This window comes from Diuraphis noxia, unplaced genomic scaffold (genome assembly GCF_037042655.1).
Source record: "Diuraphis noxia isolate RWA-SAM2 unplaced genomic scaffold, SU_Dnox_SAM2 contig0002, whole genome shotgun sequence".
NCBI lineage: Eukaryota > Metazoa > Arthropoda > Insecta > Hemiptera > Aphididae > Diuraphis > Diuraphis noxia.
In genome coordinates this window covers 52720001-52773212 of record NW_028301712.1, presented here as the reverse complement: position 1 = coordinate 52773212, position 53212 = coordinate 52720001, and the positions used below count along the sequence as shown (strand labels likewise).

At 28.5% G+C, this 53212-nt stretch overlaps 4 protein-coding genes across 6 annotated transcripts in view; 2 read left to right on the top strand and 2 right to left on the bottom strand.

The window, feature by feature from the left end:
- Positions 1–316: 316 nt before the first annotated feature.
- LOC107163805 (beta-hexosaminidase subunit beta-like) lies at positions 317–5560 on the bottom strand. Its single transcript, XM_015511392.2, has 8 exons — positions 5112–5560; positions 4709–4904; positions 4504–4619; positions 4218–4423; positions 3943–4055; positions 3552–3753; positions 1245–1464; positions 317–752 (listed from the first exon to the last, which is right to left on the bottom strand). Exons 1-8 carry the CDS (start codon positions 5301–5303, stop codon positions 408–410), a joined length of 1590 nt encoding a protein of 529 aa, XP_015366878.2. The 5' UTR covers positions 5304–5560; the 3' UTR covers positions 317–407.
- Positions 5561–6477: 917 nt separating this feature from the next.
- On the bottom strand, positions 6478–20160 carry LOC107163798 (uncharacterized). Of its 3 annotated transcripts, XM_089220405.1 has the most exons (12): positions 20031–20160; positions 13143–13347; positions 12760–12914; positions 12525–12659; positions 12220–12429; positions 12017–12114; positions 11836–11893; positions 11394–11758; positions 10136–10684; positions 8052–8425; positions 7753–7977; positions 6478–7292 (listed from the first exon to the last, which is right to left on the bottom strand). In XM_089220405.1, the coding sequence occupies exons 2-12, from the start codon at positions 13197–13199 to the stop codon at positions 7092–7094; spliced, it is 2427 nt and encodes an 808-aa protein (XP_089076531.1). In that variant the 5' UTR covers positions 13200–13347; positions 20031–20160; the 3' UTR covers positions 6478–7091. The 3 variants fall into 3 exon arrangements, with proteins under 3 accessions (XP_089076531.1, XP_015366866.2, XP_089076532.1); XM_015511380.2 differs by having other exon boundaries at positions 11836–12114; XM_089220406.1 differs by lacking the exons at positions 13143–13347; positions 20031–20160 and having other exon boundaries at positions 11836–12114; positions 12765–12872.
- Positions 15285–16959, top strand: mRpL54 (mitochondrial ribosomal protein L54). Its single transcript, XM_015511381.2, has 3 exons — positions 15285–15503; positions 15809–16006; positions 16728–16959. The coding sequence occupies exons 1-3, from the start codon at positions 15428–15430 to the stop codon at positions 16838–16840; spliced, it is 387 nt and encodes a 128-aa protein (XP_015366867.1). The 5' UTR covers positions 15285–15427; the 3' UTR covers positions 16841–16959.
- A 17030-nt stretch (positions 20161–37190) lies between the features above and the next one.
- Positions 37191–53212, top strand: part of uif (sushi, von Willebrand factor type A, EGF and pentraxin domain-containing protein uif) — a 54726-nt gene continuing 38704 nt past the window's right edge. Inside the window, exon 1 of the mRNA XM_089220170.1 lies at positions 37191–37451. The gene's annotated coding sequence lies outside the window, so the exon portion shown is untranslated. The remainder of the gene's footprint in view (positions 37452–53212) is intronic.

Sequence of the window (53212 nt, the reverse complement as noted above, 5' to 3'; positions counted from 1 at the left end):
ATCAGAGTGGTTATCATCTTTTCCACTGTTTAAATTGTCATCAAAAATCTATCAATAAAAGTATATGTGTAGGATCAATAATCATTGTCACGATGCTCAATGCTATATATTTATTTATGTATTATAAGAATAAAACATACTTACTACAAAAATAGGGTAAAAGTTGATTCACCTTAAATTGATAACTATTCTCAATATTTTTATACTGATACTATTAAGTGTCTAATGTCTATAGTATACTACAAAATGTTTTCACGAATAAGAACTTTTCAACTGATCATATTTGTACGAATCTGAATGGAATAAATATTAAAAATAGTTTAAAATAGTAATATATTTTGGTATTTCATTTTAAACAATAATATAGTCTATAGGTACTCAATACGATACGATAATATTCCAATGCTCTAGTAATGGCAATAGCTGGGTCCATTGGCCGGCTGAGCGGGTATTCCTCTCCGCCTCATCCTGCAAACGTGTTCCTCAAGCCTGTTCTTGGCTTCAGTCTCGTTGAGCTGATGCGACCAGAGCACTTCGGCCACAGCGCAGGTTCTGGGCCACGTGGTTGGTAATAAGTTTGTTTCGTCAGCGAACTCACCCCACATACAGGCCTCGCCACCCAAAAACAATCGGTTATCGCCGGCCACGGCAGTCGGATCGCACCTGTAGAAGTTCAGCCAATCTCTACCGTATTTGATGTAGTTCATGTACCAGCAGCTGGAAAACAGCACTGGATGTCCGCATTTCATTATCTACAATAGAAAACGCGGAAATTCTTTTATAAAATTAAGGATTTCCTGCACGTCACGATCGATATCGATTAGTCTATTCCGAATAATACCTATACACCAAACAGTATTGTCGTACATCGATACTATTATAATATGATACTTGGATCATTACAGTTTTTTTAAATTGCGTGATGGGTGAGTAATGATCAATGGGCAATGTGTAATAATTTGTATTAACTATAAATAGTACATTAGGTATATAGTACCTATTTAGTAATAATTGCGACAAGTTGTTATAAATATTACAGTGGATATCTTTATCGGGTTATTAGTGCTGATTGATAGGTGAAATATTAAACTAGTCTCTAAACAATTTTCAAGTTCACTTCGCCACTTCTATGGTAGGTGATTGATCGACGTCATAAGTCCATAAGTGTCTGCTAATTTCGAACGAACCACTAAAATTGATATAACCTAACTCTTTTGTATAATACATATTATACAAATACTTGCCTCCGACATTATCGAAGAGTTATAATCACTCTTCCACACTTGTACTACAACGTTGGAATCGAGTTGGATATTCTCGTCATATAATTCTTCCCACACAATGGGTATGGTTTTTAAAGTTCGCGTCATTTTGAATATGTTTGTGAAGTAGTAAGTTTTTAATTCGGTGACGTTTTTCATGTTATTGCGGTGCATAAAAACTTGTATCCTTTTGTTCGTTGTCCTGCAGTCAACGAAAACCAATTTATTATATTTAATGTTTACATCACCTAACAATCACATAAGTAAATACTAATTCAACGCAGATTTTTTGGGGGGAACGCTTGAATCAGATTAATTTTAAGTCTACCTGTTATGCACCCGCAGGACTTCCATTAATGTGTAGTTCTAAATTAAAATATGGGATGATACCGTATCGGCTCCCGCCGGACGTTAATGAGTCCGTATCGGCTCCTGGTCGTTATTCTTTACCGTCCGTTGAATGGCCGTATTGCGTCCGGTTTCGATAACAATTTTTTTGATAGCTAGTTAATCACATATATACAGTTATATGAAATTACAAAATATTGTTTAATGTTAGTTCTCGTTTTATTGCGAAGTGTAGTGCGTCTAAGCATGTAGAAAACTTGTTTGCTCTAAAACCAGAAGGTAACAACTCATAGAATTTGTCGACTACATTTGTGCCAATTACTTAGATGACAGACACTTCCCCTCGGAAATGTGGGCTGATATGTCGAGTACAGGTGATCGCACCACAAACTGCTGCGAATCTTTCCACGCAAAATTCAATGCTGAGTTCACGTCTGCTGATCCTAACATTTTCAATTTCATGGAAATTTTGAAGCAGATACAGGCTGACACGTATATAAAGTTCCGCAGCACGAATATTAGGAAAAAAACTAACAACCAGCAAAAGATTTGTAGTGTTATTCAGAAATGTATTGATCAATTTAAAGAAGGAAAAATTATCAGAGCGGAATACGTAAAAAAAAGTATTCTTCAAGTTCAAACCACAAATTTTTAAATTTTTTACCTTACCTAAGTTAACATTATTTTTAAAACTACAAAAAAAAAAAATTAAGACAACACAATTTTTTAAGTTTATTAAACTCTTTTTTAAAAGAACACAATTTTTTATTTTAAACGCCAACAACATTTTTAACCATGCCTACAGAGAATTTCTTCTCACCGTAGCCAGTCAGCCTGTAAATGGGAAGAAAAATGTTAGTGATTTGGAGCCGATACGTCCATACCACTGACATCGGGTCGGAGCCGATACGGTCACCTTCAAATTAAAGGAGGGAGCCGAAACGGACGAAAACGGGAGCCGATGCGGATACTTCCAAAATATGCAGTACATAAAATTATCAAGATATGAATAGTTCAGAAATTATTTGAAAACTCAAAACATACAGTTAAATATTGTTTTCCAAAATAAATAACGATACATATTAGTGATTGTTATTTGGTAATTATTGACATGAACGTTGAAAATAATATTATTATCATTATTTGATACGTTTATGATGATTTTAAAACTTGTAGACATACAATAATAGTTTTAGATATTTTTTAACGTGTGTTCAACGGTATGGTAAGTTAACGATATATCATAAAATGTATAATTGCATCGCAGCATACATAAAACCAGCAAGTCCGACAATTTCTATTCTAATCATACTATTCCGTCGCAACACAAGAACATTCTGTAGTGGTCGCACTATACATATAACGTCATAAACGGCTATGTGGAAAATACAATAAGTTGTATTATTTTTCGTCGTACTCGCCGGATTTATGTTTGAATAGAATTTATAAGTTCGTGAAACCCAATTCTAAAGTCAATATTAAATTTAATATAAAATATTATTTTTTGAATTTATTTTCATACCAATTGTAAAATATTTTAAACATTATATTTGTACGATATTAATTCTAGGTATTATACAACACATTTCAATCATCGAATTTTAAATATAATATGGCAATACGCTAATAATAGCGATCGAAACAACTGTTAATTTTTTTTAAATACACAAAGATGTGCAGTTTTAGAAATTCTTTAGGACAGGCTTGTAATGTATACATATATCTAATACTGATTGCACTGCATAAGCCCGACCACATAGACAAATAACCACAATTAGATTATAAAATACAAATATTTAGTAAGGTTTATATTAATTTAAATACTCTCATTCAGCATTCTACTATTAAGCAAGAGCCTGACTTAAATGTAAGATTGGGTATGGTGATACGCCCAAGCTGAAATATAGTAATTAATACACAAAAACAATTAATTGTCATTACCAACACGTCGAATTTACTTCATCGCCACCAAGGTGTAAATAATTGTCTTGGAATAACTCAACGATTTCAGATAATAGCGTCTTGATAAATTTGTAGTTTTTTTCGACTGTTGGGTCGATAGGGCCAAAATTATTTGGGTCAGAATCTGAATACTGAGTAAATAGTCCCGGAATGCCACCAAGTCGCCAAGATAATGCATGTCCTACATATATGTATAAATATGATGATTGTACAAAATATTAAGTATTAATTACACATGAAACAGTCTGTTCAGTGTTCTTATAATATATATATAAATAGATATATACATTTATTTATTTGTTTACCTATATACTGCAACATGCATTATAGATTTTTTATCTATTACTTGTTGTGTGGTGTCTGTTCTTACCTGGGGTGTCGATTTCTGGGATAACACGAATGCCTCGAAGTCTTGCGTATTCGATTACATGTTTGACATCATCTTTCGTATAAATGGCTGATTTTCCGTAAGCTCCTCTTTCACTGTACACAATATGTAAATATAAAAATGATGTCCAATAAGGCAACAATTGCAGCGCTTACTGTCGTTGATATGGTTTTAAATTTTTTTTCGATGATTATATATAATAATATTATATAAGTACACTACAAATTATTGATATTAGGTAAAACAAAATGTCAAACCTCAGGTTTGGAAAAGCGCTGCTCTGATACGGGAAGCTGTTGTCGTCCACTATGTGCCAATGAAATACGTTCATTTTTGAATAAGACATGGCGTCTAAAGTTTTCGTTATTAATTCGATGGGGTAATAATGGCGAGATGTATCTAATAGAAATCCTCGATGCCTGAATTTCGGATAGTCTACTATTGACGTACACCGAATTACAAACTGTATATATACGATTAAATTTTACATTATATAGATTTGCCTCATTTGCGCGAATGTGGACAAAATGCTTTAAATATTACCGTCGAACCATCTGCTTCCAAATAAACTAACTGAGAAAAAGTTTCTAGACCCCTGAGAATACCCCAGATAGATGAAGCTAATAAAAGTCCACTGGAATTATTTATTTTGATTTCATCTGCACAAACAAAAAAATAATATGAAAAATGTATTCTTGTTCTTAATAAAAATAAAAGGTGAATTATCAAAATATAAAAATGAATCTACATTTTTCATCCATATTTAACGAAGGATAATTTTCACATGGATTTGTCATCTTCACATTCAGCACATCCAGCTTACCAATGATAAAATTCGTAGATAAACTATTATGTTGCTTAAAAGTTTTCGTAGCTTTTAAAAATAGCATAGAGTTATACCTTTTAAATGCATCTTGAAGGTCATCACAACTATAACCAGTACTCTAAAAAAAAATAGTTCTCTCTGATGATGTTAAATTTAATACTATTCAATACCGTATACTTAATATAAGTATATATACACGCAATTACTAAAATATATGCAGGATAATACTTTAAATTATTTAAAATATAATTTTTACTATAAAATATTGGTTGAAAAATTCAAAATATTATGCATGTTTTAGTTATTTATATATGTTTGGTCTTACATTAAAATGAAAATCTTCTGGTTCAAATCTTAAGTATTTGTCGTAGTTGTGTTGACGCGCAGGTTTCGGCCACACTTGGCCATTGGTCATTTTTACAAGTGGCCCCACATTTTGGTTGAACGAATGCGGTACAGAGGATAAAATAATATAACAAATAACGAATGTATTCATAAACAAATTATTATAAAGCATCGTTTAAATGCAAATCACAAATTACAATATTAAAGGTGACACTGTGCAGTTTATTTACACTTTTACACTTTAAAATGTTGGGTATAGTAAGTACCTATATAACAGTTATAATATACTTATGCTAAGTTAATATAATAAACGTCCACTGGCCACAAAGGCTATCGAGTCAATGCACCGCTTAAACTTGACAACAATAAACTAATATTATTTATATTGCTGTTGCTGTTATTCACTATTATTATTAACAGCTAGTCATATAACTATTACTACTTATCACAATTCAAGATTTACTCACAGGTTATACATAATGTTTTGCTATTATAAAAGGTTATCAAATTGATTTATGAAGCGACTTTAATATAAAACAGCTATAAGAATTAACTACCAGCGAAAATATAAATAATTTTATATACGTCTTCTATGGCACTGTGGCAACTATATCACAGAATGGAATATAATATATTTATTTACTGTAGTAATGACACACTAACGTTTGGACGTCGGAGTGCTACGAATTATTATTTTTCTAGTCGTGACATTATTATTTAATCTATTTTCTTTATCAGTAGCTGATGGAAATAATGATGTTGCATAAAACGATAGATGATAAAAATACATAACAATAAACATTTTATTTTAATTAGTAATATGGACATCTGTCAAAATACCATTATTCATTGAAAAATATGTTTATATTCTACATTGTTCTGCGGTTTATTCCAATATGGATAACCACTAATAACCAGTTTATCGTAATTTATTAGTACATATACCTAATTAGTAATCACTTCTAAATAATATTATATACTACAACCTGCTGAACTGCCTAAAAAACAGAACTAAAAAGTAAATTTAATTTAAATTTAATTTTTTTTTATTACCTACCTAATATGATTATCGCAATTTTATTTTTAATATTACAAATTAATATGAATCTTGGATTAGTCTTGATATTCGTTGTCATAAACACTTGCAACATATTTTAAAGTTTTTAGACAACTAACCCAGATCTACCTAATGTGTAAGTATATATAAGTAAATATATTTAAGATACTTAATAGTTAATACTCGACTTGGTCAATGTTCGTCAAAATTAAATAACTACTAGTTAAATACCCGACTAAAAATAGAATACATTTTTTCATCAAAGTTAAAAGTAATATTTCAAACAAAATATGAACATAAATTATATATATTAAGAAAAAAGCAATAACACAAAGATATCATGCAAACATTAATTTATTTGCCCTAGCCCGTTAAATATGCGAAATAACTTCAAATAAGATTTTGTATTTGAATTATAAATAATACAAAATATATTTTGAAATATAGTCTTTAAATTTCTCTAAACGTGAATACATAATATTAAAATTATATTATTGAGCTTGATTATGACTTATGAGGTATCTCTTTTCTTCCCAAGTCTTAGTCCTAAGGGTTACGATAGTAAAGTTATGAGTGAAATATAATAATTATAATAATGCACTAATGAACATGATACATAAATATGCACAATTATTTAACTATAATAACTCGAACATTTAAAAATCACGTTTATTTTTTTAGCTTATTAGCTACTTCTTGAAATGAATTATAATTTATGAATTTGGAATAAGATCAATGATAGTACCTACAATATCTATATCAAAGTCTACAACGAATAACATGTATAAAAAGAAATATGAATAAGTATAACTGTTATAAGTTTCTTTTGTTTTACTATAATAACAATTTTTTTTTTGTGCGTAGACCGAAACTACACGATACAAATTAATAAATTAATTGATTTTAAGTAGGCCGTAGATCGTTTAATTTTCTTTTCATATATTCTTCGAGTTGTGAGTAATCAACTAATGTATTTTGTATGAGTTCTTTGAGCACAATAGGCCATTCCTGTTCTAATAAAATCAGCTTTGTCATTGCTTGACACGTAGTATTGATCAATGAATTGAAATGGACTAAACCTTTGTGTCTCCAAATACATTCATCCTAAAAAATACATATTATTATTTTTCCATGGTAAATTTAGTTTTAGATGTAAGTGTTATGCGTAGTTATTAAAGTGTTAAGTCAAAAAAAATATTAATTTGGAGTAGTGGACTACAAAGTAGAACGAAAGTACTAGGTGCACCGAGTTTGATTATTTACTATTAATTATTTATTAATCTAGTATTATACTTTTAGAGATATTTAAACGTATTAATAAATTAGTTGGGTAAAAATTAAAATAATTATTTTTACATTGAAACCCAAGTTCCATTCAAAACATTTTTCAAATGCTATGATTAAAATAATAATATTCTACTATATTAAACCACAACAATGTGAACAATACACTCGTACCGACAGTCGGGCTCTTTACTACGAAGGTATAATAGGTAGTGTATCATGATTTCTACACAGATCACTAATCAGATTTTTAAAAACTTATGCAATAAAAATTAACTACTTGAGCATTTCCATTTTTACGCCATTGCAATGCTTCTTTGCAAACAACATTGCGTAAAGCTGGGTCCGATGACTTTAACCATTTACAAGCGCTTTCTTCAGCACTATAATCAAGTTGTAATTTATTGAGCAACGGTGTCAACAATGATTCCGGTAAGGAGTATAAAACCAAATTACTTAGTCCCTTGAAAGTATCCATTGATTTGGCTATTTGAGGTTCATCTACCTGCAAATAGAATATGTTTAATCAAAAATTAAAATACCTCAATTACTTTGTATTTTATAATAATTTGTATATACCTCTTTGTCATTGACAAATTTTAATCCCCAGTGAGATAATCTATAAATTGCATAAGAATGCCATTCTTTTCGCGTAATAGGGTTCCCATCCTCGTGTATGTACAAAGAAACTAATCCTTGTAAATCAGCCAAAGCATTCAACTGACCAAGGCAGTAAATATTTGTGTCACGAAAAAAATAGTTCTCCGCGTTGGGAAAACGATTTTTTATTTTAGAGAAAACTGGTACTAGAGAATTGAAATTAACATAATTGAATTTAATTGTTGAAACATCATTTGATTTTGATTGATTCCAAGGTTTGTCTATATACCGTAAGCTGCCTTGCCCGTATACGTTTAAGAACTTTCCTGTTATTTCGACTAAATAATCACCACCTGTAAATCACAAGTTGCCATTAAAATATTATTTTTCATTATCATGAATGACTACATGACCAAACCAAGGTAATAAAATCAATGCAATTTTATCATAATGCAATATTATAAGCACTACTTATAGATTATGAGTGGAGCGATGAATGTGTATTTATTTTTTTTTTGTGTCTGTCGGCAGCTTTTGGGATAGTAGAATTGCTTCAATTTTTTTCAACAGTATTTTTCTGGTAGGAAAATGAATCTAGTTGGTACTCAGCATGGTCAATAGTAAAAAATTACTAATAGTTTTCAAAAACGGTAGGAAAAACAAATAAAAAATTTAGAAAAACCTTGAATTTTTACGAAAAACTGGTTTTCGACATGGTCGATTCTGTAGAGATATGAAATGTTCACTGAATGTTTATATTATCATTTTATATACACCAATTATCAAAATATTTTTACTTGTTCTGTGTATCGTGTATCGACATTTTCAGTTTCCAAATATTTTAATTTTTTTCTATAAATTTCAATGAAATTTTATTTGTTGGGTAAAAAAGCTTGACAATTTAATAAAATATCCCCTTAAGTTGATTTAATAGCAGTTGGAAAATATTGAAAATACATACACACGTGTTTTCTTTTTATATCTGTTTGAAGTTCAAATTCAAGACACAATGTATTAAATTACATTACATTTGGTTAAATTATCCTAGACTGCAGATTAAATGTCGCGTTGGTTACTGCAAAATGGTCAATGGATGTGTTCAATTTTAATTCAATATTTCAATGATATTATGTCATTGTATACGAAGAACGTTTCTAAGCGAATAGTGTCTGTCACCCGAATACTATATAGTATGCTAAGTATATTTTTATTATTTTATGATCTTACCGTTTGTCATAAAAGTATTTCATTTTAATATTAAAATAATAAATTAATTTTTACCAAAAAATTGCATTTTAAAATGTCAATGTGTGTTTAAAAATTAATAATACGTACCTATACTTAAAAAAATTTCAGTAACCCTTGTATAATATTTTTTAATTGCAACGAAATAATTAAAATTGTTATTCTTTGATTAAATATCTAATTCCATCTAAATTTTAACTTAAAATATTTACGAACATTTAAAATAAAAAATTGTTTATATATTTTTGTCATAGTATGAACTATTTATAAGACGCCTTATTTTAAATGTTCAATCCTTATAGTTATACAAATTGTACATATTTTTAATTTTTCAACTACAAAAAAATTTGCAAATCATCGTGATTTAGATGAATTTTGAAAACATTTTGACTTAATCAACACATATAAAAAAGGTTTTTGCACATGTATCTTGAATATTTTTAATTTGTTTTTATGATATATAATGGATCTTGAATTACATATTAATGCTTTTTGACCCTGTGAAAACTACAGGGAATTTTCAATTTTGACCTCTCGAATGCACAAGCTAGATTTACTTTTCCACCAAAATAATATTAAATTTAAATTGAAGGATTATTTTCGAATGTTTGTCATGTACACAGACATAAAGAATTTATATAACAAGTTGAGAACTATATATTAATCAAAAATATTAGGTTGATATTAGTTAAACGAAAACTTGAAATCCATGGTAATTTAAGCTTAATTAAATGTTAAAAGACTTGTATTAAGTTGCGATAATTTTCACTACATTAACTACATATTAATAAAATAATGTTTAAAGCACACAGTTAAACCTTGCTCTTTATTTTTATCCTTTAGATTTGAACCATTGCCTTTTGGTTTTGGTCTGGATGTTGATGGTCTAAAATTATTTTCTTGCTGATCACTTATTATAGGAGCTGTCATTCTAGGATTAGCACTTTTTATTGGTCTAGTATTGACAGCTGGCTCTTTGGTAATTTTTTCTTCTGAAGATGATTCACAACTGCTACTGGTGTCATCGCTACTAGAAGCGTCCACATTGCCTAAGCTAGAAACACTCCTTTTACTTTGTACGCTCTGGTCAGACGGGTATATTTCTAAGCTACTGCTATCGTTTTGTCTGAATTCAAATTTTCTTTTTGAAGATGGGCTTTGGTTGAGATACTGGTTCAGTATTGGCGGTAGTCTAGTTACAGGTTCTATGTCACTTTTGTCTGTGGTTGGACGACGAAAAAGCTTCTTTTCGACAAATTTTCGATTCTTGTATAAAAAGTACATTTTCTTTTTCCGTTGTTCTGCAGTAGCTGTTTCGTGATTATCTTCCAACGAATTTTTACATAATGCAGAATCACTTTTAGTACCTATAAAATCATATTAATTTATTATAAGTTAAAAAAATATAATACCTATACAATAAAATATATTATACATGGAATTTAGATGCACACTACTTATACAACCCATTATCGAATAATTTTTTATTTTAAGTGAAGTATATGAGTTAACTTATTTTTACTCCCGTTTATAAAATTTATAAAATAGTTGATTATGTATGATGAAAAGTATTAAAGTTAAAGATATGTTTTAAAAAATGTAAAATAGAAAGTACGAAATGTTACGCGTATAATTAATTTTAATAGTTTAGTCACTAGGTAGGTTATAATATTATCACAAAAAATATGAATACATACTCAAATTACTACAGTAGAAGCTCATATTATTAAATAAATAAATAATAATTGAACTTTTGAATTATAATATATTATAATTGGTGTTACGAATCAGTAAAATTATGTCAGTATACGTTTCTTATTAATTTATGGTTGATAAACTGTGTCAGTACTCAGTGTATATTATACATGATTTTAAATTGATTCTATAATGTTATTACTTCGATTACATATAAATATATCATTAAAATAAACATATTATGTATACATATGTATATTTATTATTATTGATACTAATTTTTAATCTAATAAATTACAGAACAATTACCAAAAGTTGTGGTAAATAAATTATTTTAAAACTAATGATGTAAAATATGTTATATAACTATAAACTGTTCACCGTCTTCTGTTTCCGTTGAACTTCTTAGATCCTTTAGTGAAGTAGCTAAATTGGGGTACACACAATGCTGAGAACGCATCTGTTCCCAATTAGATTTAGCATTGTATATTATGTTATCACGACCATTTTTCCCCGGATCTTGCATAGAATTTGCTGCTACACATTTAAGACTTTCTCGAGTTTCTTTCCAAATCACAGCAGTGCGCCTCATCTGATCGGTCACCTGAGTACGATTCAGTGCTTGAAGCTGAGATAGATGTGATACTAAGAATGATACACACTCGTCTACAGCCGAAACAGGATTATTATCAATAGCTAATTCTTGAAGCTTATTTAAATGCACCAAACTCGGCATATCGTCAATACTAGTAAAATGTTATAAATAAAATCGGAACATTAGGTTAGATTTTTAAAATTGAACAAATCAAACATTGGAACTTACGTGTTAATTTCATTGTTACTTAGAAAAAGTTTCGTTAATTGTGGAGTCTCTGAGAATCCTAAAAGACATTTTAAACGATTTCTTCTAAGATTAAGTTCTCGTAACGACCTTAGGCCAGCAAGGTCCAAAGAACCCAATACTTTGATTTGATTACCAGCTAAATTTAAAACTTTTAATTCACCTTGACTTTGCAGCCCACCTACTTGAGTTAATTGGTTACCATGTAAGTCTAGAACTTCTAATCGATGTAATGTTTTCAATCCCTCTATGCGTTTAATTCTATATGATAAAAATAAGATGCGATCAATTAGACAATAATAAATTTTTAAACAAATGCTAATAAAATAATTTAAAAAAAAATAATACATATAAATACCTACTTACCGATTTTTACCTAACAAAAGAACACGTAGATTATTCAAGCTTTCGAGACCTGTAATTCTTTCTAGTTGATTACCATAAACGTCCAAGAAAACTAATCTAGATAAACCTGCTCCAGAAATACCATCTAATTTTGTTAGTAAATTGTGTTGCATTGATAGCAGTCGAAGTCGAGCTTCACCAGTAATCACAGGGACGCTCATCAAACCTCGTCTTAAGAAAGATAAAAAAAATTAAAAATATAAATAGGTACGCATATCTAATATTAATAGTAGGCATGTATTATTAAAATTAAAATAAATAAACACCTATCTAAACTCATTCGTTCTGGATTACGACTCTTGACACATTGAGACCTTGTAGCTTGAATTTTTCCATCTGTCAATGTCTGTAATGACACTAAATTTGTGTTGCTCATATTTTCATTTATATTATTAATATTGCTATAAACAAAACAAATTAATTATAAATTACGTCCTTATTGTGCAAATTAAATATTTTGAAAGTAATTATGAATTAAAATACAAAAAAATTATGCAATACTTTACTACAGACGATCGTTTCTGATGAAGTCGAGGCTTAAACGCTGCGGGTAGTAATGGAATGTTGGTGCATGTTTGTCTACGTGGTGGATTTAAACTACCATTGGTGAGTTCTGTATTGTTTATTCCAAATATGGCAAAATCGGGGTTCTCGTGCTATGACATTGAACAAGAACAAATATAACACTAATTTAAATATTCGAAACTACATTTTATAGATGTAAGGAGTATAATATTATGTATATTGTATGGACTCGTTTATTCAATGTATTTATTTTATTATTTAATATGTAAACTAAATAACATAATAATAATATTACTATTATTATTATATACTATTATGTATGGACATATAATATATGTTATAAATACTAGTGTACTTACGTTTAAAATTCCGTTGATCGGCGACATAAAATCAGCCATTTGTGTATTTGTCGCCATAGCAAAGTGCCTATAGCGTGTGTGTAGTCATTTCAATTTGTATAAAGGGGTTCTAGCACGGCACCATGTCATGTTTGTTGTACCAGACCCCTTCTACTTATAATAAAACTTGGTCGATTTTTACATACAACAAAAGGCGGCGACATCCCTACCATGCAAAAAATTACGTGATTTCATATATTATACAAATAACAAATGTACATTCAATGTGTATTATAGTTAATATCTTCCTAATTTATAAGGATTTATGAAAGTAAATACTTATTACCACCATACCACTTCGTATAATAATAATGATAAAACAAATAAATATACAATGTATTCAATCTTAATCTTAGTAAATTTCCTACTAAAAATCAAATATTATTTAATCTTTATGGAATATAGAAGGAGGCACGCAAATGTATTTTAAGAAGCGAAAAAAATATATAAAAAAATTTATTAGAGGAATTCACACTGAAGACATTAGTATGTAATCTAAAAGTAATTTAATGCAGCAAAAACCTAATGACAATTATATTAATATCACATTTGATCGATAGTTAAAGTGTTAAACGGTGATTAAATTTTAAAAATTGTGTACACAATAACCAACTAGAGTTAAAAATTTGAAAAAAAAATGAGATAGAGGGTATTGGCGCTCGCAGGCAAATGAATTTTCAGAAGCAAAAAAAATTTACAGTAGGAATTCACACTGAAGACATTAGTAATTAATCTCAGAATATACTAACGTAGCTAGAAACTATTGGGAATTATAATATCACAATGGATTGATAATTTAAGAGTTACAGGATGATTAAATTTTAAAAATTATTTACACAATAATCAACTGGATTTAAATATTTAAAAAAAAAGAGAGAAAAAGGGTATTGGCGCCCGCAGGCAAATGTATTTTGAGAAGCAAAGAAATTTAAAAAAAATTTACAGTACGAATTCCCACTGAAAACTTAAGTATTTAATCGCAGGATATAATAACGTAGCAAGAAACTATTGGGAATTATAATATCACAATGGATTGATAATTTAAGAGTTACAAGATGATTAAATTTTAAAAATTGTTTACACAATAATCAACTGGATTTAAATATTTAAAAAAAAATGAGAAAGAGGGTAATGGCGCCCGCAGGCAAATGTTTTTTGAGAAGCAAAAAAAAATTAAAAAAAAATGTACAGTCGAAATTCACACTGAAGACATTAGTAATTAATATCGGAATATATTAACGAAGCAAGAAACTATTGGGAATCAATGGATTGATAATTTAAGAGTTACATGGTGATTAAATTTTAAAACTTGTGTACATAATACTCAACTGGATTTAAATATTTAAAAAAAAAAAATGAGAAAGAGGGTATTGGCGCCCGCAGGCAAATGTATTTTGAGAAGCAAAAAAAATTTACAGTAGGAATTCACACTGAAGACATTAGTAATTAATCTCAGAATATACTAACGTAGCTAGAAACTATTGGGAATTATAATATCACAATGGATTGATAATTTAAGAGTTACAGGATGATTAAATTTTAAAAATTGTTTACACAATAATCAACTGGATTTAAATATTTAAAAAAAAAAAGAGAAAAAGGGTAATGGCGCCCGCAGGCAAATGTATTTTGAGAAGCAAAAAATAATTTACAGTAGGAATTCCCTCTGAAGGCTTCAGTTTGTAATCTTAATATAATAAATAATAAATATAATAAATCGATATTGTGTATATTAAAATATAATACGTTATTACTTTATTAGTAGATCATATTATGATCAGGGTACAGGTTAGTTATTGGTTAGTGATTGATAAATGTTGTGTGTTGGTATTATTTGGTAATATTGGTATAGCACAAATTGGCTTTAAAAGCATGATAAAAATTTCGATAATTTTAATTAATTTTAAATTTATGTTTATGATTAACACAAATTTAAAAATTTAATTTCTAATTTAAAATTAAGAAAAAAAAATATAAATTCGAGTTGGCGGCTCCTGCTTGATTGATAGCGTATTATTAACCAAATAAAAGGTATTAAACTTTATAACCGTGATCATGACCGGTTATGTGATAAACTGATAATTGTTTTGTGGAACTATGATAAGGAAATAGCTCCGAGATGGGCGAGAATGCGAGATTGACGTGAGTTCGAGGTTCGAGCCCCGTGGACGGTGCTTTCTACCGTAAACATTAAATTTCCTACAGTGTTTTAAACAATAAATACTGGACGACATAAAAACGGTATAATGTTTAAATTATTAAAATTAAATTCTGTTCGTAGTTGCGTACAAATACCAAATAATTCATATGCATCACCTAGTGGTAAGTTATATAAACATATTATTTAAATTATACAGTATACTTCGTTCCAAAAAAGAATACCTACCTAGTTTCTATACATCACTTCAGTTACTCAATGTTAAATCATTTTCTGATACCCAAACGATATAGACAGTTGCAATATTTTAGTGTGGAGTATCGCTGCCTTTTAAAGTAAGACGAAATAAATAAGCTTTATCATAATATGATTTTTTTTAATTTTTACATCCCCCCACACCCATGAAATTATTGAAAATATGACACTGAATACATTTAATTAAAATTTAATATTTAATCTTATGTTTCAGGAATTATTTCATTGGGAAAGTCTAAAAAAAAACTGGGCAAAGGAGGTCCAGTTTTAGAAAAATCTGAAATGCCTGTTGAAACTGATGCCAAGAAATTAGTTAATTTTGTATGCGGCAGTAATATATTAAAAGAAGGGCAAGATATAGAATTAAAACCTGATTCAGAATATCCAGATTGGCTTTGGAATTTGAATATAGGTAATATGATTCATAAAAGTAATGGTAAATTTAAACACTAATTTGTATCATTCAGTTATTTGTTGTCAACTATGTGAAAAAGCTAAAAAAAATATTGTGATATAATTGTATGAAGTGGTAAAGTAAATATTTTACTTTTATCTATCACAAGTATTTTACAATTGTACTGTTGAAATACTTTTAAGTGAATGAAAACTAAACATCATTCCAAATCTGATTATATACAATTTTTTATTGGTAGTTTGTAACTTATACATTATACATGTATGGCATGTATAATATATTTGCTACATTTTCATGATTTTCATAAACTTTATTCTTTTAACTTCAAAATGGTGTTTGTTTTAGCAAACATATCTATAATAATCTAACTTTTTGTTTAAAAAATACGCTCATAATAAACTTTACTCTATACTCTATTCACTAATCTAGGTGAATATGAATAATAATAATAAAAATTGTTATAGTAAAAAATGAATATTTTTTATTTCTGGGGTTTCATGTTACCTCCGTAAACATGGTAAATATTAAATACATGAACAAATTATGTTAAATAAATAGTTAGAACCTATATAAGATAATTTTTATAACAGTTATTTACAATAATCATAATAAGTTGGTCCAAATATATTTTGGCTATAACTAGTATAACTGTACAAATTATTCTATTTTATGTTAGCAAGATAGTTGAAAATAATACTTGCATTAAATTTGATTTTAGACGGACCAGTACCATTAAAAGAATTGGATCCTAATTCAAAACAATATTGGCTCAGAGTACGAAAATTATCAATGAGAAGAAATAACTTGTTAAATAAATTAAAAAGGTTTTAGGTATATATTATAATATGATAGAAATAGGTATTATATATAAATAGTGATTCATTGGCCATTGTTTATTTTTAAATTCAAAATTAATATTTTATTGTTTAATAAAAATAAATTTGAATTTATGATTTGTGATCATTGATATAAAAACTATTACATATCTTTTGTCTTTAGATAATATTATTTATATGACATATATTGGCATCAGTTTCTTATACATTTTTGAAATGTTTAAAACATTGTAAATGTCTTAGGGGAATTTTAATTGTGTAAATTATGGACTGTTAAAAACATTTGTGAATTTACTTTTATTTATACGTAAATTATAGCTTTTAGAAGTTATTGGGTGTACAACTTTTTTCTAAACATTAAGTTAATATCACTAACTTCATAATTTTTGAAAAAAATAAGTAAGAAACTATAATGCCATTGCTATGGAAATCTGTGTCAAACAAAAAGTTGTTAGTCACCATCAATACTATTAAAAATAATAACCATAAATCATAATATTTACTTTTAAATTAACAAAAGAAAATTTTCCAATCTTATAAAGTGCTCAAAAACAGCAACGGATATAATATTATATATAATTTATAGCTAAGTTGGAATTAAATTTGTTTTATAAGTTTAAACTAATTTATCATTTAAAAGTATAAATGTCTATGGTGTGACTAATATGTAAATTTCAATTATGAACATAGGGAAAGGACGCCAAACCATACTGATAAAAAAAGCCCTGGATTGTTGCATTTACTAAAATCATTGATTTTATAATCAATGCTAAAATGAACTCTATACAGTAGTAATGTTGTTTTTATATTATGTACTGCATCATTCATTTATTAGTATTTATTATTAAAGTTTCAATTGTAAAATTTATGAATAGTTATTATAAAACTTTTTGACCAAAATTCCTTGAACAACTACTGTATATTAAAAACAAGAACACTACTGAGAATTGTTTAAAGCAGATGCAATAAGTTTTTGCCTGGCTGGCTGAGTTGAGAGACTAAGGTCCTTCTTCTAACAGTCTAATTTTCATAATTTAATTCCAATATAATGCAAAAAAAAATTACAGTTGTATAAGATTATACTGTGCTATTACCTAAACCACAGAATATATTAAATCTATTCTGTGCCTAAACCTAATTATAATATTCAACTATTTATCAGCACAGAAATAGATATTTTCTGTACCCGTGTTAATCCATTCTCTTGATCAGTTTGATAATCTTGGAAAATTTAATTAAAACCATTGATTAAAAAAAAAAAAAAAAATAGTTTTTATAATAATTAATGTCATATTTAATCAATGTTAATGTTAATACCTACTTTAATAGGATACCTATTAATAAAATATCCACTAACAGATAGCGCTTCAGATACCATTTCAAATTATATTGTTTTTATAATGGCTATATTATGCTCATTGAAATAATAAAATGCATTTCTTCTTCCTAGAAAAGTAAACAATTATAAAACTAACATTTTTTAATTATTTTACTTTCAGAGATTGAATCTATTATGACATTATTTGTGTACCTAGTACCTACATTATATTATTAAGTAGGCACTTTATTATTATTACTTAAAATTTGTGTTGCCAGATTTTAAAAACACCAAACCGGTCGTCATATTGAATAACCTTTTTTTTGTATATATTTTGTATTATAATGTTTAATTGTAATCGTTGAGCTATCATAGTTTAATACTAGAAGCTAATAAAAATAAAAGATAAAAATAATAAAAATATTTTAATTTAGTGTTGCCAGATTTTAAAAACACCAAACCGGTCGTCATATTGAATAACCTTTTTTTTGTATATATTTTGTATTATAATGTTTAATTGTAATTGTTGAGCTATCATAGTTTAATACTAGAAGCTAATAAAAATAAAAGATAAAAATAATAAAAATATTTTTTAGTATAATTATATGGAAATTAATAATATCCATTATTTTATTGAAAAATGTATTAACCAATACAATTTATACACAAACTACATTTACTGCATTTACATTTATTAATAATTAGTGTAAAGCTAATGTTGATACTTTTCCGTTGAATGATTATTTTCAATACAGATATATTACTTTTAATTTTTAAATAAGAAGTTCCATTGCTGGATGGATTCTTCACTCAAGTCATCAGTCCCTTTTATTTTATTTTATTTTTATTCTATCTCTTATCAACACTTATACTCATATTAAAAATATATTTACAGATTGTATAATAAAACAAAAAAAAATAAACAAAAAAAAATTTTTAAATAAAATTCATCATATGTTAAACCCAAATATTATGTATAATATTATTCTATGTTTTATTATTAAATAAAATAATATTAAAGTTATTTCCTCTCGTCTTCCATAAACCGTGAAAAATTAATGACCGGCCGGGACACTGGGGCATGCTGTTAAAACCGAGACTGTCCCGGTCAAACCGGGATGAATTGCAAGGCTAGGTACTTAAAATGTCTTAAAAAAATAATAAATTAACAATGTAAGCTTATATAGCCATATAGTGATATAGGTAATTAATAATTTTTGGTAAATAATAATATTATTTTTACTATCAATTGAAAGTGAAATAATTAATATTACCTAACATTAGATATTTTAAATATTATTATTTGTGAATTTTATTGTAATCTCTATTATTTCTTGTAGGTATTCAATTTATGCTAAATACAATATGTAAAGTCAAGTTTTGAAACTTATAAGATTTTACTTTGCATTGATTTTATAGCTTAAGAAATTATTATTGAAACATAATATTTAGACAATAAAATATTATTATTAAGGTAGTTAGGTAGGTACTCAATAAGATAGTTGTTTATCTAAACATTTCTCCCAATCTCCCCTCTATACCTAGTACCTACTCAATATTAAATTTGAAATGGTCATTAAAAAAATAATTAACTTAATATTGGAAGCTGGTTTTGTAATTTAATGTTGTTAACAAGATTTTTGTACATTTTTTCCACCTTTTACTGTCTTAATATCGCTATAATTTTTTTTTCCTTTCTATGTCTGTCAAAAACCTATCTAGTATGATTGTATGATTGTATTAACGTTAGGTTAGTATTGTCAACAATAATTGGTTATAATTTATGAATAATAGTGTTAATGTTAAATATACTTTTTATTATGTTATTTGTGAACCTAGGTTGATAAAATATGTATCCATATAATACCTATGTAGTTTAAATGGTACTAAAAAATAACACTGAATAATGGTTAGATCTTAGATAGTTAATTTTTATATAGATACCAATCACCAATAGTCAAGTACGGACGAAGAGAAAACGAAAGAATGTATACTCGTTTGCACCAATATTGGAACTGAAGTGTACTACAGTAAAATTAATCAGTTTGCCTACCTTCGGTGTCTTATCTTTGTCGGGTACATTGTTCATGTACAATTTTAGAACTATGACATAAACTATCAATTTGATAGTGACAACATTTACAAAAACTGGTTTTTATCGAATAATTATTTCATTATATTTTATATAGAAACATCAGATTCGTTATTTGGAGATAAATTTACGTGTAATTAACAATGAAGGTCATAGTTCTTAAAAATATTTCGTTAAACAGAAGATTTCGTTAAATGGAAGTTCGTTATATGGAAGTTTCACTGTATTAGGAACACGGAAAGTATTCGGCCGGCCGTATGGGAATGCGCGAGGCGCGGTGGGTCACATGCTCACATGTTTGATTACATTATGGTGTTGAATAATTCTCAATTTTTCTCGAAACAAAAAAAAATATTAAAAATTAGAAAATTAATGAAAATAAAATTTTGAAACGTCAATATTTTCAGAAAAATAAACTACAAAATGGCTATTTTTAACTTTTTTGGAAATAATTAAATATAAAAATATATTTTTTAACTTTTTTACCAAAACATTAAAATAAATTAAAATATGAAATAATAGTAGTTCTTATCCCTATGAGTCTTATTACAAAACCAGAATTTCGATATCACCATTATTTCGGGAGATATCGCAATGGATAAATCCTCACGGGACACCTGTATATTACAAAAATACTGGAGTAAGTAGTCAAGTCTTATTATTATTATTATGACTAATGTTGACGGATTTTATATCCGATCTTCCGGAAATCCTATCATTAGGTATCACAACATCAAGTTCATATAATAAATAAAGAATTTTATGATTACATTCAAGTTCTGTCCATTGAATGTAAAAGTGGTATTGAATGTACCTTGACCTAGGAAGAAAATAGATTTTTAATTATAATCCAATTTAAAAGGCATGAACAAAAAACGAGTTTTTCGAGCCATATAAAAAAAATATCGTTCTTCTTTATACAGAAGAATTCTTTACACATATTTTAATATATAAATAAATAATTGTGATTCATAATATATATAACTACCTTTTTATACTTAATTCAATCATTACCTATAGTTATTAATTTATAATTAATTAATATTATAATCATCCTCGGATTTTTTCTGATCTCATATTAATAAAATAAGGTGATTATAACTATAATAGGTACCATCTATAAGCAAATAGGTACATCGGTTTTATTAATAATTAATTGTGACATATACTTACAGAATAGGTAAGTAAATAATTAAACTATTAAAGTAATAAAAAAATATATACAACTACAATTTTATTATTTATTTCTTATAAACATAATTTTATAACAATCAATATACTAGACCTATATGGCTACATAACTATTGGAGAATTTTGTAAATTACTGCAGACGGTGTTTATGAAAATATTGTGTTTGAAGTTATTTTATATAAATGTTAGTACCTACCTATTTAAGTTTTAAGCAAATCTATAGTTTATAGACAACTCTATTTCAGAATAAGTCTACGTTATTTTAAAGTTTATGTTAGTACCTTACAACCTTATACATTAATGCACCTATCTTGTAAAAGTTGTAAGTACCTATATGAGTCTAGAGAGCGAATTTTTAGGTTTTTACATATTATATTGGGTATATTTATTGAATTTGTCCAGCTTAACGGGGGGGAAACTCTGAATGACTTATCCAGTACTGAATTCGTAATAAAATTAATAAAAAATGTATATTTTGTATATAAAAGCATATTTTGAAGATTAAAGAATATTTACAGCATTACAGCCCATATTCCAATCATGTCTAAGAATTCGGTCATTAAAAATCATACTTGATCATTTCTCGAGTATCGAGTTGATAATATTTCGTCACAAAAAAACAAATGTTATTAATTTAAAAATGAAAAATGATAGAAATTTTTCAATTATTTGTTTTTAATAGAAAACTGTATAATTTATTTGATTTTTTAAAGTCTGTTTTAATTTTAAATTATTTACCATAAAAAGTATAATATACAATACCTAGTTATTTTTAAATTTCAGTGTATTATTATTACATTTACAAAATGATGTGCAATTAATGAATGATATGTGGTAAATGTAAATACTAGAAATGTATAAAGTTTAATGTTATCATTCCTTCACTAGGTATATACTATATAGTTTATGCTATATGTTTCTATTATAACTGCAGATAGGTACGTAAACAGATTTATATTATTTTAAGTAAAAAAATGTATATTTTCAGCAGTGGCATAGACATGATTTCTGAAAGGGGGGATCAAAAAAAAAAAAAAAACAACAACTAAATGGGAGGTGAAAATTGGAAAATCCCCCACCCTCTCAAAATTTTTTTCTTAGGTACCTAGTTTAATGTTTATGGTATTCATGTTTAGCATGATTATTTAAAGTCTAATAAAATTACTAAAAAATAAATTTTAAATATTTATAATATTGAAAAATTCAAAATGTGTAAACATAACTTTATAGACATACGTCATACATATTATATATATTATATATAATATACTGTATATTGTTGTCTCTATAAATAATAAGATAAGCTATAATAAAGCATAATCGTAGTCGTCAATCGTCATCGACCATTTTGACCAAATAAATATTACTTACTTTGCTAATTTGTTATAAATAAACGAAAATAAAATTATAATGGTATTCAGTAATCAGTATATTACAAATATATATACAATACTATATACAATTATAAATTCAATAGCTCGATAGATCACAATTTCACAATATGAAAAAATATTACATTATAGTGCATACTACATAATGTAAGCAAAAACAAAAAATAAAGCTAATGGGGGGATCTGACCCCCACGTCCCCCCCTTGACTACGCCACTGATTTTCAGCATATTTCATAAAGCTTAAGATTATTATGAGAAAATATTAAGGTTCTTTTTTAACTTTTAAGTATTTTAACAAGATATTAGAATCATTTTTAAAACTTTTAAGAACAAAATAATCCACTATTTACATATAATATGAGTATATATAGTATAGTATTATATGTCTTATATAACAATTGAAATATCTGTATATTTTGAATACTAATCCAATTATGTTGTGTCTTATTTATATATAACACATTTACATTTTCAGTTGCCTTTAGAGCCATTATAAATTATAATAAACATTTATGCTACAAATAGAAGTTCAAAAATATTAAATCATTCTTATAGATGTTTTATTTCAGTGTTTTGTAATACAATAGTCTCTAACTGTAATACGTGTATATATTGGTGTCAGATGTGACAGATTAGGTGTAAATGTGCCTATTATTTAGTTGTACATTTATATAGTTTTATCTATGCAAACACTAAATATGAAACTGAATTACTGAAGCATCATACATAGTCGCGACTTACCACATACCTATAGGTATGATTTAAGAAATCCTGTTTAATTTTTAGGTATATCTTGTGAGTTTATGACGACATGACATACCGATAACCTTAATAATTCCACTACGAATTCTTGTTTCTGATCCATATAATTATCGTGTACTTGAACTTGACGTCAGAAAATATATTATATTGTATCATGAGAAAATTGGCAAATTGGGTTTTAATAGCGGTGTCGTCGTCAACGATTCGTATGGAATAGGTATAATTGGTATATTCAAAACTAGTTTTACATTTTTCATTTTGAAGTTTATTCGTAGTAACAAAAATGATCTTCGCTGTACGAATATTATTATTACATAGGTAGGTACCTACCTAATTAAATAGCTCCAGATAGGTAATGTGCAAAAATTATTTTCATAGGTGCACCTGCCTACTTAATCATTAAAAATAAAATTAGTTTTCATATAGATATACCTAGGTAGCTCATTCTCACACGTTCTTTATGTAATAATTTTAGCCATTGTAGATACATACAAAATATCTTCAAAAATGCTTCTTGCAAATAGAATATAAGTATGAATACAGAGCAATTCATATAAAGATATCACAATGATTTTAAGTATAAATTGAAATTGTAATTTAACAAATATATTAAATGGATTACTCTGATATATTTTATTATAGGTATAGCTATACTAATAACATAGTTTACATATCTATATTTATAAATAAGTAATGACTACTGTAAGTATATAATAACACATTATTGAGGTAGGCGGTAGTTGATTTTTATTCGTGGGTAAAAAACACATACAAATATAAAGAAACCAATTTTAACATTCCGCATATCAATCGATTACTCATAACTCATTAGTCATTACGCGTTTCTCAAATAGTAAAACGTACCTATAGGTACCTGTTTAAAATTTGAAGATTCGTGATAAAACTGATTATGATAACGGATTGGACACTGTATTTTAACTTACTCTAATATTTTTTCGTCATATATGTTAAGCTAAATTTTAGTTTTTACACAAAAATGTAATTGTGTATAATATTATAATACTATTTTATATACATTGTTTCACACCTACGAGTACATTAATGGAGAACTAACGGAAAATTGTTTACTAACGGGAATTAATTAACCGTGTATTTACCACAAAACACGTAGATTATCATAGATGGTTATGTATTTTTGTCCGGTCTGAGCTCCGTAAAGTCTTATAAATAGGGTCTTCATAAAAAATTCTACAAAAATCTTAAATCTCACTTATATCCTATATACCTGCTGAAAGATTAACCACGCACGCGTTTCATTGAAACAAAAACGTGTCTGAGAAGTTTTATTTTCTTTTTGTTCATTAACAGATTTTTTGCGAAGAAGTCTTTAATCATTTTCACTTTAATTCTTGGGTCAAGTTAGATAAGGTTAGGTTATAGGCGTGTTACGAGAGTAGATCCCCCGACGTCGTCTGTTCAAAAAGTGGAAAAAAGATTATGTATAATAGCTGTTGAATAACTGTCACATGGCCACTTTCATCAATGAATAATATCAATGTTTTTGCCTGTTCTTCTCTTTTATAATCCCATTATATCATTATTACCACCTTAATAAGTATAATATATATTTTTTAAGAGAAGTGTAGAAATCCAAAGTGACAAAACTAAATAAGGTTGATTTTATTTGTGGAAACAGAAAAAACATCGAACAATATTTTTTATAACATACATATTATTATTATCCACGCTACCTGCAGAACAAGAAAATCTAATATTATGGATTTATTATTTGTACCAGACCTTGTCCACAACACGTAGTCGAGTTGAACAATATTTAAATTAAAAAAAAATAAATAAATAATAGCATAGATACAGTTTTAGAATAAATTAAGATATAATATGACATGATAATGAATTGAAATCCAACGAATTAATATAACAAAACTTCTTTAATTAAATAATATTTTATGCATAAATATATAACTGTCGACAAAATTAGGACTAGTCCAACACACAACCAGTTCAACAGTTAAAATGCATTCCATATATATTCATATCATAACATCTTCATGAAATAATTATCCTTAGGCCTTAGTTATAAAAAAAAAAAATGTATTCTATTTTATTTTAAAATGTGTATTTATACCTAACATATAATTAATAAAAAAAATAAGCGGGTAAGTCGTGGATGTCGCTTTGCTGTACTGTAGGTTACTGTAATGGATGGGATTAAATTTGAATGCAATGATAGGTATCATTGTATACGAAAAACGATTCTGAACGGAGATGATTTGTCAGTCTAGGATATATTATATTTAAATATTGTCATATATTCTATTTTGAAACAAATATTTTATTTTTCAATTAAGACGCATTTTGCATAAGGCATGGTTAATCAATTAGTGTAGTTATCATAATTCATAATACTTTATATTATCATAGATATACATGTACCTGGTTTGAGGATAAATCGTTATCATTACGCGATTTCATAAAAATTTAAAACTCAAACGATCAAAACATTTTTACTATAATGACACTTAAAATTTTCTCTATAGCTATTTGAAGCAAAACTTATGGAAAACTTTGTGTTAAATTGTATAACCTTAGATATAAATACAAACAATATTATGAATTTTGAACTACAAAATAATTGGCAAATATTCATGGTTTTGACGAATTTTGGTCAATATTTGAAATTCAAATGCTAATAAAAATGTAATTTGCATTTCCAGTGGACATTTTTTTTGTGATAAAGATTGAAAAACTTGTAAGGAGCCTTGTATTAAATTTTCAAATCTTAGGTATAAAAGGAACATTTTTTATGAATTTCTAGAATAAAATAATTTACGAATTTTCGTGATTTTTACGTATGTTGTCAAAATTAAAATTTGAATGCATGTAAAAAAAAAATGTGGCTATATATTTCTTTTATTTTTCAACTGCTATTGTAAAAATATGTTAGGAGCCTTGTATTAAATTTTCAAATCTTAGATCTAAAAAGAAAAATTTTTATGAATTTCTATCTAAGATAATTTGAACATTGCCGTAATTTTTACGTATTAAGTCAATATTTGAACTTCAAATGCTAATAAAAAAAATTGTGCCTATGTATTTTTATAATTTTTTGATTACTATAAGAATAACTTATGAGGAACTTTGTATTCAATTTTCAAGTATTTTGATAGGGCCAAAAAAATTTTCAGAAATATTGAAAATTTCAGTTGTCTATAAATATCTCAAAAAAAGTCAAAATATTTTGAAAATTAAATCATGTAAAGAAAATGCCAATCTTAATAACTGGTAAAATTTTCAAGTATCTAGGACTCATACTTTTTGAATAATAACAAATATTTAAAATCGTTTCAGGATAAATCGTTATCGTTACGCTATTTCGTAAAAATTTAAAATTCAAACGCAATTAAAATTTTTCCTATAATGACGCTTCGAGTTTTCTCTATAGCTACTTGAAGTAAAACTTATTTAAAACTTAGTGATGTATTCTTAATCTTTAGTTATAAACACAAAAAATTTTATGATTTTTCAGCTTCAAAATTACTTGCAAATTTTCACATTTTCGACAGATTTCGTAAAAATTTGAACTATAAACGCTTATAAAAAAAAATTTTGCCTATGTATTCTTATAATTTTTTAATCACTTTAAGAATAACTTATGAGAAACTTTGTATTAAATTTTCAAGTATTTTGATAAGGCCAAAAAAATTTTATCGACACTTCAAAAAAAAATTTTCAGACAAATTGAAAATTTCAGTCGTCTATAAATATCTCAAAAAAAGTCAAAATATTTTGAAAATTTAATCATGTAAAGAAAACACCAATCCCAATAACTGGTAAAATTTTCAAGTATCTAGGACTTATACTTTTTGAATAATAACAAATATTTAAAATCGTTTCAGAATAAATCGTTATCGTTACGCTATTTCGTAAAAATTTAAAATTCAAACGCACTTAAAAGTTTTTCTATAATGATACTTCGAGTTTTCTCTATAGCTACTTGAAGGAAAACTTATGGAGAACTTAGTGTTGTATTTTTAATCTTTAGTTATAAACGCAAAAAATTTTATGATTTTTCAACTTCAAAATTACTTGCAAATTTTCGCGTTTTCGACAGATTTCGTAAAATGTTGAACTATAAAAGCTTATTAAAAAAAATTGTGACTTACGATTTTTAATTTTTTTTAGCTACAATAAGAAAAACTCATAAGGAACCTTGTATTAAATTTTCAAGTTTTTTTGGTCGTCCAACATTTTTTTACCGACACTTCAAAAAAAAATTCTCAAAAAAAGTGTAAATTTCAGTGGTCTATAAATAACTCAAAAAAAGTCAAAAATTTTTGAAAATTAAACTGTATATAGAGAACACTAACATAAACATTTGGTGAAAATTTCAAGTATTTAAAGTGATTATTTTTTGAATTACAACCATATAAAAAAATCGATTTGGTCGAAAACTGATTTTGCGTAAAAATTCCCGTTTTTCTGTCATTTTTTTTTTGTTTTTCTCGATTTTTTTGAAAACTGTTGGAAAATGTTTACTTTTGACCTCTATAATGCACCAAGGATCTTCAATTTTACATCGGAAACCACCCCCAAAGTTTGAAATCGAAGCATTATTTCGACTAGCTATGCTGTACACAGACACAAAAAAAAAAAAAAAAAACACACATCATTGTAAAATCAATACATTCATCACTTCGTTCAGAATCTAAAATTAAGTATTTCAAATGCTTACTATTTATAGATATCACATTAAAATTATCTTACAAAAAGAAGTATACAAATTATGAATACTGCGAGATGTACAGTTAGGTATGGGGTTATTTATTCAAATTCCGAGTTGTAATATTGTAAGAACCGGTTTTATTAAATTAGCAAATATATTTCTTGTAATAGTTATTATTGTTATTAACATCTCCGCCGAATTGAATTTTAATTTTATTTATGTATTCATGAATGACGTGAATGTAGGTACCTATGCGAATAGTACCTACCTACCAGTATGCGATGTTTTGTGAATGCATGCTAGGCTAGGTAACTTGAACGACTTGCCTATATAGATCATAGATGTACCAAGGTAAAAAGTATAATATTTATAATCAAGTGCATTAATTTGAACTTTAAATCAAGCCGAGTGTAACTTAAATAATATGTAGGTAGGTAGATACCTATATAGGTATAATTCTAAAGTACAGTTACCTATAATAGTAGGAACTAGGTTAGGTTAGTTATGAATGAGATAAATTATTAATGTGCACGCATTCATTATCTATTAAATGTATAACACATAATATAATAATATATAGAATAATAGTATATGAATTAAGATTCGTTTGTATTATTCTATATTTAAACAATATAATAGCAATTATAACAGTATAACATGGCAGACCCCCTCCCATAAATCTTTAATTGTTATCATTAATAACAACAACAGCAAATTTATTATACGACATAAAATAAAAAAATTCAAATAAAATTTCGTAAAAATTAATAATAAGGTTTCAAACTATCTCCCAACACGTTCATTCCATTTACTTTTGTTTTTAGAATATTTCAAATAACAATAAAATATTTTCAATTTTCAATCTATGTATAGGTAATCGAATTCTGATAAAAATATATCTTATAAATTTATGACTAAATATATAAACGTTTTTCATTACAAATACCATCGGTCGTATTATAAATTAAATTAATCTAGGTCTTTGTATAGACTGCAACATGCAATAAGTATGACGTAGTAAATATTCTCAGGGTGGGGTCTCGAAGTATGTTAAATCATTTCCGGCAACCTCCTGGGGTTGACATAATGAGAGAAGTATACTGACACCAATCTTAGCGTCGCCTTCAGCACTAGGACATCATCTCGTGAATTGTCTCATATTCTATCAATGGCACATATCGGCGTAGGTGCAATTTTAAGACGATCTGTCAATTGTTGTACCAAACATAACTTATCTACCCATAACTGTTGTCGCAATAATATTAATTGATTTTAATATTTTGTTTTGTTTTACATTTTAAAATTAATTTTGAATCTTTAATCAAACGTAGTAGGTATATCCGACGACCGAGATAAGTGCATGTATAATTTTTTACCGAATATTTCAATATTTACTATTATACAAAACATAGTTAAAAACTTAAAACCTAATAAAGTTATTGATTTATTTGTGTATATTTTTAAAATACACACAATGTGAAAGTTGATAAAATTTAGAATTTGGTTTCTTAAAATTTTTTTTTATTGAAAATCAGTTTTAATCGTGTAATCTTGAAATTATTTATTTAATAGATCTTGAGGTTTTTAAAAGTCAGTTCCCCACGACTGTAAATGGTGATTTCCTCATTAATAATATATGCTTTATATATTTTTGTGTTATTGTGTTAATTGTTTATTTTTTTTTAATTCCATTGTTTATTGGTTCGTTTATCTAAGTAATGCATTTTAATAGATGTAATCAGAGACGGATTTACACAATTGCCGCCCCTAGACAAATTTTTTTTTGCCGCCCCATTACGACTTAGTAAAAAAACAAAATAACGAAATATGTAATTTATGGTTAGTATTTAGATAATAGATAATATACGTTCCGGCAGTCGTTCGATTATTTACTTGGACGTTTATTGTTATGTATTAGTATTATAAAATAATGAAGAAATTATATTAACAAGAATATTATGTTATACAAATATTATACATTTTCATTTTCCATCCTTCAAAGTAATCACCGTACATAAGAAAATCAAAAAGAAACCTATAGAGTATATTTTCAATAAAATATTGGCCTAAAATTGCTGGCCCTAAAAATTTGCCGCCCTAGGCAACTGCCTACTTTGCCGGGCGCTAAATCCGCCACTGGATGTAATAATGATATTTAAATATTTTTATACTTTTTTTATTGGTATAGCATCAACAACTAAGATTATTGGCTTAACTTAAAGGTTATACCTGATAAAAATGAAAATAATATTGTATGAACCTTTTAACTTAGTTTTTATTTGATACCTATACTTAAACTATTTTATCTTTTACTTTTCATTTAACCATCATTCTACAAATTAATTAGTTTGGTGTTATTTGATGGTATTAGAAAAATGTAAAAAATCATGAAAATACAATCATTATTTTTCAAATTAAATTTAATAGTACCTATCTATTTAATATTTTTAGATATTATAGTTTTAACTTTTAATAAAGAAGTTTTATTATTACAATGAAAGTTTAGATGAACAGAGAATTAAGTATGCCATAATATGGAATCTAGCATAAAAGTATCTCAAACATTTTGAATTTTAAACGTTTTCTAAGAACGCAGTTAGAGAATACTTTCAAATAGTTATAAAATCGATTAATTATTAACCCACAGAGCTGTTAACTGTACTATTGTAGTCTTTAAACATTAAACATATACAAGTATACAACTAGAGTTTTTATGAGTTAGGTTACAGTATAAAAATAATAGTTGTACAAAAAATTACTGTTGAACTGTGATGAAATAAATTCTAAAATTCCGTAAGTCAATATAAATACCAATTATCAATAATTATGTTGATAATATATACAAATAACGTCATTTAACTAGGTGTATTAATAAAACAAATCTTGACTTCTATTACGTATAATATTGATATCTGTATATATGTATATGTATATATATATGTGTAATATTATGTATGGAAACGCGTAGCTTGGAGTACCTTTACGACTAAAAACCAAAGAAAACAATAGAAAGTCAGAAATTTGAAAACAAAAACCGGAAACATAATCAAACTATCCCGTGAACATGATTTTCATAAATTAAAAATGATGTGAGACATTCTTGTATCGATGACCCTCGAGGCTTCTTAACGGTACACGGTAACGTGTGACCTATACACCAAACATTCCATACCCAATCATATGTGGTAGACGTGGTAGCACAAAATCAAGACGATTACATTCATTTTTTTTTTTTTTTGGAATGCAACGTAACAAAATATATGAGTTCTCATGATATTATTATATTATTGTACATTATTGTGCACATGTCATATTTGTCTATAATCTTATTGTACTGCGCGAGTCTGCTGCGAAGAGGTATCTTATTGCATGCACATGATATATACATTTAAGTAAAATAAAAATTTTATTTTATTGTGTGCAACAAAAATATAATATCTTGAATAGTATTGTATCTTGATAGACGTGTCGTCTTACCGTATACTAACTCGCGCGTCGCTATGTGTTAATATTAATATACTGATTAGATATGGTGGACCTATCGTACTGAGTTTCTTTATTTTTTGTTGTTTAACGCATTTAACGGTGCTTTTTTTACCTCTTATCCTTTTGTACAGTTAGATATTCGTCACATACAACACGTTCTTCCTGCCGATCGTCCGGTGTCCTCTTCAACTGTATAATAATAATAATAATAATAATACCAAAAGTACCTATCTTATACGACGAATTTTAATTTTTTAAACGAATTAGTGAACGCGGTAATAATAAAATTACAAATAATCGATCAACAATGAACAAGTACGTTGCAATATGTTAGTATATACTTTTGGAGCTTTTTACCTCTCATCTTTGTGATTACAATAATTCCATTTTTCAAATGATAAGTATGTAAAAAATTGTCAAAAAGTAAAGTGATACTTATGTATAGAGAGAAAAGTCATCATGACAGTCATGGTATCTAAGTTAGTGATGCTGGTATATATTTATATTTTTCTTACACTTGTACACCACCAGCGGCAACTCGTCAAGTTTGCCTGTACGAAACGAGGTCTTAATGTCTGTATATATTATGTGTGTACCTATGGGGCCAAAAGGTTTGTAGTCGACCTTGAATCCCACACCACATTCCAGACATAAATATAATACAAACGGTGCACGCGGGAACCACTTTTCAAGAAAAAAACACCAAGCATAAAATGTGTTATTATGACGCCGCACCCTCCTTCAAGAAAATAACCAACAAAAACCACCCTTGCATGGCTACACTTAAGTAGTAATCTGTAAATGGAAGTGTCATCTTTCGATGAAAATAAGTTGAAACCTGATGAGTTTTTTTTATGTATGACGGATGCTGTTTCAAATCAAATAGTCGTCAGACCGACAGCAACGACTGTATGTTTATAACAGGAAGTGAAAATCAATACCGGATTACTCAGTCTCGACAAAATGAAGGTGGTGAAAAAATACAGACCTCCGAGTTCGTCATAGAAGCATTTTTTTTGCATCTGGTGAAAGTCAATGTATACACCGTCTTTGCAGTCCAACGTCATGCTGATTTCCACACCTACTCCACCCCCAATACCATCTTGATTAGTCACCATTGTCAAGGACACAGAAATGTTTGGGTGGCTTTATAATATAGTATTGGTATTTGTTTTCCCTCATTTTTATATCGTCTGATTTCAAACCATTATACACCGCGCCGAATAATTCTGACTTGCAGTTAATAGTTGGTTAATATTGTAGTAATATTTTCCCATATGATTATAACTTAAATATTATTTGGAATCGAGACAACTGAGACAAGATAATATAGCTAGGGTTATCGATATAGTTTGAAAATTCAAATCGATTAAGTAAAATAATAAATTTAGTATTTTCCAATCTTTTCATGGATAACGATAGAAAGGATTTCTAGATCGTTCTTAAAAGTCGAAAAAACAATTAACGTATAGCCCCATTTATGTTAGTTATAAGTATTAATTGATTTGTATTTAATAATTACAATACGATAAAATTATTTGACCTGGCTCGTAAACCGGATGTAATGATTTAATAATACCGAACATTAATCGTCATAAAAATAAAACATGTTATTGAATAGCTGCAGAGCAGTTAAAAAACTATTTAAATAATATTATGTTATCAAACAAATTACACCTAATACATGCATAGGCGAATACTGTGGGGAATTGAGCAATGTTGAATTTCGAAAAACTTAACAAAATATTCACCTATACAGTGATATATTATATAAACCAATACAGTATAAATGCATTAATAAGTATGTTATATTTTATCTCAAATCATATATAACATAACCCATAATTCATCAGCAAGTATAATATAACAATTTATGAGTAATATATTAAAATGAAGTTTCCCCAATGAAAAAAGATAAATGAATACATAGTTATAGTTCTTAAGTATAGATATTCTAAGAATTTGTGTGTTGGGATAAATTTGAATAATTATACTTATACTATACAGTCAAAACTCTAATAAACTTTTAATTTAATCTTAAGTCATATTGATTTTTACATGATTTATTATTTGTTAAACATTAAAATACTTTCTTAGCTGAATAATTTTATTATTCTTTGCCTACAATTATTATATGCTTTAATACTTTTCTAATTTATAAAATAATCAAAATTTTAACAGCAAAATTATTTATGATTTTTGAAAAACTACGAAATACCTCATACCTATTGATTAAAGTTCATAATAATTTATGTATAAGTACCTATAATGCAAATATAAGTATAATAATTTTATTTATAATATGATTAGGGGCGTAATAAGTAGATTATTTATAATTTATGAGACATTAGAACACTAAATCTTAGAATACAAGTTACAACTCCTATAGTTATATATTAAGCTAAATATATTTTTAGTGTATAAAAAAATAACATCTATGAATATACTATCAATAATTGTGTGACTTTAACATCGAAAACGCATATAACCATAATATGGTCCATATATATAAGCCCTTAAAGAATATATTGTGGTTAGATTCAACTGTATAAGATGCCGTATATGACTAAAACGCATGATCTAAAATAAAAATGCATGTTTATATAACTGATAATTATAACTTTAACGAGTACAGTAGTACGAAATTTTAAAAGTTTACACTTTTCAAGATAATAGTAAGTGCTATCAGTTAAAAGGCACAAATTTTATTATCCTGTAAATGTACCTCATCAATTGTTAGTGATTAATTTCGTATGTTATTTTTATACATTATAAAACATGTTACTCATAATAATAAAGATAGGTAGGTCTAAATACGTGGGATTATTAAAATTTTATGAGTCATCAAGTCTCTTCGTAATATCAATAAGTTTGAAAAAATTTGTGTGAAACTTGAGATTACACAAAAAATACATTTATGAATTGTTTTTTAATTTACATATAAGTAGGTGCCTAAAATTTTAATTACTTCTAATTCAAGGTAAAAATTGTAAATAGGTATACTTTTGAAAATTACAGTTAATTATAAAAGATAATATAATATATTATCCTTACACTTATTAGTTATTCCTCATTATTAATTTATTATTATTATAATTTGTAACATGATAAGAATTTTATTATTTTAAAAATCAAAATAATATGTTTCATTGCCTTCTAAGTATTATGTTATTTAAATTGATTAATTTTACTTACTACAAAAACTTAAATTTTATTTTATCATTAAACATAACTCAATAGAGTTAATTTATTATACTTATTACTAAAAACATATTATAGTTTATGTTTTAGAAATTCTATAGTTTATTTAAATACATAAATATATAGTACCTATTATAAAAATAAACTGATCACATATTTGAAACCCTCGAGCGTGTTATGATTATGGACTATTGAAAATCTAAAATTTCGATTACTTAAGAATCCCGGGATTAATGAAACTGCGATTTTCGTTATAAATTATTATAATTATTGCTAGTATCAAATAATTTAACATAATGATGAATATAATATCATCTTTATAACCGAACCCACACTTTTATATTTTCCCTGAGAAGTTTTTTTATTATGATAATTCATGCTTTTTTACTCTCAAACAGAGATTTTTTCATATAAAAATTGAAAATATTTGATGTCAATAATTAGCATAAAAAAGCCATAATATCTTTAAAATAATATCGTTTCTATAAAATGTTATCATAGATATTTGGTAAAAGATTCAAGTTTATACTTTTAATCGATACATTAAATAAATATTACAGAGTCTGACCTAAGCTAGTTTTGTGTACAATTTTCTATTTTCTTGAAGTTTACCGGGAGTTCTTTACATTTGATCTTCCTTATAGTTGGTCAAACTAGTTTCTATACACTATTCACTATTGATGATTGAGGATAAACACTAAAATAAAAACACGTCATAGTAATCACTTCGTCATGAATCTCAACAATGAAACAACAACAAAAGCTTTATTGAATTTTTATTTCTCTAAGATAGAGTTTCCAAAAGCTTTAAAACAAATTTATAAGCGCACTATAATATTAATTTGTTATATATAAATAGAAACATACAACCTAGCTACCTGCCTAAGGACGCACTCAATCAAATAATTCATCTTTTTAGTAGTATATTATAATCACATGTTATATTATATTTTGTATAGTTTATGTATTTCATAGCAATTCTGCAATATATCAACTTTCAGAACATTTTAAATCAAAATTTCAAGACTATTTCAGTAAAAATATGAAGAGAGAATATTCAAGTAAATTTTAACATGTATACCTAATATAATCAGAGTTTCAGAATAAGCAGTTATTATACGATTATGATGGTTATTATAAAAGTTGATTTTGTAGTATTAAATAATATGTATATTGATTAAAGGAAGTTTGTATTTTGTATACACGTTTATATTGCATTAAAGTTTCAGACAAAAATACATATTTACATATTATACATTGTACATAGTTTATCTATACATAGTTTATAATATGCATGCAATATATGCAGTACCCGTTCTAATATAGTAATAGATATGTTTTTTTATAAAATGTGTGCATTATGCGAATATTATGTTTTAACTGCATTTGTTAATCAATTGCTAGAGGATAATTATACAGTGTATAAACGCTATAACTGAAAACACTCAATAAATTTACGTAGAGTCCTATGATTTGAATTCTGTTTTTTAGTCGGTTGTTATGAAAAAAAAATACACAATTTTATAGCCTTTGCATTTTTTTTACAAAATCAGACGTGCGCAAGAAAAAAATTATACTGCGTATGCGCATGTCTAATTAAGTTAAAAAAAATTCAAAGGCTATAAAAATGTGTATTTTTATGTCATAAAAACAGACCAATAAACAGAATTCAAATCGTAGGACTCTACGTAAATTTATTGAGTGTTCTAAGCGTTTACTTACTGTATATTGTGCTCTTTATTACATGCTACTTTTTAAAAATTATTATTATAAAATAAAAGCAATAAAGGCTTCAACATCTTGTGGTTATTAGCATAAAGATATATTATTTATTATTATGATTAGTATAATAATATGTTATAATAAAAGATAAAATGAAAAGTTTAACAATAATAATATCATATAAATGTATCTAAATTATTCAATTTATCATAAATAAAACAGAGTGATCGCCAACCTAAATAGTTACGAGTATATAAAAATAAAAATAAATTACAAATGTATTTACAAAATTTAGTTATCTTTAGTATTTTACCTTTAATTCTGATGTATATCAATATCATTATTATTATTATTATCAACATGATTTTCGTTATTTAGGAAGGAACACTTGCCACAATTTGTCCGTTTTACCTGCGCGTTGTAGTGGTAGGGGCGCACCTGCCTGTCTTGGCCAACAGGTTTCTTCTTTCTAGGTAGTTAAGTACAATAACCCGTGTCGGTTGGACGGCTCCGAGTAAAGGTGTCGCAATACCAGTATCGCTTATACTAACCATTACCTACACACATTTTTATTATTTCAATTTACTATTTGCTAGTGCTTATTTAGTATTTTTCAGTTTATAAAGTTTTGTGAAATATTCTAGTTAAGTGTACGTCGGTATAGTGAAAGTGTTAATATTTTTCTATAGTAATATGGTGTTTTGACGGATTAACAGTCTCACTTAAGAAAAACAAAGGTAAGAAAAAAATTTTTTTTCCTTTAGATCTTGGATTTTTTTAATTTAATAATAAATATTTGTAATTTATATCGAAATAATTTGAATAAAATACTTAAATAATATTTAAAAATATCATATCGTTTTGACATTTGAATTAACGAATGATGTTAGATGAATTATTTATATACCTACGTATTGTTAGATAGTTTTGTGATTATATTATATTACTTATTAAGTATTTGGATTGTTATTAGTTTATTTTTATTACTATTATATATTTCAATGTGCACATTCTAGTTAACTACATAGGTATCGATATGTGAACCTATGTATCTCACTTGATAATCTGTATGTGGTAGGACACGGATAGTATTAATAGGTAATAGGTATCTTTATATAGTTGCATAGAATTGTAACATTTCATTGTGTACATTTGAGATTTGAAGTCAATCTAACCGTGGATAATAGTCTTTTGTGCATAAATATAGGTCAACGGCACCAAAGTTATAGTATCTAATTACACGGTACATTATGACTACTTATATTATCATATTATATTTGGGTCTATCGTATTTTTTTCGAAAAATATTGTCCATGTGTTTTTTTTAGTTGAACACCAAAGAGAAATATAAATTGTAATAAGTACATTAATAAGGTGTATATTAATTTGTTGTAAGCATACTATCGTATTATAGTCATAGCTAAAGTCTCTGGTAAAATACATATTTCTATAAAGAGAAATAAATATTGCTTATAATTCTTATTTCTTATAAACACCTGTACATTTCTGTTATTATATTTTTGTCAGATAAAGGATCCCCTCCTACACAGGGATTTAAAAAAAAACTATTGTGTCGAGTCTAACACATGTCTCGCCTAACCCTCAAGATAAAATATGTTTTATTTGGCCGTGGGATTATTTAAACGAATGCACAGCCAAAATCTAAGAGTCATTATTTTCAAAATGTCATATGTATTCAATATACAATAAAAAAAAAACATATAATATAATATACGTACCTATTGTAGTATGAAAAATGAAAATATATTTTGTAATTTACATCATAGTACCTAATAGGAAAAAAATTTTTTTTACGAACATCCTATGTTTAAGTTATAAAACGTTACTTTCGATTTTTAAGATATATTCTCATATTTTTACTGATTATTACTAATCAGTGATTTATAATAACTTTTATGGTTCGTGGATTGTGAAAGCGGCATTTTTCAAAATTCATTAAAACTATTTTTTATTAAATATTGTACTTTAATAATTAATAACTAATAACAAGATAAAATGTGCAATATCACTTTTACCTTATAAAAATTAATTATAAGTTATAACTAAATAAAAAGTTATTCTAATAAATTCTGTGTTGACATAATAAAGTATTATTTATGTGATTATATATATATATATAATATACAATATACCGTTTTTATAAAATGTTCTACAGTAATCGGATGTTCGTATATGCATGACTAATTATTAAACGATAATTTATATTGATTAATGTGTTACTATTTTTGATAATATACATTTTGATTGAAGGTATACAGAAAGTATATCGGCATATTATAGAGTATAAAAATAAAATACGTATCTATCATTTCATTGAATTGTATTATTTTCCTATTTTATTTTAATTTAAAAAAATACGAGTATGTTATTCAAATCTTCTATAATAGTAGACAATTATTAATATTTTTGAAGGGCCTCAAGAATCCTACATTAAGTTTTTGATGGTCTTAAAAATTCAATGTACCTACATGATAAACCAAAGCAAGTAAAAGAAAGGTAAAAAAATAAATTGAAAATATAATTTAGTCCACCATACAAAATTAAATTAAAAAAATAATTTCTTCTCTGCGGGTCAGATTAAATTTGTCCATGGCATCATGACCTCTGTTTTATATGATAAAAATAATTTCTAATGTGAATTGTACGTGTTAGTATGGGTATTAATTGGGCATTGAAATTTTAGAGGGTCAGTCATAATCCTTAATGGTATATACTGAGTTATAATATAAAACAATTTAGAAACTGTTAATAAGTTGAAAATAATTCTAACCACTATTTAACCAAATCTATTTTATTAACATATCTACATATAAGATATTGATTATTATAGCGTGAAACTAAAATATTATATTTATATTTACTTTAATACGCTTGTAAAAATGTGTTTAATCGTTAAAACCGTTCACGGCTTTGTACTTTCTTATAGTGAAATTCTTTTTCTGAATAGTAGGTATGCCCGTAATTGTCTATTGCCTATTATAGAAATATCTAAGTTTATACATGAGTAATTTATACTGCAGTACTCTACAGTCATATACAATATATATTATTATTTATTATATTTATTTTACTATGTTTAAAAAGTCAGAATAATATATCGTCTTATGAAATATAATTCTTCTTCTTATTAAAATCAAATATTAATTTGATTGAATTAAAGACTTGACCACATTTAAAATTGTACATTTAAACAGTTTATAATTTTAGTTTAATTTAATATCGTTAATAATTATTATATAATATGTTTTTCACGCTGCTTACAACTTTATAGATGATTGTACTTTAATACAATATACGTCATAATAAAGTTTGAATTATAACAGCTAATTATTGTATGAATATGATAATAATAGTTATAACAAATAATGTACCCGTGGAAGAATTAATTAAACGTTCGTGTATTTTATAAGAATGTGCAATTACACAATGGTGGGCTCTTCAAATAACCTGCAGTCATTGATAATTATGTATGGATTGATATAGTGATGGGTATAATAAAAAAATTGTATTTTATATATGGTATTGGTTTTATAGTTTATACTTTTGATAGATTGATACCCCCTAATCATTAGGGCCTAATTTCTAACGTAGGTATAATATTTTAAACTATAAAGCCGAATTCTTCAACTCGGCGGTGTATGCGCGATGATTTAATGAACTTGACCTGTTGGCAAGATGTGTTATGCTATTATACGGTTATAAAGAGAAAATAAATGTCAGAAAGATAATTATATATATATGATATAGGTACCTATATAGTATATACATTAGATAATATTGCTTTGAAGTATATTAATGTATATATAGGTATACATATAAATATGTATAATATTAAATAGTATAGTAGTAACTATCTCTATATGTGAATATGAGATAGCCATACCTAAAACATGGATATTATACTATATAGGCATACAGACACGCCAAAAAATCATAACGGGGTAAGGAAAATAATATGCGTTGCATCTGACAGAGACTTAAACAGCCGTACGTGAATGAAACATAATTAACGTTAAACGTTTTGGATATATTTTTTTATAACTGTTTATAATTTATATCTAGCCATCTTGGTAGTTGTATTATTAGTGTTAATCGCACTCAACCCGTGCACTGCGGCAAACAGTTTATTTATTTTTATTTTTTTTTACAAATATACAATATTATTATAAGACATTTATATGACGGTAACTAAATATACGCACTGTCAAAAAATACATTGTTCAGTTTAATCGTGCACAGCATTGGATCGATGATAATTATAAGGAGAAAGAAATCAAGTGCATGCATAATATATATTATAACGTTACATTATTTCTTACAGATAGTCATATACTCATATCTTATGATAGGCACCTGTACATGGCTACACATAAAATAATAATAATAGAATTACAAATGAATGATCGTATCGTTTGACGACATTGTATTTTACTATACAAAACGAGCTGTTACGTATTTTTATTACGTTAACTACATTAATATTATTATTATCGTCGAGTACCCCATGTCCTGCGGTCAATTTTACAAAAAAAAATATCGTGTTCACTGACTCGACAGTCGACACTGCAGTTTCACGGCATCATCGCCACGTCATACTACAGTCGATATTTTATATTACATACATAACGTTCGCACATGCAAAAGTGATCGCTATAAGTCATTGTCCGCGGCTTATAAACGTACACAAACACAATCGCACGTACGCATACACGATGATAGCTATTTTCGACAGTCATCGCAATCATGTCGCTGTCCGCTGCTATTGGTATTGTGCTGCAGCTACCATCATACCTAGCTAACTGGTACGCAGCAACTAAAGCCGCAAGATGACGATTTTCATGGTCATCCAAAATGTAATATTATCTACGTATAGGTGTGCCACAATATAGCACATTTATAATAATATGTAGGTATACCTATATATATATTTTTTTTTATACATGTAGAATGTAGATAGATAATGGTTAAAATATACTAAGTAATAATCTTACAACAATATTCAATTAAGTTTATCATTATGTAATTTTATTCGTTTTATCGAGAAAATTCTGACAATTCAAATATTCAATTAAATGATATTTGTGTCAATCACTTTTAACTTAGCCTATCATCTGCTCATAGGTCTAAAGTCGAATAGATCTCTGTACCAAATTTTGTCACGATCGCGGTCCAGCAATTGAAATCGGAATGCATAAAGGACAAACAGACAGGAATCTATTTTTATATATATACCTATAATACCTATTATAGTAGTATAATACTACCTTACCCGGGTAAATAGTGTTTTGCCATTTAAATTATTTCTTATGAATATATTAGTAATCACTAATAAAATAAAAAATAACTGAATTATTATGATTGTGTGTTGATATGTTTTACTGGTATATGACTAAAAGAGGAATGAAACACTTGGAACAAAAACAAAACACCAAATATAAATTTTTTTGAATTCATTGTACTTTTAATGTCTTAAACTCTTTAACTAATAAATTTCAAATTATATCTCAATCACACATTACGAAAATTAAAAAAAAACACTATCAGAGTCTTGGTGCAATGGAGTGTACGATATTTTTAGTAAGTCCATATTTAGCCAACACAGACATAAATTCGTATTATCAGTTTGGATTTGTTCGTGGTTCGTTTGTTCTTTGCCCTCTTGTATTTCTCATGCCTGTAGCACGACAAAAAATGGCACTCTATAGTGTCTTTCTAGCATTTTTAATGACACAAACGTCACAAGAAAATAAAATATATTCAAATTCAAAAAAAAAAATACCCATAGCCACCATTTATAAACAAAAATTTCTATGGTAAATTTAAAAATTCCTGTTTAAGCACCTTCCCAAGTGATCAATTCCCTTTTTAAATTAGCCTAAAACGTATTCTCTAACCTAACAAATATACACAGAAAATTTGATGATAATAGGTCAAACCATTTCGGAGGAGTTCAATAACTAACACTGTGACACTATATTTTTATATATTAGATGAATTATGGGCTGGATAGGTGCAAAAAGAGCTTTTTCTCCGGAACAAGAAAGAACTCTTTCATATAATATTCATGTGATAATACACTAACTATTAATATAATACTACTCTATGTTTACGAAAACATTATGTAAATGTTGTTTTAATAGCTCCCTGCCTAATAGATGCCTATTAGATATAATATTTTTTCTTTAGGAGGAGGTGGCCCTCTCGATGATAGAAATTAAAAAGTATAATCTCATGAAGATGTACGATTTATGCCCATACTTTATCGTTGTATTATACATCGGTAATTATTATTATAACGTACACACCATACGTTGCACTTACAGCCTAATCCGCAACGGCTACTTACCTGATTATATTATTCTATTATGCTGTATAGGTATTTTGTGTTTATCCTGCCGTGTGCTGTCAATTGGTATATTGTTGTTGTAGACGTCGGTGGCGCATACGATTCGGTGGCAAATCTAATTAATACGATTAATTGATAACGGATTAAGGCGCGCGCGTGAATAATGGAGCGCCGCGGGAAGCCCACGCAAAAACAGATCGCCGATACTGCTCGATATTATCATAATAATATTGAAGTCTCGTAGCACAACTGCACAACACACATTTCTCCACACTAGAATAAAAACTATACAAAGTTGTACACACATATAAGATACAAAAATGATAAAAGAAAGCATATGGAAAATTAGAATATCACGAGAAGTACCTACTAAATCGTTAACGAGTATACTTATTACTTACCTATACCTATTAACTGGTATCGGCATACTGGTATCTGTAAACAGTGCCACATCATTTTATTTCCGTCGCATCCATTATATTATACATCACACAAGACACAACAACTGTAACAACTGCAATAATACTATAAGTATGTTGGTGCAAGAGATTATATTACTTACACTTTGGGTCGAATCACGAACCGTGTACACGATTTAAAAGCCCACGGATATGCTCTATTTATAGTATAGTATTATTCCTATGCCAATAATGGATCTTTTACAAGCCGACGACCACAGAAAAGAATACTAACTAGTAACTGCCCACGATGTTGCAGTTGCACCGCTGCAGTTGGGACTTGTGTGTTGTGCACTTGCTTCGGTCGGTCGTGGTACTCGTGTGTGTACGAAATATATTAAACGGTAAGCTTGGCGATTAATAATATTGTAGACAACAATATTATGTGATTACATTTATGTACCTGAAGGCAATTTTATTGAATTAACTTAACTTGCCAAAGTTAATTTTTTCCATTAACTTGCCCACCTTTGCCTATAGGATATTAATATTTTAATATTATATTCGCATATACCACCTCCGCCGCCGGCGTACGTGCGATCCATCGGTGACCGACCGACCGACGCGAATCGCAAAACGAATTTTGGCCTGTTTTTTGCTCGTTTTTTTTTTTACTAAACACCGTTTTGTATTGGAACGCGATTATGATGAAAATAATAATACGCATCACATCGGCTATAAATCGTATGCCGCCCGCCGTCATGCGAACCGTGAAATGTGGTGGTTGTGTGTTCGCTGTATTCCGTTTACTGTTGTTTCTCTGTGGTCTAAACGAATCAAGGAATAATTATATGGTGGAATAACATCCCTACTTATAAGTTATAAGACGAACAAATACAGTACATGAAACTCAAACAAATATTATATTTTAGGTTTAACAAATAATTTATAAATTAATAAGTCGTGCCAAGTTGTTATCAAACGAAACCGTTTTTAAATCAGGAAAAATAAAGGTATTATAATTATATTGTGTGCATTTATATTTATATTTTATAACTTCATAGATTAAAATAATTGCATGTTGTTAGGGGATTGGGAAATTTTAGCTTAGATATGGCTCGTAAAACTGAAGGCTTTCCTCTGTATGATAAATAACAATAGTATATTGAAGATGATAAATGTATTACATAGATTATAATAAAGTTTAAATTGTTTGAAAATTTAGACTCAACAAGTTTTTCTCCAAATCTATGCTAGTTATAGTATATTATACTTATCACAATATTTTTTTTTTATCAATCCCTGAACAATTATAATCAGGGCCGGTGCAAGCAAATTTTTAAATGTAGGCAAAGATCAAAATTTCCGCCTCTTGTTTTATTATAACTTTTCTTATATGCCGCCTTTATTTAAATATTAATTTTGCCGCCGTAGGCTTATGCCTACGTCGCCTACGCCTATAACCGGCCCTGATTATAATCGTTTTAATTAATGTAATTTTCATAATATTTATTTACCTTTTGTTAAAAGGATATTTTAACATAAAACTATACAAGTACAATTATATAATATATTGCTTATAGTTCTTCTAGCCTTACTCCATACAATACACAATGCATGCTATTGTTAAAAATATAGTATTGGGTTGAACACGTACCACACGTCTCCCTGGAGTATATATTCATGAGTGACGTACATTTTCGAGCAAACGATAATTTTTTACGACCGTATACAGTAGACACCCTGGAATTCTGATATTTCGGCACGTCTGCACACAATATCGGGATCCACATAATTCTGACGCCGTTAAAAGTCTAGAAACCCCGGGTCGTATAACATTGAACCGAAAATACTCAACAATGACGAACATTTATCGCTATATATAGCACTCAGTACGCCCCTGCGTGAATCAAGATGGTTATTACATTACCTACACATATATATATATATATATACATCAGACTTGGTATAAGAAGAATTTATATGTAGGTAGGTACCTAATCGTTCTTCTTGCCGTTGTATTTCGGGGGTGCGTTTTATAATAATAATAAATAAGAATATAACAACAAATTCCCACTGAAAATTGATTTCGAAAAGTGGTTTTTCTACGTTATTAGGTACCTGTATACTTTAAAAACGTGTAAGTGGTAACGACCGACCGTCTCTCCCGGATAACGTGACCCATCCTTATTATTCGTTTATAATTTATTTTTGTTTGTGTGCGCTCATCTGCAGCCTGTCACTATAATAATAATTTATATATGTTATGGCCCCTGCAGCCGCAATGCACAGGTATATATAGTACTCCTCGACGTGTGTGAGAAACGAGATTTCGGGTATGATACATCGATATGGTCGTCGGTGGTTATATACACACGAGTTACATGACGTGTAATAATATATAATGCCTATACACGATGCTATTATATCGAATAGTCGGCAATCTCAACAATCCCGTTACGCGCCCGGTAACGACGTTTTTTTTTTTGCTATGACGATCAAAGAAAATAAGGATAAATAACAGTACGAATACATACGATAACGCGTTTGCTGACAGCAAGTTTATCTAGGTGTATAACTGTTTACTGTATGTATGGTATACCTAAACTCAGTAAACTCTGAAACGAGACTTTGAGGCGTTGGCGTGTTGCGCAATATTATATATCATATTATTTATTTAGTATCGGCAAAAACTCCAATTCCGTGGTTATCATTCGCAATGCGGACGACACGCTACTCCACGGCTCTCCTGCACGCCTGACTGACGGTTCAGTCACCGGACTTTGGGCGCGCTATGATTATTATTTTATTTATTATTATTAATGAATACCTACACGTTGCATGCGGCACGCTGTGTGTACGTAATATATTATTATAATGCAATATACATACATATGCGCGTACATAATATAATATTGTATTCAATTTTATTGTACGATATCGTTATTAATATTGGCAGAGTCCCGAGCGGCTCCGTGTGCGGAAAAACGGCGTTCGTTACCTACATTTTAATTACGCGCGTCCGTCGTCGTCGACCTGGACTGTGCTCGGTAATACGATAGGCACGTCGCGTATAGTTGGCTGGCAAAAAAAGTATAGGTACCCATACGTAGGAGTCGGTCGCGTCGCCCCGCTCGCGTAAACCGGTTGTTGGCCCAGTAACGTATAATAATATTATAATGATAATAATAATAATAATAATAGTATGGCGTACGAGCTGCGAACGAACGCACGCGCGCGGCAGTAGAGGAAGTCATCGGGAGCATCGAACTCCTCCCGGGCCACCGATGCCGCCGTCGCGCCGACCTGATGAGCTGGCACCGTCGTGGTCAAAACGACGACGACAGTGACGCGACGCCGCGAGATCGCAAGTCGTATATAATACGCTGTGACCACCGGACCGGACGACCAACTACTATTACATTATATAGTGAACAAATCCGCGTCGAATAGGATTCGGCGGCACGTCCTTTCACACACACGCCGCGGTGTCAGCTCTGTAATCGTCATCGTGATGAATCGTTTCTGAACATACACACACACACACACACACATATATATATATATAATGATAATATGATAGTATATTATGTATATTATACAGTTTAGGCATAAGCCGTCTTTCTACGAATTTTAGAGGCGGGATTTTTAGGTTTTAAAATATGCCCAAATATGCTAATCGTTTTATACGTGCCTATAATAAATTACATTAAAAGTAACAAAATTTATATATAACTCTAATCGTTTAAGTAATAATAATGTACCCATTGCCCAAAGTCGTTTACTCGTGTTGATGATTCGATTCAAAACCCCATAATATAACAGACATTATACATTTGTATTTTGTAATAACAGTTTGGTAGAAAATGCTATCATGATTCATGACTAAATAAGGTACAGCAAGTTTATCAGCAAGATATGTTTAGCAACAGTTATCGAATTGGTATTTAAATAATGAATTCCGAATTGAGATGCCTTTTAAAGTTGTAAAAATTATGCAATAGATTCGAAAACTGTATCTACTTGCATAATCTTTTTTTACACTAAAATGCATCTCAACTCGGTATTCGATAGTTAAATAGCCATATTCACGAAAATTATGGGTACACATGATATTTTTGACCATTCTTCGCCTGATCATTTGTACTTACATTATATATATGGCACGAATATTATTATATAACGATCATTTTATATTGCATTAATATCATATTATACTCATACACTCAGTCCGTATATATACGACGATTTAATACCGTATATAGATTTGCACTGCTCCCACACAATGAAAATTGCGTGACGGAGCGAAAAACATTCCGGAAATCATTTAACAACGATTATTATTATCATTATTTTATTATTATCATTTTTTTTTTTTTGTATGGAAACCAAAACGGTTTTTTAATTAACAACAGCGATGCGCGCGAGATTCCCTCGTGAATAACTGCGAGCAGACCCATCACCATCTATTTTCTTGCATCAATTAAAATCCTATCTATTGCCCGGTACATGAAATTCACTATTAATTGTTGCGTTGTAATTACGTAAAAAAAAAAATAATAAAAATAACGACATGTTGGACCAGTTATTATATTATTATATATCTCCGCAGAATATTCGGTACGTGTAAATTGATTGTTTGTAGTCTTCAAAGTCAATACGCTGACCATGATGTGTATTCCATTTAAGACATAGCGCTAAATCTGACTTCGGTCCGTCGTCTTCGTTATAGATATGTTGTACATCGCAAGATTTTTATTACCCCCCTGGCGTTTTCTTATATATAGAGAATCAGCAGTCTGGACGTCTGGTTATCGCGTACCTATAGGTATATATATTATATTATTATTATATATATTATATACAGGCATACAGCCAGTGAATTTATAGCAAACAGGAATGCACCATCGATATAATATAGAATCGACTGAGTTGATATAATTAATTTTATATTGTGACCGGGCATATATAGATGATGAAGTCTACGGTCTCGTGCGTATATACGCGTATTAAAAGGATAAAAAAAAATAACTCTGAAACTGCATTAAACGCGCTTTCTTTATAAAAGCAAAAACCTATGCAGGTAATCTAAACACACGTACCTACCTAGCTATATACGATTACGACGGTTTTCATTTCATGTAAACGTCGTCCGTATTTATACTGGTCGTCATCGTATACCTATAAAAACACCTGCACTTCAAATATCTAATTAAAATTTGAACGCACGTATCTAACACGCAATACCTTAACTGTATAATAATCCAACAAGATTAATAAATTATTACTCTCCGCCCACGTTATTGTTAACGATATTCGAAATCCACCACAATACCGCGACGAAAAAATAAATCAAAACAAAACGGAAAACCGACGTTATCCAAACACTTTTACTATCGATCATTGAGCGCATTATCTCTGTATTATTATGCCTCTCTTAATTGTTACCAGTGTTTTCTTTTCGTGCCAAACAATAGGGAAATTCAAACGAAAATAACATATTATATATAATATTATAATATAGACTATAGTACCTACTGTGCAGCAGTTAATTGGAAAATTATTATACAGTACTCCGAAAACACATTTCAGTCGTCGCATACAGTTTACTAAAATATAATATACATCATTATTTATATTATAGCAGTGTAATGATGATGTACTTGAGTTATGGTTCACTGTGTTCGTATAGGTCCAAAAGCCATACAAGAGCCAAGAGCGGGTGCAACAGTCGGTTACGTTACGCGCAGGTGTTCGACAAGGCGCAGGCACCTATAAGTATCATACGCAATATATATATTATATACAATGTAGGTGCTTTATATTGGCTATATGGTTCAATAGACATATTATGTTCACGTTATTCCTATATTATTATCCGTACCACTGTATATACCTATACTATACTTTTTGAGGGTTGGTCCGAATCGCGAAAAAACAACATTCGGTGCATGGGTGGTGTGCGAGGCGAAGACGCATAATATATATTTCGTCTCTAACGAGTTACGTCATATCACGTGTACCAACGGGAAACAATAATAATATTATTATTATACATTTTTGGCGTGCGATCATTGTTTTGAACCCGAAAATGGCCCGATATAATATTATGGAAGTGTCGTTGTCGTTGTTGTCACAGTCGAGCGTGCTGCAGTGCCCGTGTGCATATATTAGAGATACACTGCGCGATGAGCTCATTCTGTGAAGGAAAGGGGAGGGACGGAAACTCTTAAAAGTATTATTGTGTTTAAAAATTATCCACACGCTTGCGCGCGGGCAAAGAATGATTTAATATTCAAGACGAACCGTTTGACATCTGAACGCGATAGGTGTGACAGAAATAATATTACCGTCTATTCGACAAGACGATAGAGGATACACATAAAGCATCGTGATATTGTTGGGTTTTTGACCCGACGACAGTTTTTTACATGTCTCCTGTGCGATGTATAAATGTAAACGCATTTAGTATTCGGTTGGTACAGCCGAGCTAGCTGCATAAATTAAACAATAATGAAAAAAAATCATAATATAGCTCTATATAGTCGAGTCTCAGTCCGTCATCCAATCGAGTTTTTTCGGTCTTCTTCTACAAGTTCAACACTCAGCCGGTCCGCCGTCACACCACGCGAGTTTGCTGAGTTTCGTTTAGTGATCTCATCGAGCTCGAACGTCGATAACGAATTATAATTACCTATTATACCGTACACTTTTTAACAGCTACAAAATAAAAATGCTCATAGTATATATTGATACTTCTTCTAGTTGCCATTTGTCCGTATTATATACTAATATATATATATATATATATATATTATAATCCTTGTTTGGAATCTGTTCATCTCGCAGTCGCGCACGGGCTTGATTCAATGTGACGAAACGTTCCGCAAAATTAACCTACATTTGTACATATTGTGCCTTCTACAACTATATATACAGTGCTACTACGTACACATAGTATGATTATTGGCCAGCGCGTGGAAATGTGAATTACAGTTATAATATATATACATATGCGTACATAGTATAATACGCGCGAGTATATGTTTTTATTGTTGTAAAAATTATTGCATTATTATGATATTATGTGTATTTACCTACTCGTTATATTATACCATGCTGTTTGCCGAATAATTTCGTGAGAAAGTGGTCATGGGCTTTGTGTCGCCCGTGAGTTAAATAATTGGTCTTAATAACCGTTGTCGTGGGTAATATAATAATAATAATAATAACATTGGTGCGGGGGCGGTGGAGGACTAGGGTGTTGTGCAAAGCCGTGAATGGCGTGAACGCATTCTTATCGTGTACCTTGCTGCTGCTGTAGATTTTTACTGCTGCAATAAATTATCAAATTTATGTGTCTCGGGGACGCCTATGTTTCGATGTCTGAGGAAAACTTATTGTATGATCGTACCTATATGTATATTATTATATTTTTCGAACAAAATGCATGAACCGTCTATTGTGCGTGAAAGCCGAGAGGACAAATATTGAAAAAAGGACCAGTAGTGGTCGACAACGATGTATATGCGTCTGCAGCCATATAGGTATTAAAAATTCTATGTATATATTATATACACACACTTTTTTTTTCAATGGTGAAATATATATGTTATCTGATAACAAGGTTTACACATTGAACAATACACGTCTTGATGTTATACACGTACCTACGAACTATCGAACGACGATGATGGTAGTTTTATTGTGTTCAAACATGGACCAACTGTATAGTCTGTATATATATATAATAATATAATACATACAGAATATTATCCAATACTACTATATCATCGTTGGTGTATATAATAATAATAATAATAATAATAATAATAATATATAGTAACTAAACCATGTATTGTACTAGGTACCTGTGTAAATACAAGAAAAGTAAAATCCGAGACTAAGATTACTATTATTGTTGCTTTTTGTCTTCACGATAATAACTACCCACTTTATTTGAATTGGTGTAAATTTCAGTTGCCCAATAATATTACAGATTTGTTTAACAATCGACACAATATAATAGGAATATTTTTAATTACCGCGTGTCTGTGTGTTTTTTTTTTACATTTTCCCAGCATTTTAGATTTAATTTTGTCTTAGGATTCGAATATAATATTATAATAGACATCGGAAATAAAATATTGTAAAATAATTTGTATACCTATTTATTCGTATTAATTATAAGTTATAATGCTTTATGTTATAACGGTAAATTATCTATTAATTTATTATATAAGTATTTAGTAAATTCGTATATACTTAATGCCGATAGTTAGCAATTGGTTTTGCAGATGCAGAACGGAAAATTGAAATTCCAAAAAACTCGTTATGGAGTCGTTGTATCTGTATAATAAGATATAAGATTTTATTTTTAAAACCAGTTTTAATTCATAGGTTGGAGTTAGAAAACTTTGCTTATTTTTCTAAAATGTTGTATCTAAAGCAATCTATAATGTTATGTTTATCAAAATAATATGGTCGAATCTAGGATGATGAATTCAAAAAACTGGTTTTAACACTTAGTTATATAGGTAGGTACAACTATCAAATAGTTAGGATTATCTCTATTTTTCTAAACCGTTCTTTTAGTATAGGTAACATTCAATTTGATGCTATAGCTAAATCTAAAAGTATGTCTCATTTTCCGTTTGTCTGCAAAAAAATGTCAACAAGTCCAGTCGTTTACCTATTATATTTTCTTAGTTCGAAAACTTTTTCTTCAACAAAATCGTAAACCAATCTACATGCTTATACTAATAATTATGATAAAAAATATTATATGGTCTGCGCAGGTTAGGTCTTGCAGTGAGTACTTTTTATGTAAGTTAATGAACGTTATTTTTCTGTATCAAATAATAATGGGCAGTGAAATGGTCTTAAGTAGGTAGACACTAGGTAGGTAGGTACTTAACTATTATCGCGTACCTATAGGTACAACAGCAAAAACATTGACGACTAGACGATATCAATAATCATGACATCACAAGGGTAAACAATCATTAAAACATGGATATAAATATAATATATAAATAAATACGGTTGCAGGTGGTTGCGTCATAGCGATAAAGTCGAACTCTGGCTGCTCTGCTAATCGCTATATATATATACCTATATAGTGCACCTGCGCCGTGCATGAGTTTTCGAATTGAAGTTCAAGTGCGAAAAAACAAGTCACGTTATTGTGTCAATGACAAGACTGCTGCAGTAATGCCTCAGATTTCCTTTCGTTTTTCTCATGATTGTTTCGCGTATATACATGTATATGGGATATGCTCGCGGTTCTCTTGGATACACGTTGTTATCCATACCGCAGCGATGTGTAAGACCTTTCTCTTTTAAAATCGCGTGAAGACACGATCTGTCTTTACCTAGCTAATTGTCCGTTGCAGAGCGACTCTTTGTCGTCTGCCGACGATTTTTCCTAAGTGAAACGTGAAAACCAAATCGAACCGCGACCAATGTTTTAACTTTTAAGTTGTAGTGTTGTATTATAGTTTAATGTCGATTACGAGTATATATAGGTTAGAGTGGTTAGACTGACTGGAATTTAGTGCGGTGGAAGATCGTAACGGGAGGATGTGAGACGTGGAAATTGTGAGTTACGTTTGTGGGGTAAAATTTGAAAGACCCATCAACAATTGAACAATCTACTATCTAGGTATTATAACGCGACGCATTCTGTATAGCATTATGACCTATGACAATTTTCAGTTTATCCACCCGTTAC

Excerpts from the sequence above, each read along its gene's own strand:
- mRpL54 (XM_015511381.2), top strand. The coding sequence starts at position 15,428 with ATGTTTAAATTATTAAAATTAAATTCTGTTCGTAGTTGCGTACAAATA. Across the intron at positions 15,504-15,808 it reads TTCATATGCATCACCTAGTG|GAATTATTTCATTGGGAAAG; the intron begins GTAAGTTATATA and ends CTTATGTTTCAG. Across the intron at positions 16,007-16,727 it reads GCTTTGGAATTTGAATATAG|ACGGACCAGTACCATTAAAA; the intron begins GTAATATGATTC and ends ATTTGATTTTAG.
- LOC107163805 (XM_015511392.2), bottom strand. The coding sequence starts at position 5,303 with ATGCTTTATAATAATTTGTTTATGAATACATTCGTTATTTGTTATATT. Across the intron at positions 3,754-3,942 it reads CCCAGAAATCGACACCCCAG|GACATGCATTATCTTGGCGA; the intron begins GTAAGAACAGAC and ends ACATATATGTAG. Across the intron at positions 1,465-3,551 it reads GAAGTAAATTCGACGTGTTG|GACAACGAACAAAAGGATAC; the intron begins GTAATGACAATT and ends CGTTGACTGCAG.
- LOC107163798 (XM_015511380.2), bottom strand. The coding sequence starts at position 13,199 with ATGGCGACAAATACACAAATGGCTGATTTTATGTCGCCGATCAACGGA. Across the intron at positions 12,660-12,759 it reads AAACGATCGTCTGTAGTAAA|CAATATTAATAATATAAATG; the intron begins GTATTGCATAAT and ends TTTTGTTTATAG. Across the intron at positions 7,293-7,752 it reads GTAAAAATGGAAATGCTCAA|GATGAATGTATTTGGAGACA; the intron begins GTAGTTAATTTT and ends TGTATTTTTTAG.